The sequence below is a fragment of the Typha angustifolia genome, chromosome 2 (genome assembly GCF_048772165.1).
Source record: "Typha angustifolia cultivar Huaian chromosome 2, ASM4877216v1, whole genome shotgun sequence".
Lineage (NCBI taxonomy): Eukaryota > Viridiplantae > Streptophyta > Magnoliopsida > Poales > Typhaceae > Typha > Typha angustifolia.
Genome location: NC_133240.1, coordinates 5223288 through 5295376, shown reverse-complemented (window position 1 = coordinate 5295376; position 72089 = coordinate 5223288). Strand labels below are relative to the sequence as shown.

The window sequence follows — 72089 nt, the reverse complement described above, 5'->3', positions numbered from 1 at the left end:
AATTGAGAAAATAGACCAAAAACAAAATGAATGTGAAAGCACGCATAATCTCAATGTCATGAAGAAAAAATGGTAGATATGAGAAGATATATTAACAGTATATTTCTATGGCAACAAACATGCTGTACCATAAATGTTGTCCAATCTTTTACATTAAACACAAAAGTCATTCTTTATGGAGCTATCATTTAAGGTGCACAATTGTTCCTTCATTAATTTAAGCTAATATTAGGTCCAATCATTAGTGATAAATGATCTCAAAATACACCTCACATATGAAAAATCTAAAAATGGAGTACATAGCAGTAAAAGAGTATGTAAAAGGGAAACAGCTTGCTTGCCTTCATCAAATATTTATCATCTACAAGAACAGAACCATCTTTATTTAATCTCCATCTACACAATTGCTCCAGCCGAAGGAGAGAGAGAAGAGGAGACAAGAGAAGAACTGACCAGCGCTACAAAATTACTGTAGGTTTATCTGTTTACTCACTTTAAAACATTTGAGAAGAACTTAATTTTTCATATTAGATAGGATCACAACCACTGTTAAGTATCCAATTCAAAGGAAGGAATGGCACGCATATAGCAATAGAGTTTGACCATTAGAATCGTTAGTGCCACTGTTTTGTAACCATTTCACTGGGAAGGAATGACAGACATATAACAATGGAGTTTGGCTGTTAGAAACGCTAGTACCACAACCACTCTTAAACATCCATTTCGCTGTAAAGAATGGCGCAAATATAGCTATCGAGTATGGCCCTTAGAAATTTTACTTCCACTACCAACAAAAAGCTATCAGCATGATCATCCTCTTATAGGAACAATCAGAGTTTAGAGCTTCACTGCTTTGACCAGTAAATAAACCTAGTAAAAAACTTGAAACCTGGACAAGACCAACATATAACCCATGCGTGTTTATTAAACTGATAGTTGTAATAATTCAATACCCCCATACAACGAAGAGAAACAATAACAAAACATAATGAATTACATATGCATCATGACCAAGTAAGGAAATACGTGGCTGACATAACTCATAAGAGAAGTCTTCTAAGTTGGTCACATGCCGTCTCTACAATAAATACCTCAATTCAAAAGTCAAAGATGATTTCTTTTTCCTTATCATGGCGAGCAACTATGGTCAAAAGAATCATATATTTCTATTAATTCGTATTTTTCAATTTACCTTTTTCCCAAATATGAATATGGAAAGTTATACAATAATTAAAGAGGTAAAAAAAATAAAAATAAATCTTTCATAAAGTAATATTACTCAAAGATGTACATATATATTATTTGGTGAAATGTATAGCACAAAATCAGAAATATATATAGTAACATAAAAAAAAAAGAAAAAAAAAGAAAAGAAACGGTCATCTTGATCTAGATTCAACTAAAATGCTTTAACCAACATTGGCATCCTAATAAAAATATGGATCCAAATTTAAGACATAAGAAATTTCAAATCCAAGAAACAAGATGAGCTAAACTGCTAAAGGGAGGGAGTACGAATCTATACCAGTCGATGCACCACTTGGTACAGCAGCCCTAGCTAAGCTGCCATCATCGAGACAAACATCCACCTGCATATAAAACAGACACTCTTAGATCTGAGAAAAGAAGCGGATTTGAATGAGATCAAACCAAAGATAACAAAAAAAAGAGAAAAAAGAGATCGCTTTAAGCTATCATCTCTAGTCAGTCACCTCGACGGTGGGATTCCCACGGCTGTCAAAGATCTGGCGAGCTTTGACGGATTTGATCGTTGCCATCTCCCTTTCTTCTCTCTGCGAATCGAGATGTGGTATCGGATTCGTTAGATTCGAGGCAGGCTTAGAAGAATGAGAGCGGAGGGTTTTATAGAGGAAAGGTGGAGTCTTGGGGCTTGGAAAACCGATGCCGGCCGTTGGATTTCTAGAAGGTGGGATCGAGATGGTTTTGACCGAAAGGACGGAGAAAATAAATATATAGAAGGCGGGCGGAGAAAGTGGAAAAGTGACGGTTCGCCTCGTCCTTTTTACGAATTTATAAAAAGAAAGGGGTTTTTTACATAATTTCATAGAAACTTTTTAAAGTATTGCCTTATTTATTTATTTTTTACATTTTAATCCTCTCAATTACCTAATATCTTTTATCCATGATAGCATTAACGAAAAACATTAAATAATCATCTTCAATTTTATACTCTTATTTTTTTTTAATAAAATAAATATGAACTAGTCCCTAAAGTCTCTAAAATTAATTAAATAAGATATTTCACATATTTAAATTAAAATAAATCTCAAAATAACTATCTTTGCTTAATAACTACAATATTTAATTGGGAGCATATAAAGGAAAGTGATCCTTCTGTAAGCATCCAAGGAGGCTAGAAATGCAAATAAATCAATGAAAGAAATTGAAAAATAATATGAAACAAACTTAGCTTAATGTGACCACTCTCACATGAACAATGATATGTGATCAATAATATGTGACAATGAATAAAGTCAATTACAATTAATTCATCATGAAAATTATATATATGGTATGATGTTAATAATAATAATAACAATAAAAGGAACGGTGGAAATAAGAAAAGGTTGGAATGGTATTGAGTGTTCTAGAAAGTTGCATAAGAAAATAAAATAAAGAACAAAGGGATGTCATGTAAAGATGACCAAATACATAAGCTGTCATCCTAATTATTCAAACGGTGGCACGTCAACTTCATTAAAGCTTTTCATTAAAATAACTTTATATTAAAATAATATATAATTCATTCATTTCACTAAGATGCAACAGGGAGACTATGTTATATTTATGAGACATAGATATAAAGTGAGTCTCATCGAGCTGTTCTTGATCGAGTCAGCTTGGAATTAAATTCGAGCTTGAGCTAATTGACGGCCCTTATTTAATACATATGAAGTGTACCAATATTAGGCTAGTGTTAAGCTTAACAATAAACTATTATGGTTAAAAAGAGAGCACTAAGATGGAATCCATCACCACCCACGCTTGAGTAAAGTTTGAGGTTTTTTTTTGGATATTTAAAATTTGGAACTCATGGATGGGATGGTTGCTCACCTCAATGTTGCTTGTTCTATTCTTTGTCCTTATCATGGAGTCTTCTAATTGATAATTAATAGTATATGTGAGGAGAGAAGAGGTGGGAGGAGAAGAGGAATGAATATACTTTGTTTGAAGGTAAAATGTTTATTATAATTAATATATCTTCTTGTGATTTTTTATTTTTTTTTATTTTTGATGATTTGTATTTCTTTCAATTGACTTTATTAATTAAAAATGAAATTTATGAAATAACTAAGTAGTGAAGAAAATTGGTCCTAAAGGAAAAGTAACGAAGAATGTCATTTCTATTTTCTACTTTAACATAGATTTTAGTAATCTCTATTTTCTTTTTCCTTTTTTAGAGAGAAGTGATAACTTGAACGGTGTCCCACTAAATACCGATGCCGCTATGATTTGAATCTGAATGTGCTCATACAACATAAGCTTATTTAACCAACTAAACTCTATCATATTGGCTTAGTTTACAAAGCATATTTAACTATGTATGAAGAAGAAATATATAAGTTTTATTTTTAATTGTTTTGCCATTTTAAAGAGGCTATATGTCCATCTCATCTCTCTCTATTAGCCACTCAACTTCTATAGCTTGCAACTAACATTATCTCTCTTGATTGCTTCCTCTTAATTAGAAGAAAAAAAAAAGAAAAAAAAATAATGTTCATTTCGAGTGATGTCTTGTGCATATGTTTTAATTTTTTTAATCATTCAAGAGCCCTTAGGCTAGACAAAGGCTCAATAAAGGGTCAGCCCCCTTAAATACAAAATATCTAGATCTTAAAACATATAAGACAGTAAATTGGATAATAAGGCCAACTCTCCTATTAAATGTGCCACACATGAGCCATCTCATCGAGCTATTACACTAAGCGGTGTTACGTTGTCAAATCAGACTTTCAAGCTAAATGCCACTAAGCCAATACTCCAATTTGCCACGCCATCGAACTAATTTTCTAAGCTATTACACCGGTGAGCCCGAGCCAAACTGGTGGGCTGAACTAAACCATTAAATCCACTTGTACTTGCAAATAAATAACCAATTTTCACTTCCCATGCCAAGGGTTCAACCCCATGACCTCCTATCCTGGGGTGGTACCAATATATCTATAGCTACAATCTATGCTATAGATAGTTGGTGCTTGTGTTTCCTTTTCATAAGGCCATCTATTCAATGTGTTATTAATTTCTTTAACATATTTGAGAAGTTCTTATGTCTTCTACAAAATATTGAAACATTTCTACTAAGTCTCATAAGTCTTAGTATTAAAATTCCTGCAACCTATGATATTAAGGCTACTTTTGTTGCTCATTTGCCACCAAATGACCAACTCCTCACACAAGACTATATTGTACTATCATTCTACTAGCTCATCTTAGTGTTTGCTTTTTTTAACCATTAGACTTTGATACGTGCTTGTTCATTTCATAGCATCCGAGAGATACAACATATCCTCTATGTTATAATGTTTCTTATTGTAAGTTTTCACCCATTCATAATACTGTCTTATGCTAGATCTTTGTCTAAATTCTCTGATCTTTTTGGTTATACACAAGAAATTCAACTTGAGGTGATTTATGAAATTTGCCCTTTAGAAGCTAATAATACTTGGGAATCTTCAACTTCTTCCCAAGTAAGAGACCTATTGGATGCAAATGAATGCATTTTCAAAACCGAATTTCATATAATTGGATTCACTGAAATATATAGAGCTCATCTAGTAGTAAAGGCTACACTCAAGTTGAAAGTCTCGATTGCAGTGACACCTCACCCCAATCATCTGGTTATATTATAGTTTAGCTATTGTTATTGTTTGCGATTAATATTTTCAACAACTGAATGTGAATAATGCCTTCTACTTGAGGAACTTAGATGATGAGGTATACACGACTCATCCACTAGGATATTGTCGCAAGGGGGAGAGTCATATTTGTCACTTATAATAAATCCATCGATGGATTAAAACAAGCATCTCATGATAGGAACTTTAAGCTAGCATCAAGCAAAATGAGCCTTTTGGACATCCTTAACTGCAATGAAGAACGTTCCTAGTGAGACTGAAATCTGGTCAAGTAATCTTGGACTTAATTCCCTTCATTTTAACCCAGGTGCTATCTCTCACATTTAAAGTCAACAAAATTGCATGGCAAATTGTGCTACTAATATGATAGACATAGACAATCTGTTATGATCCGAGTTGAGCTGGGTCGGTCTAGAGGATTGGCCATAGGCCAAATTAGTCCACTCAAAGGGTATTAGGCTGGGCTCAATACAGTTATTCATTCTATTTGCTTATTTACTTATTGCATTTGATTTAGTTTAGTCCCACATTGGGTAATGGGCTAAGCCCACTTGTATCTCTTTCCCATAAATAAGAGGGCTAGTCTTCACTTGTAGGTATCATGGATGAATTATTATGAAACTTCTGGCTTGAGCCCACTTTTTTCCCTTCTATCAGTCTAGGACTTGACTCATCATGTTTATATCCCTCTCCCTCCTATTTGAGTAGTCATTCCCTCTCAACCTTGAGAGCCAACCCCCTCCCTCCCTCATCTTCTCTGCCTTGTGTAGCACCCTGATCTAGCCCATATCATCTTTCACCTCCTCCACGTCCTAAGGTCTTCCCCACGCCCATGGGCCTTCCACCATCTGTCGACAAGCTCCATCCCGTCGAATCCTTAGATTCCACCTTTCACGTCCATCTCGCAATTATTTGATCTTTGGTCAATATTTGCATAATAAGTCTTAATCTACTCATCTGATTAGGGGTGTAAACGAGCCGAGCCTAAGAGAGCCGGCTTTGGCTCAGGCTCAGCTCGGCTCAAAATTACTTTCGAGCCAAGCTCAAGCTGAGCCTAACTAAGCCCAATGGAGGAGGAGGTGGTGGCGGCGTGGGCGGTGGCTTGCCGAAGGAGAGGGAGGAGGCGGCGGTGCGTGGGGTGAGGTTATGAGTGGTGATTGGGTGGATGAGGGTGAGGGTGAAGGTGAGGGTGGGGTGGGTGAGGGAATTGAGGATGGGGAAGGTGACGTGATTGGCAGGGTGAAGTGATGGGTGAGAGTGGGGTAGGTGAGAGTGATGAATATTGAATGGGTTACGGGTGCAGATGGGTTAGTGAGGGACACATGACAATGTTTCTTTATGCCACGTGTCCTTAGTTATAGCTAATCAGACTATCGAGCCGAGCCTGAGCGAGTTGGCTCCAGCTCAGGCTCAGTTCGATATTAATTTCGAGCTTGTTATGACGGCTCGGGCTCGGCTCAGCTCTGACCGAGCCGAGCCGAACTCGAGCTTCACCTGAGCCAAGCCCAAGCCAAGCTTGAGCCGCTCATCAAGCCTGACAGCCCTACATCTAATCAAGCTGATTCAGATTGCGTTGGATCTCTGACTCCCAGCGGAACAACCTTTCAGAATATCAGATTTTTGGATGGTTAGATAGATCAAAATTTATCTTGAAATATCCGCCTCCAAATCTGTTCTGATCCGGTGTAGTATTCAGTAAAACTTTGAATCTAGAAATCCACATATCGCCCCAAAACCCACGACTCCATTTCGGAAGTTGACTTAGAGATCTATCTTCCATCCAAATTTGATGTATCCAAAAGTCAGATCATCCGTAAATCAGAGCTCGGAAGGTACGGTTGTATTGAGATCCAAATTAGATCTCAATCTTTATCTATTTCGAATTCTTGCCTAGATTTTTTTAACTATTTTTCCATATCTTCCTATCCCTTTCCATTAGATTCTATCTACTATCTATAGCTGGTTGACAAGAGGACCCACTTTAATGTTTTTCGTTAATACTATCATGGATAAAAGATATTAAGTAATTGAGAGGATTAAAATGTCAAAAATTAATAAATAAGAAGATTTATGTAAGAAATGAGTGATAATGAACCCCAATTTTAAATTGTCAAATATTTTAAGAATACAGCAAATGCAATATTTTAAAAAGTTTCTATGAAATTATGTAAAAAACCCTTTCTTTTTATAAATTCGTAAGAAGGACAAGGTTAACCGTCACTTTTCCTCTTTCTCCGCGCATCCTCTATTTTATTTATATTTCTTTCCTGATATATTTATTTTCTCCGTCCTTCCAGTCAAAACCATCTCGATCCCACCTTCTAGAATCCAACGGCCAAATGAGAACACAAAATAAATAGAGATGGGAAAGTGGATCCTCTTGTCACAAGGCACACTTTCTAGAAAAACTAATAAAACAAAACAGTTAACAGGAAAGGCAAACAAATGGAATTTAAAAAATTGAACTTACGTGAATCCTTAGATATGCTATGATACCGATTGAAAAACGTAATAAATACCTGGAAGATGGGATCTGTCACACTTGTCACACGCTATCGATAATAATATGAAGAAAATAAAGCGTAAAAAAGACAATCACAAACATAAAAGTTTTACATGAAAAAACTTTAAATTAGATAAAAAAAAACTACGAAACCAATCACTAAAACTTATAGCAGTTAACAAAAAACTTATTGATCACCTACTAATTCTCACAACTTAATCTGTACTAACCTCGCTCGCTAGACCCCATGACACACTGCATTCCGTGATAGGTTTTCAAACCTTAGTAACCTCGAGGTTGATCCTTCCATCTTAATGACATTTGAAATGTAGTTCTTCCAAATCTGTTGTAAATGTATTAACAAGTGATCTCTAATGGCCTTCGAAATATGAACTCTTAATTAATTATCGATAGCTTTCTAAAAAATGATTTCCAAACTAATGCTTGATTACCTCACCTAGAGTTAGATTAAACCCCTTGATATACCTCTTAGAGATAAGATAACTATCTCCTAGAGATCGGTAAATATCTCTTAAAGATAAAATAAATATCTCTTAGAGATAAGATAAATATCTCTTAGAGATAAGATAAATATTTATTAGAGATAAAACAAATACTTCTTAGAGATAAACTAAAAAGATCTCCAAATAAATTTTTACGAAGTAGCAAATTTTATGAAGATTCTGCAACTGCGTTCGAACAGCCTCCAAGTGTGTTCAGATGACCAAAAGATGTTATCTATATATGTGAACGCGCTACGATCGGTTGTAGGTTGTATTTAAATGCTATGCTCGAATGGTAAACTAGATTGAATGTAGAGTGATCGTTCCTATATCTTTGGGTATTTTTTTATACTACTCCAATCTTAATGACACTATTTGAGCACTTCAATAACACACTTGGACTTCAAAATCAATCTTGCACTTTAATATTCTTCGTCAAATATTTCATAACTTGTACATATGCTCATACATAAAATCTAGACACATTACATGAATATAAATTATGTTTTGAAATATAATTTATTAACTATATAAGTATAAATAAAACATAATGATCTCTCCCTTTGGCAATTTGTGACAAAACATAATTTCCTAAAATACAAAGTATCTACTTATAACAATATATACATCTTAATAGAGCATAGCACAAGTTTTGTTTGCTACTAAATATCCTACACAACTTCAACATTCATATAAGGTGAAATGCATGTGAGCTATAAAAATAAATTAAGCAATCCTAGCAAACCAAACTCAAATGATTAACACATTATATATCACTCTCCTACTTTTTGTCATAAATTAACAATGAATGTAATCAAACACTCTTGCCTCTAATCTCTTTTTTCACAAAAATATTCTAGAGATCCACAAAATATTCTAATCCTCAAATCTAATTTTTCAGATATTTAAAGTAAAAAAATATTATTCAAATATCAAAAGATTTAACATTTGAGTTCACAAATTATATTTTTAAGTATTTTTGGTTGATACACATAAGAATTTAAAATTAACTTATGGAAGAAGATTGACTCATTATAAAGTGAGGAGGAAATGATGTACAAATATTTACATTAACATATTATAGACTAAGCGATTAATTACCCAAAATTATCAAAAGAAAATATCTAATTATAGTGTCTTGATAATTTGCTCTAGTAAAGCATAAAAAAGCCTAGAACAATTCTAAGATATCAAACACAAAAAGGAGATACTAAACTGAAGTCAAATCGAACTTAATTCAAAATCTCCCTTTCAATTCAAATATTTTTTATTTTCATTTTTTATCTACTTATTTATTTATTATATATATATATCAAATAACTATGTTGGTGCAATAATGGCTTTCACACACAAGTTATGTAGCTCTTTTTTTGTAATGCATTATATTGAAAGATTAGATAACTCATAAATGATATAAAGGTGTATGGCGTAAAAGTGGACATTCAAGACAAGTTTCACACTAATTATATGGTAGCCCTTTCATTGATCTTTTAATAAGAAAAAATATTAGGAAAGTTAAAATAAGTCAAAAGGTCAAATAGTCAATATCAAACTAAGTCAAAAGGCCAAAGATATCTTAAGAACAAGCTAGGAAATAATGCTCACACAAAGATTAAATCATAATAACTACAATGAATGAGCATAGAATATGATAAAGAATATTCAAGAGTAAACAAGACACTTAGAGATAATATGCCACATGTTAACACAAGTGACTATGACTCTAATAATGACTATATAATAGGACAACTTCATATCATAAAAGTTATTCTAATTCAATAAATGCATTAACATTTTTAATTTTTTAATTTTTTTAAACAAAGCAAATAATCCAAAGTAAAAACAAAAAATGAGAAACCAAAAATAATTAAACCAAAAAAAAATCTTAAAATGCACAAATGATCAACCAATCTAAAAAACATTTAAAACTCAAAAGTTAGATATATACAAAGCACATAGCTAGGGAATATAAATAAGTAACCAAACTCTCCCTAGCTAGTATATCCCACTAAGATATCACTCGATAGCACCACCTTAAGGGGCGCCAAAAGGTATTTTTTTCTAATCCAAACTTGCTTAGTTCTCAACCCATAAGAAAAGATATATTTAAATTTCTACAAAGACTTACAATGTGGCCAAATGTGTCCTTTAACTTCACAATGATGACAAGTAGGAACATAAATTCTACTCTACATCTATTCATATATGTTTTAGCATTCACATTACATTTCTTATTCTTAACATTTGTCTTATAATTAATATGAAAAGTACTAATATGATAACAAGATAATTTAACAAAAGAAGGAGAAGAATATACATTATATTACACTTTTGGTGAGAGATATTTTATGAAGTGCAATCTTAGCATTATGTAACTCATATTAAGACACTTGACCCTTTTAAGTAAAGTCTCTTTAAAACAATTCACTCATGCACATTAACCTCCAAAATTTTAATTTTATCTCGTAAAGAAGAATTTTTAGAAATTAAAGAGTTTGAGTCTAAGATAGTATTATCTAATTTTTCTTGGAGCTTTAGGTTTAATTCTTTGAGACTCTCCATATCTTTCAACATGTCCATGTGATGCTCTATCATCTTAATATTTTCTTCTTGCGCCACTTTGAGTTGTCCTTCAAGTTTTAGATTATGATTTTTGCTCTTGTAAAATTCATTTTACCGTTCATTATAAGCTCTTTGAAATTTTGAGTCATCTTCTTTGTCCGACCTACCTGAATCATATTCATCTACACTCAAAAATTTATTAAAATATTTAGTAGATAATAAAGAAGTAGTGAAAGCAACGTAATTTTCTTTTTCGAATTCAGAATTGTTAGTATAATTCTAAGTGGCCTTCAAAACCTTGCCCTTTTTTTTCAGACAATTTGGACATTCATGTGCAAAGTGGCTATGCCCTTGGCATTCATAACATCGAACCACTCCTTGATTTTTGCTTTCAGATTTTGAGGCTTTAGAACTAGGGTTAATTGAGGTTCACAAGACTTTTTGTTCTTTTCCATGACTTTGCTCTTAAGCTTGTTGTCCGTGGCACTTTTCAATTTCCTAAAAAATTTCTCAAATATTTTCACAAGAAGATCCATAATATTAGGGTCTAACTCACAATTCTCAATAGACTTCTCATCTTCATTTCTAATAGTTGTCAATGTAAAACTTTTAGATTTGTTAGGTTTATGATGAGAAGACTTGAAGGTCTTTTAAGTTGCCTACAAATTGTTCCACTTTTATTGAGTTTATATCTTTGCTTTCCTCAATAGAAGTGATTTTGGCTTAAAATATTTCAAGCAGGAATCTAAGAATTTTTCTAACAATTTTGTTCACAGGAATTCTTTCACCTTAGATTAAAACTTGAGTTCACAATATCACTAAGTTTTGCATAAAACTCATAAAAAAGACTTGTTCTCCTCTATGCGGAGGGTTTTAAAGCTTATCGTCAACTTTTGTAGCTTAAACAACTTAATAGCATATGTCCCCTCATGAATAGTCTAAAAGAATATCCAATATATTCTTAGCTACTTTGCAAGTAAAAATCTAACGAAATTCATCATGGGAGAGATAACAGAAGATTGCATTTATTGCCTTGTTATTCTAACCAATTTTTTCATAATCAACTTTATTTCATATATTAGCTGATTTTTCAACAGTTTTATTTTTCACTTCATAAGTAGGAGGACTTAAACTATTCACTACAAACAACCAAACTCTTTCATCTATAGATTTAAAACATGCACACATCCTAGCCTTTCAATAAATATATTTTGCTCCATCTAACAAGAGAGGTGCTCTAATGAAAAAAGAGGCTTGTCATACAATAAAATCCATCTCCTAGAAGATCTCTCTTTTAGATAAGATAGCATGCTTTGACATGCCAATTCAATAAAATAAACGTTCTAGGAGATCAGATCTATCCTAGGCTATCGGTAATAATGTGCCAAATTTAAAACGTGAAAAGACAATCACAAATACAAAAGTTTTTACGTGGAAAAACTTCAAGTCGAGTAAAACACTACGGATCCAAGTTTGAATTAAAACTTAATCACTAAAAATTGTAGCACTTAACAAGAAGCTTATATATCACTTGCCGATTCTCACGACTCAATCTGTACCAACCTTGACTGTTAGACCCTGCATAACACTACATTCCGTGATATGTTTCTAAACCTTAGTGATTTCGAGGTTGATTTTTTCGTTTCAGTGACCCTCGAAACGTAGTTTTTTCAGATTTGATATAGATGCGTTGAAATAAGAATAATTTAGCACGTTCCGTCTAAAGTAGAAAAGTGATTTTTAATGGCCTCTAAAAAATTATCTCCTAATTAATTGTAGACGACTTTCTAGAAGATGATTTCCAAATTAATACTTGACGACCTCACCTAGGGTTAGATTAAACTCCCTTATATACCTCTTAGAAATAAGACAAGTATCTTTTAAATATAAGATAATTACCTCCTAGAGATAGATAAATATCTCTTAGAGATAAAACAAATATATCTCTTAAAGGACATATAAATATCTCTTAGAGATAAGATAAGTATATCTCTTAGAGATAAGATAAATATCTCCTAGATATAAGATAAATACCTCTTAAAGATAAAATAAATATTTTTTAGATATAAAATAATATCTCGTAAATGCCTCTTAGAAATAAGGTAAATATCTTTTAGAGATAAAGCAAAAAAAATCTCCAAACATATCTTATGAAGTAGCAAATTTTATAAAGATTCTGCGACTGCGTTTGAACGGCCTCCAAGTGTGTTCATATTACCAGAAGATGTTCTCTATATGTGTGAATATGCTGCAAATGACTGCAAGGTGCATTCAGACGCTTCGTTCGAACGATAGACTAGAGAATTGAATGCAGAGTAGTCATTTTTTTGCCTTTAGGTACTTTTTCACTACTCCAATCTTTATGACACCATTTGAGAATTTTAATGACACTTTGACTTTAAAATCAATCTTGCACTTTAATATTCTTTATCAAATATTTCATAACTTATGCATATACTCATACATAAAATCTAGACATATTACAAAATATAAATTATGTCTTGAAATGTAATTTGCCAATTTAAGTACAAATAAAATCTAACAAAATTCAATAATAGCTTTAATCCAAATAACCATTTATTAAGAAAACCTATAATTTTCATAATATCCAACATAGCTTTTTAACTAAGCCTATCATAGGCATGTTTGATCATATCAACTTTGACAACCATGTAGGAGTCATCCCTCTTGCTATTTTGCATAGAGTGTATAATTTTTTGATTTAGGATAATGTTATCCACTATAGATTTTACAGCCACGAAGATAAACTACTTAGGGCTCACCATATCTGATGACAATGGTTTCATAATATTAACCATCAACATGCCAAAAGCTAATATAAAACATTGCAAAAAGAAATGGGTCTAAACTCATTAACCATAGACAAATTAGGACTTTTAGAATTGTAACAACATACATTCTACCTTACTCAAGGGACAAGATAACAGAAATTTGAAATTGATTAAAAGCCTCAAAATAGAATTACTAAGAATATCCTAATAAATCAAAAAAAATAAAAATCAATGTGATAGCCATTAGAGCTAGGCACCTTGCCCAATGGCATAGTCCACAAAGTATCTCAAATCTCCTCAAATGAGAAGGGTTCGGTAAGGTCATCATGGCATCATTGCTCAAGAAAAGAAAGAGTAGGTCTATTAACATCATGCACATTATCCAAAGTCTATATTTGAGCATAGAAGTTAGAAAAGTAGGCAACAATCTCGTTCCAATAGTTCCAACCACACTACCATCATTAGATAAACAAATAATACAATTTTGTCTTCTTCTAAGCAAAATAGCAATTTGAAAATATTTGCTACAATGATCCCCACTAACAATCTAATTGCACTTAGCTTTAGGCCTCAATTTATGGTATCTGCCATAGGATGACATAGTGCTTCCTGTACATAGTCTACAATTAGAGAGCCTCAGTGGCTAGAAAACTATTATTACAGTCCTTGGCTTCCAGAGCCTCTACCTGAGCTCTGGTCTCATTAGCTTTATTTGCTAATCTACCAAGATTGTGCTTATTCCAATACAACAATTTAAATTTGGTTCTACATAATTTGGAGCGCATAGTGGGCAAATCATTAACATTATATCCATTACAAGACTAATCAATAATATTATGAACTTCATCATACTCATACCTAAAGGTTTCAAACTTCTAGGTCTATTAGTAATTAGGGTGAGTAAGAGAGGAGTATGGTCAGATCCAGTGCTCAAGATGGGTTACAAAACAATGAAGGTAAGCTTGGAGCCATTGGTCACAGGCAAAGCCTCTATCCAACCTAGCCCAAACCCTAACCCTTTCCTCCCTATTATTAGTCCAAGTGAAAGGAGGACCTGAACATCCCACATTTAGTAACATATTTTGATTACAGAAGTTGACAAAATTCCTAACTTTTCTAGACAAATGGAAAGGTTTTCCCTTCTTTTTTTTTCTCATTACCTTCATGAATAACACATTAAAGTTCCCAATGAACAAACAAGGCTCATTAATAAAAGTAATAACTAACTGTTCTTTTCATAGATGACATCTAGTAATAGAATTGGTGCTTTCATAGACATCATATATAGTCTACGAGGATATAAAATCTTAGGGAGATCATGAAATGTAGCGTTTAGAATTGATATAAAAAAGTCAAAACTTTCACATCCATCAAGATGCCTCCAGAATGGTCTCTACTCGCCATTGCTTCTCCCTTCCACTAATTGCCTAGCCTACTAACAAGATTTAGAGCCCTAGCAGCATCTATCCTTGTTTCAAGTAAAATAAACATAAAAGGGTTATATATAAATGACTTAACTCTCTACACCTATTCAGGAAGTCCTACTTAGCAAGACCTCTACAATTCTAGATGATCCAGACATAGATCAGTTAGTAGGGTTTTTAAAGTAACTTGCGACAATCTCAATAATCACCTATTTTGACTTTTTTTGGATGACTCTTTGGATGGTTGCACTAGTGGATGCAATTTTTGCACTATAGTTAGTTCCCATTTTCACATCATGACCTTTTGACCCTACCCCCTCCTATTTATCATTTAGAGAGGTTGATAAGCCCATCCATGGGAAAAGTTGTCTCTTGCAACTCTCTCATCGCTACAACATGAATGAGTTTACCTGTAAGTAATTTATGGGGGCCTCCTTTATCATGCTCTAGATTGGTTTGCACTAGCATAACCAAAGATGGGCCAAAAGGACCAAAGCAAAAAAAAAGGGTCAGGAAAATCATTCTCCATCTGAACTATGTTATCGATCGAGGGAATAAATGAGATAGAGGCATCAATTCGCTCAACCCTGGGAGTCGACGTTTGAGATGACTTGGATCTATGCACAAAAGAGGTGAGAGGGGAATTTATATCTTTGTTCTCCAACACAAACACTAGCGGACGAGAGATAGGGGGAAGGTTTTTCTCCATAGGACTCACCTTGGGTAGGGAGTAGACAGCGACCCCATCTCGAGGTGCACTATCATAGGCTCCCTAGGTGAGATCCAAATCGACTACTTGCTCATTGCTCGAGGTTGGGTTGGCAAGCTTCGAGTCCAATGCCCTATCGATTACCTTGACCATTGATTGAGGCTGAAATCATCCACACCCTCTACATGTTTAAGGGCTTGAACTAGCTCTTTCGTAGGAGCGATCATAGAATTCGAAAGAATGTTATAAAAAATATTAGTCACTTCAACCCCCTCACAAGGATAAATAGCATGATTCTAAGTGGTCACAAATCTAACATGATCTCATCATTCAAATTACGAGTAATCAGCTGTCTATCAAGCGTATTAACCATACCAATTGCCTCTAACTTAGAATTAGAATTGATGTGGACTTGACCTTGACTAACAAGGCTCGAGTCACCTTGCCATCGATTAATCTAACCCCTTAGGGGAAGCACCCAAGTTAAGGCTAACCTAATTGATTTGCACCTGATGCACCGATTCAGCATGTAACCCCTTAGTGGGGTTGCATTTGTCGAGTGAGCATGCTAGGTAGGTACTGCAGCTATCATGGTAGGGCGAGACCCATAGCACCACCTCCATGGCCTTATCCACTCTCATGTCCACGGTCTCCATGTTGGCTATCATAGCCAACCTTAAGCTAAGGACCAAATAATAGTTCAACCTCATTTTCTTTTCTCATTAATTTGCACACCACCAGAACCAGAGGGGTTATCAAAAATGGGATTCAATTTCGTCTGCCCCTTTCCAAAGAAAACCCAATTAGGGCCTTCCTTTTAGGGGGGATCAAGGCAGTCCAAAATCGTATTGCTAATGCTACCACAAGCAAAGACAAACTTGAGAAGATCCTCATATAGAAATCATAAATTTATATCCACCACCTAATTCTTTAGCTCTTTCCTGATCATAGATCGATAACTCCTTGTTCACCTGTTTCCAAAATAAGTCTTTTACTACTATTTTTGAATATGTTGAACCCATGATGCATTATTTTTCGTGATTAGTTTTCAACCTCAGTGACCCTTAAAATTGATCATTCCGTCTCAATAATTCTAAAAATGTAATTCTTTCTAATCCAATGTAGATGTACTAATTAGAAAGATGGTCCAACACGATCTGTCTAAAGTCAGGAGGTGATCTCCAATATCCTTCAAAATATAATTAAAGAGAGAAGAAAATGACTCTCTAGAGTTAGGTTAGAACTCCCTTAAATACCTCTCCCAAATAAAGTTTAATTAACATAAATATTTATTTACAAAGTCACCAAAATTAAGCCAGAAAATTTGAAACCATACTAATGCTAAAAATCAAACTTGTGTTTTCCTCAAATTCTATTTTCAGATTGGTTAGAATGAAACATCAAATTCATGTGCATAAAAAATCTCTATCTTTACCAATGTTTGAATCACTTTTAGGAAACTTGTCTTTCACTTTAATTTTCTTCATCAACCTTCATAATAGTTGTATATTGATACGATTCGGACTTCACCGACGTCGTCTCGAGCATAGATTCACTCTAGGAGTGTTTTTGTTTCATATTTTAGTGTTTAATTTCCATTAAAATAAGTTTCTGTAAGTCACCGCGTTCGAACGCACTGTGAACGCATGCATCGCATTCGCAAATACCGACAGGCGCGTTCGAACGCACTGTGAATGCCTGCATCGCGTTCGTAAATCCAGAGGAACGAACTCGGTGAGTTCGAACGCAGTGCGTTCGAACGCGGTCGGGTGAGTTCGAATGCGATCGGCGAAAATTGTATTGTTAGGGTTAATTTGAGTTGTTGGTTAGCTTCTAAAAGGATGTGGATGGCAACCGAAGTCATTATTGATTATTGAGATTGAGTTTTGCCTTGCCTTCTTCGTCTTCTTCGCTCCCGTTCTCTCAATCCCCGACGACGCCGCTTCTAACCTCCCTCGACCGGCCAATCACCCTAGTCCCTTAGGGGTGGCCCTCTCCTGCTCCTTCTAATCTATCCGACACTTACCCTAACCCTTCCATCAATCGTAACCCTTCCACCACCACTTTTTACCGGTGCCACCCCATTAACGCCGGTCCACCTTCAACCACCATTACCTAGGATCACGTGTCTCCATCCACGGATCCAAAACATACCATCCTAACATTCGTCCATTAATCGGACGATATCTTGAGATCCCCACATCCGATTCGTCTAAAACTAGATTTTTTGGAAAGCTCTTTTTTGGGGCTACAACATATCAAAATTTCACATCGATCCGACAGCGACATATTTCGGGATCTTATTTCAAAATTCCGTGCCAAATCTAGTTCAGATCAAGGAATTGGAAGAGATCGAACCTTAGCCTAAGGGGAGATCGTATCAAGTTTGGTATCAGAGCTCCATAGCCAGAGGCGAAATTGTATCATATATATGCTCGTACAAAATTCTAGACACAGTTACACATTTATAATATTTCGAAACACATTGCTACTTATATAAAAACCTTGCATGCCCAATTCGAGTTAAGGCTGAGCTTTGGCCATAAGGCTTTACGTCATTAGATGAGCACCCCTATGTAGGCCATCAAAATAATCGAGCTCGGCTCAAGTTCAACTCACTAAGGCTTAATCAAGCTCGACTAAAAAATGAGATAATTTAAGTTAGATCAACAGAATTGGCTCAAAATTAATTTCAAGACAAGCTTGATCATAAGCGGACTCAACAAGGCTAAAAAATAATAATATAATATATAATATTATATAATATATAATACGTATGACTAATATGAATCTTTAGATCAAGATCTACAAGCTCATAATATTACTATATTAATTCTTATACCTTCAACTTTGAATCAGACCTTGTTTCAACCTTGATTTAGGCTTGAATTGATTCAAGCTTGAAATTGCTTATTAGTTAGTTTATTTTGAAGCTCAAGCTCAAAATTGCCTTGAATTAAAATTATTTCACTTCAAGGTTAATTATATAATAATGCTCAAAATTGATTTCAGTTTTAGTTTGATCAAAGCTCAACTAGATGACACTCCTACTGCTATGTGGCAAGGAAGTAGTAAGCCACAATGAATAACATGCGAACTACTCTTTAAAATGATAATGAGATTTACAACATTGCATGTGCTTCCTGGTGCTGCTTCACATATTCTAAGCATGTCGTGTGAATAATAGTCTCCTGTTCTTTTGTATATAAGAAACAAAGAGGATCTTCATGTAGACACTTCCATAATAACTCTTGAAATGAATTCTCTTTGATAAATTATTTTTCTTGTCCTCCAGGTAGCTTGTACACGTTTGTATACCAATCAATTTTTAACTTTAGATGATTTACTCTCTTTTCTTGAGATAAGCCCACTTCATAAGCAAGAGAAAATCTAATAGATAAAGACTGTTTTTAAGATTCTTTATGGATTTGTTTTATAATGTCTTTCTATGTTATTTTTTCTGAGAGAAGGTATAAAGCGAGGATGTACAGAGAAAGAAGATGTACATCCATCTCGTATCCAAATCTCAAAGAGTGAGAGGGTTTTGAGACTAGTGAATGTTATGATCTCCTGCCTAAAAACCCCCACTATTAGGTTCTTTTTGTTAGAATTTCATAAATTTGGATTTTCATTAATGGATTCAAATATAGATTTGAAAAATCATGCTAAACATAAATTGAATTTTGAGACATACGATTAAGCTATATCGTTAAGTGATCTATAATCGTGCTTATGAGCATTTATTATATAGGCCTTATTGAATCCAATGCAAGCCTATAATGGGTGGGCCCATTAGTTTATTATATATATAAAGAATAGGTCCCCTCTCTATTCTATAACTCTAATTTGCCTGCCCCATTGAAAGCTGCAAGTTGAACCGGAGAAGGAGAGGAAGACCTACTTTATCATCTATTTTATTTTAATTTGTATTCTAAATTTTGTACACATATCGATCCAGATTTTATATTTTTAGGTTATCTCCCATGCCAAAACGATTATTGTCAAATAGAGAACAGAGATGAACCATACATGTATGTTTTCCCATTTCAACAAATTTCTTCTCCTACACCATCGCAAGTTATCGTTCTTGCATACATGATAGATTGTCAAAAATAACATCACCTATCATCACTTCTTACCGATCACAACAAGTCCACTCTTATCTTAACTATATTCACTCCAATGTTATCTTTACCAACCACATCACCATTTGATACTTCACTCAACTCTTCCAACATTAGGGCTATCCGATAGCTCTCTGGCTCGTGAGGCTCTTAAGCTCGAATTGTTTAGAAATCGGCTCGAACTTGAAATGAGTCAAACCAAGTCGAGTTGAGACGAGCTAGACTTAGTTCTCTCAAGCTCCACTTGAGTTAGTTTGGTATGCATTTTTTAAAGATAATATAATATATAGTTTCTAATTTATAATATATGTTAATGTGTTGTAGTATAGCTGGTTATGTCCTACTTAAAAAAAAAAAGAAGAGTTTAAATCTTAATCTCATAGATCCACCACAGGTTTTATTTTATTAAACATTGTGACAACCCACCTTCATAGCAGACAAAAAATAATGTACAATTTCTTGTTTTCCTGCTAAGGCCAAAGCTATGATATATATATATATATATATATATTACTTGTTATCTAGTTTGGCTTAAAGCTCTCCTCAAAGATCTATCTATGCCCCATCCCCAAAGAATTCTACTTTATTGTGATAATAAATCGAGACTACGTAGTGCTAACAATTTATTGCCATGTTGTTTAGGTGAAAATATTTTCTAAGCTCATTACTGCTGCTCATACCTCTTCAGCAACTCAACTCACTGGCATCTTCACTAAGGCTCTCAGACGCGATTTATTATATAAGTTTTGCATGCAAGTTGGACATTATAGATCTTCATGCATCAACTTAGAGGGAGTATTACAATTGTTTCAAGATTATGGCATGAATAAGATTGTGATTTGCTTACATCATAATTAATTGCAAATATCTCGAGAATTGGTAACAACATCTCAAGATTATGATTTACTCAATATTACAATTTGCTTGACATATTCAGCATTTTTTTTTTTTTGACAAACAAACCGCAACCCTTATTTTGATAAAACTTAAAAAGTCATTAACCTTTGAAGAGATTAACACACCATCAGTCAAACCAGATACAACAAAAGAACTCCCACAAAATTATCAAGAAAAGATACCAACAAAGTATTAGAAATTCTACCAACATCAGTAGAACAACACCAAACAAGCCCATCTAACAAATAGTCCTAAACTCTACCATAGAAACATAAGCTCCCCATATTGGAGTGAAATAACAGTCAACCACCAACTATAAACTCAATTCCAAAAATATCCATCCAACATCCTACGAAAATTACAACCAAGGAGTTTAAAGCAATAATAACAAAACATAGAACCAGCTACTCCTCACTTCAATCCAAAGCGACAGGATCCTCAGCTGCATCCCCTTGCATTAGTCAGAGAGCTTTCTTTTTAGCTTCAGTACCTTGGATCCATGCCCAGCATAAGAAGAGGGTTGTTGCTTTGTGAAATAGAACCTCCTAGGATTTAGAACAATTGTTGAATATTCTATTATTCCTTTTCCAGCCAAATAGGTCAAAATAAAGTAACCAAATCAATCACCACTTTAGCTTTCCATTCTTCATTTTAGTACTCTTCCCATAAACATTCTCTAAGATGTTTTATTTTACTGATTATTATTTTCCTCACAGCCACACCTAAGATACAGATGAAACATTGATTCATTTTGAGCACAAAAGACACACTACGCAGCACTCGACCTACCTTTCCTCCTCAAATTATCTCTAATCAAAAGCTAATTATTACAGGCTAACCATAAAAAAGTCTTGATCCTTAAAGAAATTTTTATTTGCTAAATCTTAGGAAGTCCTTTTGAAATAATCCTACCATTATTCAAAAAATCTATAAAGATTTCACAGTGAAGATGCCTCTTAAAGCCGCTAGACAACTTTATCCCTTTCATTTATCTGCACATTGATATTACTAATCAAGTTAATCATGTTTTGCTTCTCCATTATTAATTGCACCATTAAACTTCTTCAGTAAGCACCATCTTTGTCCATCTCAGACCTCTTGGATGGCTACCTTCTCATCCCAAATAATATCAAAAGGTCTAGAAATTTTGCCATAAGAACAATCCCCAAACCAAATGTCAATCTAAAACTTGACTATCCTGCCATTATTTGCTTTCCACTGTAAACTAGCTCTGAACATTGACTCCTATTATAGAACTCTCCGAAAAGAAGAAACTCTAGGAGAATTCATCAATTTAAAGGATTCCACTTTAACATTTTTATAATATTTCTGCATCATAATTGATGACCACATTTGATTGTCTAGAATATATCTCCCTTCGAAACAGCACTCTAATAATCTTCCATCATACTCCTAATTACTGTACACAAGACATCCAGCATTATTCTTATCAAGATTACAATTTACTTGTATAGTGCAGTTGACAGTATAGATATTTTGTTTCCTTTCTTTAGTCATGTAGCCATATATACATGTAATCATGGGTATGAGAATACATCAAAAGTATGTATTGTTGTTGTTAAGCATACCACAACATCGAAATCCAACATCAAAAGGGAAGACTTGGATATCCTTGATTGGCTGTGAATTGTAGGAGAATCTCTCTCTCTTAATATTTCCTTCCCGTATAAACACATATTGTTAGGGATGAAAACGGATCGGATACAAACCAAATAGTACTCAACCTATATCCGAATCTATATTTTTAGTCCGAATATAAATATTAGATAGATAATAAAATTTAAAATTATATCTTAACTAAACAGATATGGATAATTTTTGGATAGAAAATCGAATCTTAAATGAATACTGATCAAATTTTAAACAAATTATGATATTTTATTTAGACATAATTAACACAAAAATATTAAGAGTTTCAAAAAAATATTTTTTTATATCAAATACATATAAAATTAGAAAAATTAATTTCTACAAATAATATATAACACATCGTTAATAACAATATTAATATTTACTATTTAAATAAGCAAATTAAAAATTGTAAATCATTCAAATATCCGATATCGTATTTGAATCCATATCCAAATCGGATGAAATTTTTTTTTTATTTGAATCTGATTCAAATTGGGTCAGATGGCAGATAGCAGGTCAAGTTGGAATTAATTCTACCTATTTTTACCCCTATGTATCGTCTATATATATTATACTGTCTTCCTCGCTATGCGATCAGTTGGCTGCCATTAGGTTTGAAGGGCGGTATTCGTTTGGTAATCCAAGCTAAGTATTTAGTAAAATTAGATATATATATTTTAGGTAAGTGGATGTTAAAACACATTCGATTACCTCTAATATAAAGAAAATAGGAAAGGCGCAGAATTTTTGTTTACATTAATTTCTTAATTAACATTAAAAACGATACATCTCGCAACACATGAAATCCAAACGAGCCCAAAGACATGGTCACTCCCAAAGTACTTGGAAGAAGAGGAGAATTGACGCAAAAGTCCTTCCCAAGGACAAGTGTCAATAAAGATATTACCCTTCAAAATAAATAAATAAACATATTCCTTTTAGGCCTCCATATTTTAAAAAATATATCTAACCCGTATACGAATCCGAAAATTATATCCTACCTGTATTCAAATCTGTATTCAGAATTTTTTCAAAAATTCTATCCATATCCGAATCGAATAGAAATTTTTTATCCGAATCAAACCCGAATCGAATTAGATAGCGAGTCGAGTCAAAATTAATCCGACCCATTTTCCCTACTACCTCATTTGCATAGGAAATAAGGTTATTTATAAAAAAAGTTCTAAATTTTAAAAATGCCAGAGGAAGAGAGGTAATATCGATATAAGTTATTCTATTATTTAGTTGAGTACTAGATAAAAAATAATAAAATATTTAATATGACATAAAATTAGTATTAAAGTAGTAAAATAATAAAATAATAATTATTATTTTTAATATAATATAAAATAATAATTTTGAATTATTATTAAATTAATTTCTAAAAATCGTATGGAATAAAAATAGAAAGAATAATGAGTTCGTATACCAAAAACAAGTTAAATTTTTATTTAGTTACTGCACGGAAATAAGAAAACTTATTCCAAAAGAAAGTGAATACGGGGCTTAAACTTTAACGAGAAGAACAAAGAAAAGGGAAGGTATGGAATTTTTGTTTACATTGGTTTCTTGTTTAACATTGTAGATGATACATCCTGTGTAGAAAGGAATGACTGCAACTCACAAAAATGGTGCAGCTACAAACAGTTTAGACTTCCATTACTGCATGGCCGCTCCCAAACGATCTAACTGTTCTACTTTAATCAATATACAAATGGCATTGTTCTTAAGAGAAATCACACATGGTATGCAATAAAACAAGAACACAGCTTCTGCGAGCCTCAGACAGGGATATTGCTAATCAGTGACATTTAGCTAGAAAACCTCAGTTCACAATAAATATTACAAGAAAAAGAGAGAATTTAACCAAATCACAAGCTGACCTTTCTCCGTCCGGGCAACGGACTGTACTCCTATAATGATAGTAAATCTCACAGTAATACCGAATTAATAGAATGTGGAATGGATTCTCACAAGAGACATAGAAACTGCATTCAATGGTTGTGTACAGGAGCACATATCTATAGTTTCTATAGGAGCTCATATCAAGGAGATTTACAAATATTTAGATGAAGAAACTTGCCACAGTGGCAGGAACCAATGGTTAAAAAAGAAGTACGAATGTTGTATGGTGTATGATAATAAGGCTTTTCTGAAGATGCTCTAATAATGTTAGCAAGCTTACTAACCTGAGATCCTGTTAGGCAGCTTTGTACTGCTTTGGCTCTCTGTGGTTATAGTCGTTAACCTTTTGGAAACCTCTCAAACAATGTGATATTATGTTAGGATGCTATCTGATATCTGCAAATTGTGATGAGGCAATAATAATTTGGAACCAGAAGTGGTCATGACTGTAAATTGTGAGTATAGCCACGGAGGTCCACTTCTTTTCCCGTAAACAATCTCCTGCCATAAGTTTGATCAGCCAAATCAGAGATCTTAAAAAAGCAAATACTAGGGAAGAGGTTCAAGTGACAAAAACCTACCAGTGTGAAAGTTACTATGCTTGGCAACTGTTGCATGAGTATAAACCCCAACAATAGCATCTCCCAGGCCTTTTTAAAGATAGGTTCTTTCAGTCATCGGCATTGCAGTTATAAAATATGAATGACTTTGATCTTGGATGAAGGATCTGTTGCAAATTTTCCATGCAAATATTGATTCAAAACCCGAGTCACACTGTCCTTCTTACATATGCCAAGCCACTGCAATCTCAATGGAAGAGTGAAAAATATGATACTAGCTCTTCCGAGAGGGATCTAGTACTTCACAAGAGCTGGTAATGCAGCATAGAGTTCTGTTAAGCATTGAAAAATCCAGTTGAGGAGCTGCTCTCTTGGAAGCTCCAGAAGTAGTTCAGCCTATAAAAGTGTGTATAATATAACAATTCAGATCACGCAACAGTTTTAGTGTAAAAAGAATATTTAAAATATAGACCTGGGACAAGAAGTTTAACCAAAGGCCCAATAATTGAGCTACAAAAACTAGAGACAAAGTAATGCAGGATATCTGTCGCAAAGTTACCTTCTCCATTACCAGAGAGGTTATAAATTACCAAGAATGGTAAAAGAGAGGATAACAAAGGCACACACTATAGTTTACTTCCAATTACATACTAACCTTTTTATGACATTATTAGCGTTCTGAACTCGAGTTTGTTTGAAATATGACATTTCAGCAGAATATTTCAGATTGAATAGATTCTTCTTATTACCAAAAACAGCCAACACTAGTCTAAATTACAGAAATGTAATAGGAGCTAGCACACATGTTCATAGATAAGTACAGAGACTTCGAATAAGTTATCTGAGCATGCCAATGCAAATGGCCAGAGTAGCAATAGATTTATCTGAAAAAGGAAACTCATTATGTATACAGTATAATTTTGTACCATAGTAACAGAACAACCTTAATCCTTAGCATCCTACAAACATCAAGCAGTTCCCAAATCAATAATCCAGGAGCAATTCAAATATAGTCTGTGTCACTTCTGATTGTTACAGCATTAGTTAAAAGGTATTGGTTACTTCTGTGTGTAAATATGCTCATGGAAATCTTTGAAGGAATCAAAATCAGCACGTCACTGTGCAAGCGAAATACAACTTAGAGAAAATAAACTGAAATGAGAGCTGAAACTACAATCTGATCATTACATTATAAACATATTAAATAACAAAGAAATGATGGAGAGAGGTTTTCAGCAAGAGATGATTTTACGACTGAAAACCTGAAGTAGGTGACCCTAGGAGTTTGTGGTGATACACCATTTGAAACTTGAACCAAATATGGGAAAATTGGAAGAAGCTTTTCACCAGAATAGAAGCATCATGCTTTAGCCTAGGTACAATGTGACTTTACAAAGGAGAATTTCAAGGCCAAGGTTAGGAGAAACTAAGATCTTAGTAGATAAGATGGCACATCCAAGCTTCACATAACTTGCAAAGATGGTTAAAATCAGCATGAAATCAAAGAAGGAACTTTTGCATTTCCCACATAGAACCAGCAAAGAAGAGCAAATAACTCAGATTTTATATGGGCAAAAGTTGCCATGGTGGGTCACACAAGATCATATTGGAGAGAATTTAGCTTTACTTTGATCCATGGGAAGACTCATAAGTCATAAAGCAAAACAGAAGAGACAGTACTATTATTGCTTAGCACTCAAGTTTTCTTCTTTTCCCTTTCTACCATTGGAACCACATGATGATCAGATAACTTGTTTCTAGAATTTGAACTTTCATTAGTCAAGTTACCTTTTTGGCTGACGTACTAAGAACTCTTCTACTGTCAACTTACCTTTTACACTTCACAGTAAATTTGTACACACAAATGCTGCATTTATGCCTCACTACTTTTGACCATAGCAGGAATAGATACTAGAGAGAGAAGACATGTATTGTATACATGCATAGACCTTAAATGCAAGTTCATCCATTAGCAAACATCTAAATTTTTTTTCCCTTTCTTCTGTGAACAATTTTTCACCATACATGTGAACAAGTTTGTAACTGGAGAAGGCATCGCACAGCAATAAGATTGCATACATACCTTAATCTCATTTCCTGTAAAACTTAGACAATTCCGATGTATGTCAGATGCCATTGAATCTGTCATAAGTTTAAACACCTTCTTACTCATATTGGTGGTCATACCAACTGTCTTGCCAACTGTATATATACTACTGATGCCAAGATCTGCTGCCATTCGCCTTATGTAAAGTTTCTTTAATAGTAACTGTAAGAGAAAAATGAAAGCTTCAAATTTCGAAATGGCATACATATTCACAAACTTCAGCAACTATTAGCAATTGCTCTCATAATACCTCCATGGAACGAGGTTCCTTTCCATATTGCCTACGTAAATGTTCTGTGAATTGCATCAAGCTCCACATATCTCTCTCTGCAGCTTTCTCAGCTTCATTAATTAACTCTATCGGATTCTCAAGATAGTTTATGTACTCTGAGGAGAGGTGAGGAGTTACATTTACATCAATCTGCAAAACAGAAAATTGAACATATTAATTACTAGCATAGTTATAAAGATAATTGGATAACAACAAAAAAAATATGAATCAGATCAGATTATCACATGAATGTAGTTATCTATAACCTTAAAAAGATGCATAAAGTTCTAAACCGTAATAAGCACCTGAACTTTTTTGTAAGGTTCTGGGACAAGGCGATGTTCCTCAACCTGAAGATATAAAGAAACAACTTCAGAATTTCCACAGCTGCACAAGAGACTAGAGTGCTACCAAAACTTTTGTAGCATATATAGACGCATAAAAAAGCACAACTATCCAAGATCTGTAATTTCAATTACAGAATGTAGAAAATAAGTGTGCTTGTCACTTGAGAGCAAACTTATGTCCTAAGCAGTCTATAAAGTATGACGAGTTGTACATAGAGAAAAGTAGAAATGGTCTTAAAGCTAACTGTCTCAACAGTTGAAAGACATAATTCATATTTCATGCCTCTGAGCAACACATTCATATAAGTAGAAATAGATAACCTAAAGAAGAAAGAAGAAATGAAGATAAAGTTCTTCCAGTGACAGAAGTCAACAAAACAAAGTATGCATATGCAGCTTGCAATGAGAATATGAAGGATAAAAGGAATAAAAGAACAAGTATAAACAAACAATAGCTGTATGTTTTAGAGAAACTAATAGAATTATAGGAACATTCATGTATCAGTTGAGAAACTGATGACCATTTGATGCTCTGGAAATAGGGAATTTGCTATTTACGTCAGCTTGACTAAAAATTACGGAGTGCTTGCTCTGAGGTTATAACAAAGATAATGCATTTGATTGTCTATGCAAGCATTGCTTAGACTTCTTTTTCCTAAATATGACTTTCAGACGATAATATATCCATGTCTTTTATCTCTTTAATCTTGGATCAAGCTTCAAAGTTTTTAATGCCAATAGCTAAATTTGGTCCGTACAAATATCTAAATACAACTTTACAGAAGCACGTGTTGGTTCTTCCCTTCAGCAAGATTTGGTTTACTAATAGTCCCTTAAGCGGCTTCTGTATTTATGGCTCTACTTTTTTTATACCCAGATTTCTGGTGTCAGAGAAGGCCTTTATATCCCCAAAAGCTGCAACACCAAATCATTGTAGCCAATGGCATATAGGCCAAGCCTCCTAGTTTAGTCTTTTAAAGGTAAAGTATTGTATCTTCACATTAAGTAATTAATATATTAGAAATCCGAAAATGACCTATCAAACTGCACCTACAGCCAACTATTACCTCACCCAAATGCAAAGAGGTCAATACTCACAAGCTTTGAATGTAAACAAGATGAAGTTTAAAACAGAACATAAATATTTAGCATATGAAAAGAATCTTGACAAACAAGGCAAGAAAATACCTTTGACAAGCTCTCAAAAAGCATTTCAAAGAAGAGGTCAATGCCAACATTTCCAATATCACCAGTCTGTTGCTCACCAAAGATATTCCCGAATCCTCTTATACCCATGTCTCTTTCAGCTAGATGGAATCCTTGACCTAGATGCCCATACTCTTCAATAGCAGCCAGTCTCTCCTGGAGCCAGAAAATACGTCATGGATAACCACTGTATAGGTCTAAGCACAAACAACCAAGACTAAGTATAAACCAGCAAAACAATTTCTTGAACAATAACATATAAGAATCAATGTCGCTGTAATAAGAATGTGTTTCAAGTCAAACTTTAACATTGGCATATAAGAATAAAACAGAGAATAGACTGCTGTAGAGAACTAACCAATGCTTGATCAGATAGCAACGACTTGTCAGGGTAGAATAAATATGCAAAAGCTTCTTTGTCTGCTCGCCCCACCCTCCCTCGCAGCTATTAGAAAACACAGTCAGTAATTTAAAACAAAGTAACAAAAAGACTGTTGGTGGCATTACTCCAAAAAGGACAATCATTTTTGGTGAAATCAGACATTAATGGAGTCAAAGAAGAATAAGTATACAGAACAGCTTGGTCAAACAGTCCACAACAGGATTCTTCATTATGGACTATGACAGAATTACTGATTTTTCTTTAAAAGGTTATCCATAGTGGAATGCCGTAACAACCAAAGAATGTAAGATCTTCCTAGATAATGAAATATTCTGCATCTTAATTAACTTAAATATTTTGTCTATAAAAGAAAATATTTTGGAAACCCAAAGCTCTTAGGACTGGCTTCTCATCTATAGACATTTAGGAGCTGCAAAAAATAATCAAAAACAAATAAATGCCTTCATAGATAAATATTACACCATTGAAGATATAACTTTGTTTAGTTATTTAAAGTTTTCCACATTTTTCTGGATACAATTTGAACATTCAATCAATGAAGCTATTAGAAACAATTAGCAATTCAAATAGCAATAGTAGTCATCTATGATGTTACCAAGGATGGTTGTGCCTGTGGCACGGCCCATTGTTGTCGACCATAACAAGGATGGTGTGCCTATCGCACAGACTGTTGTCGTCGACTAGCCGTGCCGTTAAGAGAGGGAAAGAAAAAGTGAAGGGAGACTACTCCTCTTCACCCCTCACCCTTCTCTAGTAAGTTTTATTCAACCCGACTCGATCCACTCAACCTCTTCTTCCTCTTAGAGCTAGGGCACTCGACATGGATGCAAGCGGCGCCTTCATCATCGAGCTCAGGCATGAGAAGGACGGGCAATGACGAGGTTGGTGGCAAGCAACGCAGCAAGCTCGACGACGAGCAACAAAGAGCAAAGATGAGCAGTAGCAATGGTAGTAAGCAAATCGCTGCCAAGAGGGGTGCGCCATACGGCACCCCTCGTGCCACGTGCCAATACACAGTCGACATGATAACTGCTAACTGGCATGCCCATTGTTGGATGTTACGATGTTAAAACTTAGGGTTCTTATTCAACAAAACATATCAATTGATAGGACTCGTGAAGAACAACAAATTTCCTAGTAACAAGAACATTAACAAAGCTGAACTTTCTGAGACATTCAATGTAAATTGTCCACAGGAATTTCTACTGAAGGGATAAATTGTCCAAAGCACCACCTAAAGCTAATAGGTGAAATACTCACCAATGTCATTCTTGAATTTGCTCACATAATTTCATCCAAATATATGGTTTATTCCCCAGCCATCCTTTCTTTACTTGATAATATTAATAGAATTTTACTAAACTTAAAGTTGATAGACTAATGTGGGGCTTCCAAATAAAATCGTTTGTACAGCATCATTAATCACTACAACTTGCTGTGGTCTATGAATCTTTAGGATTCAACATAGTAAGTAATAGTATCAATTCAAAGTGATAAGAAAAGAAACAGATAAGGCTGCTACCTGATACAACTGAGCCAGGCCAAATTGGTGAACGTCCTGAATTATAATGGTGTTAGCATTCTGGATATCCAGTCCACTTTCAACTATATTTGTGCTAATTAGTATTTTAATTTCTCCCAGGGCAAAACTCTCCATAGTTTCTTCAAGCTGCTTCGAGTATTGCTGTAAACATTTGCCAAGAAAAGGAAATGGGTTAAGTATACATATATAGGCAGCACAAAAGACAAAGACACATAAAAAAAGTGCAGTGGTGAGACTATAAAGAAAAATACTATAAACTAGTGTATGGATGTGGCCTTGAAATCTTTATTCCCTTTACTAGTATTGTAGTTAGAAAACACCAGGAAACCCCACTAATCAGTAAATCTGGATTAACTCCATTAGCGGACCTTTCCATGAGCAACCGCAGAGGCTATATTTGGAAACGAGTGGTCAAGAAATTCCTGCACTTCTTCCAACCCTGTAAAATAAGTATATAACTTTTAAAACACTATGAGGAAAGAAAAACTGAGCAGTAGACAAATTAGTTTTATCTCATCCTATTCTGTTTTCTAGCAAAAAATTTAGTTAGCCACTTATTCGCTGATACATTTTACTTTTTAATTTTGAGTTGTTTTGTTCTATATACTTTTGGCTTCTTTGATGGCAGGTGGAAATGATAGTGGTATGGTTGCTTCCAATGAAAATATGCCATTGCGCATAAATATTAAGTAGTATTCCAGCTAGCAGATAGTTTGTGCTCTACAAGAGCTATTCTCACCATTGCTAGAAAACTCAGTGGCTTTTCCCTTTCAAAAGAATAAAGAATTAGAAGCTTGTGTGGTTAGATTTCAAAGAACTCTCCATATTATTCAGAAAAGGAAGGCATCGATGAGAAAATCAACTAATCATCTTTTCTCTTTTGTATGCATTAACCAAACTAAAAATTGTCAAAGGATATCACTCAGAAAATGTAAGCGCCCAACCTTTAATTCGAGGTAACACGTAGAAGACTTGGCCACCACGATCCAGCTCAAATTTGATTGCTGATAAGACCTTTTCTTTACTATAAGCTGACAAGTGAGTCTTTATAGGAACTCTCTCTGGAGGTGGTGTTGAAATTAAACTGCGAGTAATATTATAATTCAGTAAAGAGTAAATCAAGTATGGAAAGTTCCAAAATTTAGGTTTACAATAGGAACACACATATCAGGGAGAGATGTCTTAAGTACATCTAAATCTAGAGCAATTTCACTTTTCAGGCCAAACAGTTAATTGACCTGCTTCTTTATACAACCATCAGCTGCAAGTAGTTACTCTTGGAGAAGTCCATGAACCTCAATCCCCCAAGATAAGGTAAATATGCAGATATATAACAGGTTGCTGAAAAATCTAAATCATTTGTCTAGCTTGACAGTAAGTACCACATGGTAGAAGCCTAGTTACATAATGGTCAATTCATATTGTCATAATATCATTAACATAAGAAAATAGAAAGGTTATTGATATTCTATAGCTACAGTTTCCTCCTTACACATGCAAGTAAGCCTTGAGTAAAAGAAAAACAATTTATGTCCTCTAATCCATATTGAGATATCTTTAGAAAGAGACTCCTTTTTGAAAGTTGAAAGAGTGTAACATGACGAAACACTAATATCATGCACTAACAAAGCATATGAAATATAAGCAACTGATATTCTATAATGTTCAATAAACTAGGCATTGTATAAAGAAATTCTTTGATTAGTTCAACTACATGAACAAAAAGAAAAGAAAAAAGATAATCCCTGAAAGATAAAGTTGCTACATAGTCTTCTTCATGAGAAGTATTTGTCCTAGAGTTCGGTATGTCATGTGGCAAAATGGATAACAATAATAAGATAAAAGATATTACCTAGCATCACGAAATCCAGTCAATGCCAAGTAAAGGGTTCGTGGAATAGGTGTTGCAGAGAGGGTGAGAACATCAACGGAAGTCTTGAATGATGCTATCTTTTCTTTTTGTTTGACACCAAACCTCTGTCAAATGAAAAATGATAATGTGTAAATTAATCAACTTCTTGAGGATGTTAGATCCCTGAAGACTCACCACACGAAAAGTTTAACAGCATGACAGAATAGATAAGATTACATCTTTAATAATTTATATAAATGCACATTTTTGTCAAGGAAATTCAATCGCTTTTTAAATCAGAATTCTAGACTTTGTTGAATCAATACCCTTAAAAAACCCTTAAAAACAACTTATGATAACCTTAAGCTGCGACATTTATCTGAATTTTGAAAGAGTTTAAGAACACTTGAATAAATAAGATACCTGCTCCTCATCAACAACAAGAAGACCTAGATTGCTATAAACCACTCGGTTTCCAAGAAGAGCATGAGTTCCAACAATGATGTCCAAATGCCCATTTTTAATCATTGAAAGATACTCTTCTTTCTCGGACTTTGTCTGCAGAGAAAAGCAGAACTCATGACAAAAGAACAAAAAATGGATAGCCAATAGCTTATAATGAGAAATTCAATCATGTATATTTGCAATTTTTGCATACCAAACTTGTCATCAAGGATTTCAGTTTCCTGGACTACAGTAATTCATGTTGACTGCCAAGAAACCACTAGTCGGAAATGTTCAATAATCTAAGTTTGGTAGCCAATGAGATTGCCTCACTAGGTTAGTTCAAAGAGACACTGTCCCTAATATAAACAGATTGGTTGGGGACTTTTAAAAGTTAAAAGGAACAAGTTTCCACAAATGATCAGGATATTGTTTCTCAAGAAAGCATGCTTCCAAATAATATGTTGATAACAGAGAAAAATCATTTTCAAACACATACCTTGGAAAAAGCAAGTAAGAGAACTACGATGCATAACTTGACCAGGATATTGCTTTGCAAAAGTACTCTCAAAGAAAAGCAGTAACTAGAATGGAATGAAAATGCAGTAACTAAAAGGGGCAGCATGCTAGTTAGAAGGACAAGTTAGTCAAAGAATTTAACATTTTACATACAGATCACTTCTTCTCTCAATGAAAGCAAGTCATGGACAATTTCCTTTAAGCAAAGCATCATAGGAAGCAAGGACTAAGTTTCTAGGCTTTGTGTCCTCCGGTCAGCAGATGTCTCAGCAACAGCTTGCAAGCAGAAGAATCACAGTTGTGTCACAATATGAAAGAGCAGAGGGAAAGGATGTCGGAGGGAGGAAGGAGTGGGAGGAGGGGGAGAGAGGGAGGAGAGCAGTGGGGCAGTGACTGTTTTGCTCAGGAAGAAGAAGAGGGTCCCCGTCAGGTCAGATTCAGCTTGACCAAACCCAGTCGCAATTGTTTCAATCAGAAAGAAGACAGGAAGATGAAGGTCAGGTCCAACTGGACCAAGACCTTTTTCTTCTTCTCAACAGAAATGGTCAATGCTACCCTCCTCTCTCTCCCTCCCTCCACAACATCTCCCTTCGCTCCTTTTGCCACTTCCCCTCTGCCTGTCCTTGCCTCATTGTTGGCATAACAACTGTGCGGGGCAACATGGGTGGTGCCTCCCCCATTTTACAGTGGGCAAAGAGACCAATCCACATGAGTGACTTTTTAAAAGTATGTACAATGTCTCATTTTGCTATTTACTATGATTAGGGTCCTGTGCGACAGATCTGATAATAACTTAGCTGATCAAATATTTTTCAGATTTTACCACTTATAACAGTCTTCCTAGTTTTATTTTTCCTAATCTCAATAATCTGATATTATAAATAAAGCAAGCATCAATTGGGCATTCTCCAAATAAACACAACCTAAAAAGCACAGACATAGGATACGGATACGACACAATACAGACACAAGGATACGGCAAATCTTAAAGAAAAATAGGACACGATACGTTCAGAACACAGTAATATAAATAAATAAAAACAGTATATATTATTGATATGTTTAAAGAAATATTTTTCTAAACTTATAATATAAATACACAGGCATGCATAAATTATTTATGACAGAAAAACAAAATGTACACGATACTACAAAAGTCAAAAATAATAATGCTAATACGGGACAATCCAAATCAATATTATGAAAATAAATAACTAACTACCATTACTTAACTACAATGGATGGCGCATGCAAATTTATGATTTTATAATAATTTGCATTAATATTAATTTTCTTGGATGCACTAATTTGTTATTGTTGCATCATATTACTATAGCATATGCAGGAAATTCATATAACAGATATTTTCTTTTATAAACTTTTATAGCATACGATAAATCTTATGCATAAAAAGTGTCTCAAGAGTGTCCAAAAATTTTCAAAGAGTGTCCAAATTTATTCTATAATTTTTTAAATATCGGATACGCTGTAGAAGTGCCTGACACATGTCCAACAAATGTCTAACGAGTATCGGACACGGAGACGACATACTATTTGAAGTGTTCGTGCTTCATAGAACACAACATTCTAATATCTCTAACAGTCGGTATTTGAACTGATAACGGAGAAATAGAAAAAAAGAATTAATTGATTGTTTCAGATCAATCTGAAAAATATTAAAAAAAAGTTGGCTTTAGGCATATTGTGTGAAGTTAAGCCAGTTCAACACCATGGCATACCTGAAACCTGCTCAAAAGTCCAATCTTTATGTGAGGATACTTAGAGAAGCGCTCAGAAATTACATCAAAATGCTGTTTGGCTAAGACAATTGTTGGTGCAAGAACCATTGCTTGTTTACCCGCAGATATGACACAAAAGATTGCACGTAATGCAACTTCAGTTTTACCAAATCCAACATCTCCACAGATCAACCTATCCATTGGTGTTTCCCTTTCCGTCAAATCCTTCTCAACATCAATAAAAGCCTGCAAATCATAATGAAAATCATACAGGCTCCCAGTAAGTGCAACAAAAACCAAATAAGAATGTAATTGTACTTGTATAGATATTACGTAATATATTGATATCTCATCAATGAGGTAGCAGAGCTTCACAGATGCACGCACAAGTACATTAAGCTCCAGAAAATTAAAAGTGGGCAGAAAGAAAGAAGGAAGAAACCAAAAAGAGAAAAGAAATGCTCATTCGCGTCACTTTTAGAATAAACAGAAAAGGCAAGTAACTATATCAGAAGCACACAATTAGTTTATATATCCCAAGATAAGAACAATAACAATGGGAACTATTATTCACTCTGTCACATTTGCAATCAATACTAGAACATTGTGGAAAAACAGTATCAAGGCATAAAAGGCAACATGATGTTCAAGGGGGCAGAATCACTGACAAAGATTATTCATGTTCGCAAACAAAAAAGTTCCTATCTTTTGCAAATCAAGAAAGTATTCATAAAGTATAATCAAAAGCAGAAACTATATAAACACTTGAATAAACATACGAGAAGACATCAATTTTACCATGATATCAGCCATTTAAAGCACAAACTTGGTCTTATGATTGTCAGTTGAATTATATAAATAGTTCATAAATTGACTTCATCATAGCATGACCACAAAAATCTTTGGCAAATGTAACTACGATGGTTTAGATCATACAAGACCATTACCTTTGTAAACTCTAAAAGTTGAATTTGCTATCCTGCTTATCCATTTAGGATCAACAGATAAGTGCATTTGTAACAAAGCATTACTGCCATAATGATTGAGTAGCAAATAGATACACTTGGATTATTTTTCAAAAGACTGAAAAAGTGTGCACCATGTATGAATGTAGAATTCTCCCATATACGTTACCAAAATATTAGCAATCCTGCTTATTCATTTAGGTTCAAAGAGATAAGTGCATTATGCAACAAGGCATTACTGTCATAAGACTTGAGCAGCGAAAAGATATAGATTATTTTAACATACTGAAATAATCAAATAATGTACATCATGCATGAATTTAGAAATCCACCATGTTAACCAACATAAATATAGATTAATCCAAGAGACGGATGTAGGAAAGGTACGGCGGTATGCACACAAAAAGTACAGATTAGGAAATGAACCTGCTTTTGGTCTGGGGTAGGCTCATAAGGGAATTGAGCAGCGAAGTCAGCCATCTCCGGATTTTTCAGATACGGGGGCCTTTTTTGTTTCAATCTATGCAAGTACAACTCCATTAAGTCAACTATCATTTTCTGTACAGCAATTTTCCCCTTTATCCTTCTCCTCTCCCATGTACTAGGGTCATTCAGCTTGCTCAAGGCTCGTGGTTTTTTTGTTTCATTAGGTCTGCAAAACTAACAAACTGAATAAATCGTCAATATATAAGGATGAGTGGTATCTACATGGAAATAGCTTGGAAAGAGCTTGTAACTAACTAACTATTCTACAAAACTAATTTTGTAATACACTAAACTGCAGACAGCATACTCTTGTAAGGATGTTCAATAAAATGTGAATGTAGTGATTGATATTTGAGAGAACTTTTAATACAAATGACTATATACTTGATGGAGATTTAACAGATGGAAAATTTCCAATTAGCAATATACATGTTAAAAAGTTCACACTAAAGATTAACTGCCTTCACCTTCCAATCAACCTAAATGATTTGTAATGGCACAATATACCTCTAATAGAAAATAGGAGTGAACAAGAGAGAAGGCGAGTAAGAAAGGGGATTTGTGATTTAAATATTCCAATTATGTTTCATTCAAGATACACTAATGTCAAGAAAAACAAATCATCTAAAAGAAGATATTAACTATGTAAACTTCAAATTATCCACCTATGATTATACCTAAAATCAAACTGGCTTTGAACTTTTATTTGTATCACTTTGCCCCCATGTGATTAATGTGATTCGAACCTGATTTGATTACCTCGGAAGACATTGGGTTCAATTTACCTTATTTATCTTATTAGCTTATGTGACTAAGACAAAGTTCTAAAAGGCTAGAATTTGTTGTATTAGCTAAGTCCAGTAATTTTAAGTTCTACGCAGTTTCAAAATAATATTCAGAAGATATTTATCAGACATCTAAATAATATGAAACTAGTTGAATAAGATCGGTGACATCATGATCTAAAACTTTCATATTCAAATCCTCTTCAGATTCTACCTCTATCTATAATAAAATGGAGAACTAATCCAAGGAAGATAAGAAGACTGATTTAGCTAAGTTTATTAATTTGTTTATTATTTGGTTTGACTCTTCTATTTTATTATCTATAAATAGGGTTTTATAGCTTGTCTTAGTAATGCTTTGGAAGGGAATGAATTTATCTTTCTTAATCTCTCTATCTCTCTCCCTAGCTTCTCTTTATCATCTAGTAAATTCTTTTCTCCTTTATTGCCCTCTCCTCTTAGCAGCTTTCACCTTGGTCACAACGATATTCTTTCTCACTGTACGTAAATTTTGTCTTAAACTTCTCCCTCTTTACTTTAATTGTTTTTATCTTCCATACGATTTTTGTCTTTGCACGATACTATAATTGTGGGCCAATCATAACTTTTCGTCATCTATCACATCCGCATCTGTAAGCCACCACCACCCTCTCTACCGAAGTCACCCTATCACTACCAGCCCATCACCTCCATCTGATACCTAGGAATCTATGCCTTCACCCACGGAATCCTTACAACCAGCTTAAGACATTTATCTCAAAAGTCTATGCTCTCCAACTTTCATCCATTGTTTAGACGATATCTCAACATCTAGCTAGCAAAACCTCACGATCTTGGATTCGTTGAAAAGCTATTTTCTAGAAAAACAAAATATCCAAATTTCAAGAGGTTCTAATAGATAGATCTCCCACAATCGCCCTCGAAAGATATGTCCTAGAATTTATCCAAAGATTGTTGCTGACCGAATCAAACCGCTTCAAAGTAGTTCATATCAATTTAGTATCAGAGCAGACCCTTGTTGCGAATGAACTCTAATCGGTTCACATTAATTTGGTACCAGAGCTCAAGTACAACTTAGGCCAGTTCATATCAATTTGGTATTAGAGCTCAAGTACCATCTAGGCCGATTCACTAATTTAGAGTACTATGAAATCATTAACTTTTCCATCCAAACTTAAAAAAGAAAAAATAGATTATCATAAACCCCTATAATATTAATAATCCGTTACTTGAGTAAATATGAATCTTCTACTTATATTTTAAGATAATTAAAACTTTTCATTCCATGATTATATTTTAAAGGAGGTACATTGTGATAGATAATAACTAAGATTTGAGGTTTGTAATATCAGATATGAGGAAGATAGAAATGTTGAAAGTGTACTTTATTTTCAATTTGAAAAATAGGATACAGTGAGTATATTTATGGAAGGAAAAGGGCAATTTTGACATTTTAATATTCACTAGGGTCAGAAAATTCCCTCTAATATTTTTTTGTAATTTCTCTGTTAATTTTGGATGGAAAAGTTAACAATTTCATATTAGTCTAAACAGTGATACAAATGGTAGTTAGGGGATAGTTTAATTTTAGGCAAAACTTGGGGACAATTTGTAATTCACCCTATTAACTATTAAGAACATGCTTCTCATACCATGGAGATTATGTAACAAAAGAATCATATTTTTCTACAGATCTGCAAAAAGATACATATATTAAAACAGAAACAAGGCGATTGTATTGCAAATGCCCAGAATCAAGTTCATTGTGTAAGATCTTGATGCTTTCACCTTTTCTATTCTCAGAAATCAGAAGTAGAAAGGCCAAACCTTGAAAAATTACCATTCTTGACAATTGACAAATGCCACAAAAAGATGGAGTGTGCATCTAGAATCCAGGGATCTCTTGTAGCAAGTGCCTAAATCTAGTATCCTCAGGGACAGCAAAAAAAAAGCAAAAAAATTACACACTCGTAACTTTATAAGGTTCTACTTACTGTTTCCAATCACATTACATCCATGTTCAAAGTTGATCAGTAAGCTCTGCTTTAATGTGACAAACTTATAAAGATGGCAGTTTGTCGACTAGCCCACTATCTCTCTCAGAATTCTCTACATCTTCGCCAGAATGTCGCAAACACAATAACAAGTGGTCCGTCACCCCTGATATCTAGGTCAACCTAGACTTTGGATCAATCAGATCTGCTTGCCATCCCCAGAAATAAGGAAAAAAGGCTTCCCAGGTGGTTGGTCCATTTATAATCTAAGATATAAAGCTTAATGCAGTGGGTTCAACCCATAAGCATAAGCATTATAAACTAGATAGATATTTGGGGTCAGCTGGCTAGGTGAAGATGTTTATGAGATTCCATAGGATTATGACACTAGGAAAAACCTACTTAAACCATTTAGCCAGGATCAGGAAATCCACTGATAGAAAAGATGCTGATTTGTGACTCAAGCAGACTCGAAGAGTCTTTTCTACAAGATCTTGCCCCAGGTCCTTGAATAAGCCAAGTACAGCCTGAAAGAAACTCAAACAATATCTAAAGGTCATTTTTTAATTTCCCAGTACATATGAGATATCCTTCTTCCCTAAGGACATTCCAATAATAACAACATGCTTCAAGAATTATCCTAGCAAAACTGCAGGCATTACCTTGCATTAAATCTTCTAGATTCTTACTAAGGAGTCTTATGGCATACTATTACTTAACTGGTGTTCAGGAAAATCATATTCCCAAGAAACCAGTGTTCATTTTCTTTTCTATTTTCCTCGTCTACTATTACAAATCAAAGCATCACATATCAACCAAGACATCGATGGAAAGAAAAGGTTAGACTACTCACAAATTATAGCGATAGAGCATGCGGCTTGCCTTATTGACAGGAAGCTTTGCCATCCCATCGGCATATTCTATAAACACATACTCAACCGGCCCTGAGGATGAATCCTTGGGCACATCATACTTTATCGCCGCGAATTTCCCAATCCCGACCTTCTTATGCACAACGTAGTCCCCAGGACGAAGCGCATAGGGATCAACCCTGTACCCAAAACCCCCACCACCCTTGCCATCGGCATCGACCCCGCGAAGCTTCTGCAACCCCCTCTGCTGCTGCTCCTTCACCATTCGTATATACTTATCGGCCTCGGCGGAGTCCATTGCAGGGATCCCCTTGGAAGACTCCTGCCGCCTCCCATGCTCCCGTCGGATCCTCTCGTTGAGGAGCGCGATGTCGTCCGTCTCCGGTGACTTCTTCTCCCTCCGTGGCGCCAACGAAGCCGGGATCCCCTCCGTGTAGAATGCGCAGGTGCGGATGGATAGGGGTCGGAATCTTTGAATTGGGAAGCCTGAGACGCGGGAATGGAAGGGGAAGCATAAAGGTGGCAGCTTTGGGGTAGGGGTTGGGAGAGGAGGCGCTTGGACGGCAGCCATTGGGGGGGAATTGTGTGAGATTTTGAGCTAAGGAGAAGAGAAATTGAGGATGAGAGTGGATGGAAGAGAAGACGAATACGCCATTAGAGGGCAGAGAGAGTGCGGGGGGGTTTGGGAGGGGTTTATCGATATAGGAAGTGGGATTCTGTGGATATCAGGGTGGTAGGGAGAGATATTTTTATCCGGCAAGGGGGATATCGTACGTCGATAGCGTATCTACCGTCGGATAAGTTTATCAAGTTCGGATAGGAAGAGCACGAAATTGGCGGTCCAGATTGATAGGTCGTGGAAATCGTGCGGATGAGATACCGTTTCCGTAATACCTGTCAAATTTCACAAGGGGGCAATTTCGACATTAGGGCATTACAGTTGCAACGTAGTACCGTTCTTGTAAAAATATTGTTAGGTGGCTACGATAGCTGGGCGAGTTTAATTACATTTAGTTTTTCTATTTGCAATAATTGACTCTAGCGTATGCTGCATATATAAATTAATTGTCTACTTCATTGTAACAAAATATATATCGTCTATAAAAAAAATATGTGCACTTAGTTTTATATGTCAAATCAAAAAAATCGAATGCAGCTTTGTTTTATTAAAAGAGAAATTCATTAAACCAAAAGCAACAAGCTTAAAATGTTGCAGCTCGCTATCTTTTTTGTACAAGGTGTTAATGACATCTTTATATAAAACCGAAGTGAACTAAGAAAAATCTGAGCCCCTCTACAAAAAAAATTAGTAGACATTAATCTCGTACGATTGGCTAGCTAGTCGGCTATAAAGTTAGCTTCTCTATAATTATATTTGATTATCGTATTGTCAAAAGATGAAAGAAAGATCTTAATATCAATTATCAGGTTCTACAAAACATAAGAACCCACACTATCCTTTATGTAGCTAATTAGGATCTGCGAATCCATTTTGATATGGAGATTTTATTTTCCTAAACTCCTTGCTTGTAGCAAGACCTCTCTTAGAGCCCAAGCTTATGCAGTGATGACTTTATTGTATCTCAGTGGTGCCCCACCTGCCAATAAAATATCGCAGTCAGAATCTTTGAATATCCAACCCCGTCTACCTCTATTGGTCAATTAATCTACTAAACCATCACAATTAAGTTAAACCCAACCATGATTAGGCAGATTCCAACTAATCTTAGGTAGGAAAGGATGGTTTATATTAGTAACACTATTAATATTTGGTTATAGGTAATCCATTGCCATAATGATCATCTTTCTCTGATAACTATAAATAGGGAGAGGAGAGAAGTTAAATTTATAATCATTCCTGAGATTCCAAAGCTGCTAGAAAGAATTAGCAATAATAGCCAACAAAAGGTTGTGTTTATCTTTAAAAAGGTTACACCCTCCTTAAGCCAGTCACAATTGATCAAATTGCCTTCAAAAAAGATATAAAAATCAAAAGTCGACGTAGTAAGATCCCGTAATTGTTTGGTCATTTCACATTCCATACAGAAATACTAGTTACTTTCAACATCCTCTTTACAAATGTCACGCAATGGACTAACTAACATATCATGTTTAATCAACCTCTCTTTGGTCGTCAACCGATTCCAAGTCAAATTTCATATTTTAATCTAAATTCTAGAAACAATAGATAAACACCATAGTTTCTCCCATTTATCCTAATTATTATGATAATCTCCTATCGTTATTTAGGAAATCATAAGCTGACATCATTAAAACATAAGTACACATATTTTGCTCAAAATCGAGTCAAACCAAATGCAATTAATTTACTTAAATCGTCTATGATGGCACTTTTTGAAATTTAATTATATTTGAATTTTTTTTAATTTAGCATCTAAACCTGAGTAACATATTTTTTTAGTCAATGCACATTTTGTTATAGTTTATATGGTGCACAATAGAGCTTATTATTACAAATTAAAAAATTTAAATATAATTAAATCACAAAAGCCACCCAATGGTGCACAATATAGTTTATTTATTTTTTTGAGTGAGTGATTTTTTTTCATAAAGGAGAGATCAATTAACCGACTAAGATTTATTTATACTTATGAGGCAAAGACTCTAGATGTGTCAAAATAAAAGATACAACCTAACTCAAATGGGGGAGAGGCACTCTCGCCTTATCCGGGTAATACCCAATTAGCATCTCCATTGCATTTTCTATATATGTATGTATAAAATTATAGAAGTCAATATCATTTCTCTACTAAGAGATAGACAAACCTAATACACTAATGAAAATCTCCATAATGGTTGCTTGGATGAATAATGTTAGTCACTTTCACAAATTTGTTAGAAAATTCTTATAAGATAATAATTATTCTACCAAGGTACAAACGAACACTTAGAAATTCTCTCTAGGATATAATGCCTTCACAACACAATCAAGTTTTCAAGAACTGTACATCCAAGAAACTTACGGACCAATCACCAACCCAAAGATCAAGGAGAAAATTAAAAATCAATACTTTTATATAAATAAGGGAGGATCAAAGTATGATTATTTTTTCTTCTCTATTTAGATTTCTTTCCCTCTTTATTTAGAGAGTTTTTGAGATCAAATAGGCATCTTTGTAGTATGAGAGATCACATTCGAAATGACACATTTTGGACCAAATAGAGCCCTTTTTTTAACAAAAAAAACTATTTTCTAAAAGTCATTTAGACAAGTTCCAAACATTGGATAGAATTTGCTCTCTAGAAAATTCTATTCGAACAGATCAATCTCGTTCGACTGGTTCAATCTTGTTTGAACGGATTTCCAACAGTTTTTTCTACAATACTATGTTTTCAATAAAACAGCCCTATTTATGCATATTTTGTTTCATATTACTTACAAAAATACCTTACAATTTCCCACTTATTTTCAAAATAATAGTAAAATAAAAACATCAAAAATAAATAAAATATTTAAATAATGTACAATGTATCACCGTAAGCGGATGACCTTTAAAACTTTGAACCTATAATTTGAACACAATTCAAATACTTTGGATGGATGAGAAGATTAGACCTTGATCTCATATCATTGAAGTCAAATGAATTAATATCGACATTGCACGCAATTATTGGTCTTCCTAAGACAATGTATAGGCCTTGTGCTAATCCAAACTTAACAGATACATTTAGATTTTATCGATAACCCATAGAAGGCAGCCCTGACCTTCATACTGACAAAAATAGTCTATCAAAAGTGTCCATAACTGCTTTGTATCACTCTACCAATCCTATGAATACTATTAAGGACTAAATGTTCATCCTTATCTTGTGGATTAAGGTGCATTAATTTAGATATATGACTTTGGATTAAATAGTGGCATCCCCACTTCAAAAGTAATATTCACTGACCTACACATCAATATTTGTTTTAATAATTAATGATTAAGTCGTTTAAACCCTAAAGAGTAGGCATTTAATCATACTATTCTTGAATAAGTAATAATCTCATATCTTTTCAAATTTTATTCAATCTCTCACTACTAAGTGGTATGTTGATTGGATCCATAAGTATTTGATCCGTAGGTAAATACTCTAAAGTAATTTTACCTTTTTTCACAAGTTTTTTTATATAATTATATCTCCTTGCTATATGCTTACACTTACCAGTAAGTTTATTAGTTTTAAAAACATATTTTGCAGCTTAATTATCACAATATAAAATAATTGAAAAGTTAGGCATTTCATAAAAAGAAATATCACGTAAAAAACGTCTCAACCAAATTAATTCTTTACTAGCTTGTGACATAGCAATATATTCAAGTTCCATAGAAAATAAAACAATGCATAATTGTTTCTTAGAAAACCATGTAATTAAGTCTTCACCGAAAGTAAATATAAAACTACTGACCAATTTAGAACTAGTTTTATCGGAAGCCCAATTAGCATCACTATAGCATTCAAGAATAGAATTATTACATTTATAATGTAAACCATAAAGCATTGTATGTTTAAGATATCTCATAAATCGAGTAAGTTCTAGCCAATGTTGATTACTAGGATTACTAGTGAATCTACATAACTTACCAATAACATAAGCAATATTTGATCTACTATAATTCATAACATGCATTAAACTACCAATAATTTTTGTATACTTTTCTTGTCTACTTGTCTTACCTTTATTAGGTTTTAGCTTATAAGTCAACATATAAGCATTATTTTGTTTAATCAATTTCATGACCAAAATAACATTTACTTGACTAAAATCTTTCATCTCAAATGATCTAGTAAGAAATTTATTAGTTTTCTTTATACTAACCATGTAAGTACCATAAATAAGTAAACCATCAACATAGAGAGTAATAATAACCTTATGTATTGATTATTTTCATAAAAACACAACTCTCTATTTTATTACTTTTGAAACCAAATTTTTTAATTTCTTTTTTAAATTTTTTATATCATTGTAGTGCTTGCGTTAAACCATAAAGAGATTTAATTAGTTTACAAATTTTATCTTCAAGTTATTTATCATATAACCTTCTAGTTGCTCCATATAAATTTCTTCTTCTAATTTATTACTTGGCAATTTAAAAAAAAAAATTAAATTCATAACACACAAGTAGGGTTGCCAAAATAGTTGAGCTGGCACAAGCTTAGCTCGAGTTCAGCTCAGTAAGGCTTGATTAAGTTTAGCTCACTAACATGAGCTGATTCTAATATGCCAAACATGATCAAAAATAATTTCAAGCTAAGCATTATTAAGAGCCAACTCGACGAGATTCAAACATAATAATATAATATATATATGACTAATATGAACTTTTAGATAAAGATCTAAAGACTTATACTCTTATTATATATATTAGTATCTATACATTCACCGTTGAATGAGGCCACCTTCTCTCAAGCTTGATGGCTTAATTTAGGCTTGAATTGATTGAGTCTTGAATTATTTATTGATTAGTTTATTTTGACTTAGGTTGACTCAAGCTCGAAATTGGCTAGAATTAAAATTATTTCAATTCAAACTTACCTATATAATTACGCTCGAAATTAATTTCAATTCAAGAGCTTGACTAAATTATACTTCTAAGCGCAAGCAATACAAAAACACACACACACACACAAATAAAAAATACATCAACCATGATATCAACTACCACAAAATGCTCATAAAAAGCAAAAACTACTCGCGAAATGCATCTACTAGATCGTTTTCTCCCTTTAAATTCATGGTGGTTTTATTACCACCAATTTTTAGTATCTCCACATTTAACGATTTTCACCAATTAGGGAAAACAAATCATACAATAATCAAAAATATCTAGCAATATTTTCATAAGAGAGTAATTTTCTGAGACATACTTACTAAATTCCTTTTAAAATGCTTCGGCTATACTAAATGTTATAGCATAACAAGTTTGTAACCAAATTAATAATTTTTAAGAAAATGCTGATTGATATTAAGATTTTGAGTAAAATAATTGTAATACCAAAGCATAAGATTCAACCATTAGTTTTTTTAATCAATCTAAAAAGTTAATTAACAAAGACTCTGTACTTAAGTTCTTGATCCATCACTTTAAGCCCAATTTTCTCATGTATGAATCCTACGCTTGGACATAATCAAACATTAACAATGCATTAAGTTATGTGAAATTAGGAGTCATACAAACACATAATCCAAGGGCAAGCATCATCTAAATTTTCAATTCACAATCGCAATTAAATATGCAATTCGGTCAATCTACATATTTCACAATAATATTCTAGATACAAACTCTAAAGTTGATCAAGAACTAGGATCAAACAACTAGAAACAATTCAAATATTATTAGAGGAGTTCACACAAGCTTTAAATTCATAGATTAAGTGAGACTCAGAAGTCCTTTCTTAGGTTTGATCAAATTAATTTCATCTGATTAGATTTCGTATTTAACATAGATTTCGATGTTACCAAATTAATCTCTTGTAAGTTTCTTTATTTTCTAATGTCATATAAATATTTTCAATTATTTTTTTGGAACTACACAAACAATAAATTTGTGCTTTATGCAGTTCTAGATAAATTCCTGTAATTCTCCAAAACTCACAATCAACTTGTACAGCAGCATCAACATATCTTGCCACCGTATCACAACACTTATCATAAATTACATCAAAAATCTTAAAAATTCTTCGTTTATCTCTTTTTACTCTAATTAATTGCAAAATATAAAGTAATTAACTCAAAATCGTCTTGTCTCTTAAAACCACCCCACTCAATCCTAGTAATTAATTGCCAACTCCCATGTGACTTCTCTTCTAAGCCCTAGCTTTCATGGACCTAGGTGAGGTTGCCTCTGGCATGCCTCCCCTAAGCCCTCCGCCCTCTACTGTTACTTCCCCTTCCCCCTCCCTGAAAGACGAATTCAAAGCTAGCCTCCCTGGCGAAAAAGATAAGTAGGACACTCCTACCAAAGTAGCAACTTCTACTAAGGGCTAGAGAGTGGATGCTAGTAGAGGACAAGCTCTGAGAACTTGAACCTCGGTGGTCAAAAGAAGACCCTCTCATAGATGTAGTGGAAATTGACTCTGACCTTTTGGCTGAGAGCAGAGCCGAATGGAGAAATGCCTCAGGCCTGGTGATGATTACCGATAAGGCTGAGGGTTTTTTCACATTTCGATTCTGCTCTGAAGAGAACATGATGCAAGTCCTTACTGAAGGTCCATCGATGGTGAGGGGTATGACCCTGAACCTAATATGATAAAAACAAATTTCAGCCCTAAAGAGGAAGCCATAACAATAGCACCAATCTAGGTGAGATTTTATGACTTGCCGGACGAATATTAGAAGCCACAGATCCTTGTTGCTTTAGCGGCAAAGGTCGGAAGGCCTCTAAGGATTGATAACACTATCATGATAATTGCTAGAGGCTCCTATGCCGGATCTGTGTGGAGATAGACCTCACCCAATCTTTAAAACAAGAATTATATATTAGTTTTGATGCTAACAAGTACATGTAGTATGTGGCATACGAAAATATTTCTTCTATATACTTTATTTGTAGTTGGACACATGATGGTGGAATGCCCCTTAAGATCACAAGCGTATAAGGTGGTGAAGGCCACGGCTGAGGGCTCTCGGCATGGAGATAAATTGGTAAGGTATCTCAGCCTATAGCAATATTGCTTATGGACAGCAAGGATGAGCCTACAAGGAACTTGGATATGAAATCCATCACCACGATAGTGTCGAAGGAGTGGGAGGATAATCTAACATATGGCCCTTGACCCCATCAACTATAAGGAAATTAGTAACAAAGAGGAGGTGCAGCAACTCTCAATGACCGAGACTCACAAAGACATGGTTGCTAAGGCAATCGAGGCTTTGACATCCATACCATCCTCGTCATATAGTACTAAGGAGACAAAAGGCCTAAAATGTGAACCAAAGGCTAGGAGGATCCTAGATGAAGCCTAGAAGTACCGCAAGCACATAGACTTCCAGAAAGCATTACAAGCATCTAAAGAAGCTTTTAGAGCTAGGAAAGGAGCTAATGCCAAGGCCAAATTGGCTGGAAGAAAAGCTAGAAATGTGGATATTGCTGCGAAGAGCATACAAGAGGGAAGTACCCTTTAAACTCCTTTTCTCCCATAAATTTAATCTTCTAGAATTGTAGAGGGGGCTAGTAAGAGGTCCATTTGGAATAGGTGTAGGGATTTTCTCATATCTCACAACATTCATGTTTTGTTTTTGTTAGAAACCAGGATCAAAATATATAAAGAGATGAGGGTGGCCAAAAGACTTGGCAGAGGTTGGGATATGTATGCGGTCTCTAGCTATGGCCTCTCTGGTGGCACTATCATGCTCTAGAAGAACGATGAACTAGTAACCACTTTTCTTAAGGGTTCACGCCAAGCCATTCATGCTGTTGTAACATAAAAAAATTTCAACTTTTCTTGCATTATCCCAGGTATTTACGCTAGTACCTCTTATTTTGTTAGATCTCTATGAAATGACATTATTTTCATAGCAAATGCTGGTCTACCTTAGATTTGTGGGGGTGATTTTAATGTCATTCTTAACCCTAATGATAAGAAAAGTGGTAGGCCTTTCGTAAAGGACATGGCTATTAGGGAATTTGCTGAATGTTTGGCAATCTCTTAGTTGGTTGAACTTAGTTTCTATGGTCCCCCTTTTACCTGGTCTAACAATCGGGATGAGGGTGTCAAGGTCTGGTGTTGTATTGATAAATGTTTTCCCAACCCTAATTGGCTTCAAAGATTCCCTAGGGCTAAAGTCTCTCATCTTCATCGTTTGGCTTGTGATCATACTCCTCTTCTTCTTGAGATTTTTCTAAAAATAAATTTTGTAAACGACATTTTAGACTTGAACATTTTTGGCTTGATTATCCTGTGGTGGATGAGATTGTTGCTAATATTTTTTGGTCTAATAGTACTAACAATCCAAAAGATTTAAATCATAAATTACTTGCATTAAGAAGACATGTTTGTAATTGGAACCATAATGACTTGGGGAAAATAGAAAATAAGATTGACAAGGTGGCTAAACAAATTCAAGAGCTTGAGTTGAGTGACCTCCATGGCCCCTTGATTACCCCTAGCAACCCTTATCTCCAAAGCCTCTACAACCAACATGCTGCTTTGATGAGGCAATTGGAGGTTAATTGGATGGCCAAGGCCCGAGATAATTGGGTCAAGGCAGGGGGATAAGAATTCCAAATACTTTCACACTGCTGTCATTATTTAACGTAGACGTAACAACATTAATACTTTTTTGCTCGATTTTGGGTTTCTTGTTTTGGATTTTGATGATATTCAAAATGCATTTATTGACTTTTATAAAAATATATGGGCCAACTGTGATGATGGTGATATCTCTGATTGGAATTGGAATATGTTGCCCCCAATGCCTCAAAATTGCAATGATGAATTGATTCTATCCTTCTCGGATGTTAAAATCAAGAGCACTATGTAGAGTATGCCCTTGGGAAAGCCCCCTAGCCCTTATGGGTTTCATACGGAATTTTTTTGTTCGGATGTGTGCAATGCTTTAAGACAGTTTCAATCTAGTGGAAGCCTCCTGACCTTTTGGAACCAAACCTATGTGGCCTTGATTCCTAAGAAAAAGAACCCCAGTAGAGTTACTGATTTCAGACCAATTTCTCTATGTAATGTTAGTTATAGACCGTTAACCAAAGTCATGGTGAACATAATGAAGCTTATTACCTAAAATTGTCAGTCCTAAGCAATCGGCTTTTGTAACTGGGAGGTACATCGAGGTCAACTTATAACCCCACATTACACCGCAGTGTGGACTTATAACCCTGTATTAATCCCTAAATGCCTATTTATTTATTTATTTATTTCTTTTAGTATATAATTATTTTAGACTGTAGACTTATAACCTTGCATTACACCGCAGTGCGGACTTATAACACTGTATTAACTCATAGTGCCTATTTATTTTTAATGTATAGTTATTTTATATAGAGTGTAGACTTATAACTTCGCATTATACTACATTGTAGGCTTAAAACACTGTATTAACCCGCAGGCATATTTATTTTTTCTAATGCAAGATTATTTTACATTATATAGAGTGCGAGCTTATAAACCTGCATTACCTCATAGTGTTTTTTTATTTTCTCTAGTGCATGGTTATTTTACATAGAATGCGGACTTATAAACCTGTATTACCTTATAGTTCCCCTTTATATCTCTAGTGCATCGTTATTTTAGTGTGAGTTTATTACCCCATAGTGCCTCTTTATCTAGTGCATGATTATTTTATATAAAGAGTACGAGGTTATTTTCCTACGGTGTGGATTTATAACCCAACATTACCTCGTAGTACATAATTATTTCTTAACAATGTGAGTATATATAGTATTTAAGTCCGCAATTTTAATAAAAAGTAATATTATTTTGAAAAAAAAAATACTACTTACTACTATTTAACATATAATCAAGGGTATTTTTATCATTTGATTTAAAACATCACTAATTCCCAATAAAATTTTATTATTCTTTAATACTTTAATGTAATTTTGTATCATATCAAATATAATTATTACTTCTTATACTAGTATTGAACTAAACAATAAAATAAATTATACTAATATTAGCTACCTTCTTCTATTAAAAATTAGAATAGTTATACTTATTCCACCCTTATTTTAAAAGTAAACACAGCTTTAAAGCAAATATTGGTTTAGGGAAAAGGTAAAAATAAAAAATAATTAAATACTCGCACTACGATAAATTTAGCCTATAGCGACATTCATCATTTATCACTATAGGCTAGATATTAACCAGTATAGACCTATAGCGACAAAAGATTCGCAAATATTTATTGGCCGATATAAGACCCGTTTTATATGCCCCATTCTATAAACTTAAAAAGATGATGAGCAAAATCCACCCGAGAGAAAAATTATAACATAAAAATTTAATTGTTTTTAATTTTTTATTTTACATATAAAACTGAGTATATATATTTTAGTCAATACATATTTCATTATAATAGAGTGCACATAATTTATATGCACACCAGAATTCACTATTATAAATCAACAAATCAAATACACCTTTTTAAATTGCAAGAGTCCGAGGTTGCATGCTAATTATCAACCTTAAATTTCACTTGAAATGTGGAATAAGATGTGTGGGGATGGACAGCATGATACACATACACAGCTACAGATCGAGAGCGCATCTACCCAGTGTTGCTTACTAGCAGTACAACAGGAAGGTTCTTATAAAGGTAGAAAATTATATATGGTAATTAAGGAACTGCAACAATATTATACACTAAAAGTGTCGAGTAACTAATTGGCAAGACAACTGAACAAATAGTGATAGAATCTTGAACACCATCCACTGGAGATGGCAAAGCTGGGCAAGTAGCTAAAGTTACAAATCAACAGCAACAACTACGTGATGAACAGTCCATTGCTTGAAACACGAAAGAACCAAATGCAAGCAAACAAGGTTAACAGGTTAGCAGAGATGATGTGATTTCCTACTTTCTTGCAACAAGTGTGGAGGTAGCAGTGAGAAATGGACATCTAATTCTGGTCAGCAAGATAGAGATACCTCACAGGACTGGAATAGTCTATTTAAGATGAATTCAACCTCCAGGGACAGAAATGTTGGCATCTGCTGTCAAGTTCCTTGAATCAGGTGCAGACTGCAGAGAAACCCAGTTTTCTCCCCTGAAAGATGTTGTGATGTTTAGTTTTGGAGTTGTTGAACCATGCAAACCATAGGTCTCCACTGTCTCTGTACTGGAAATTGGGATGGCCGCTGTGGGTGCAGCGACTGATGCAGTTTCTAATCTTGGCTTCTTCGTCTTCTGCTCCAACTGGTAACTTGGTAAGAAACTTCCAACAACAACCTGACATAAGGACAGTAATTAGTTTCAAGTACAGAAAGATGAAGATGTGTAAGTTCTCATCAATATATCGTGATGTTGTAAAAGAAAATGATAAATTGTGGATGGCACAAGGAAAAATTTTACTGCTGGACACAACTAAGATAGGATAAAATACATCTTCCATCAAAGTGGCTGACTCATACATAATAGGATATTAAAGCATCAGTCTTTTCAGAATGAGATGTTTTACCTGAATCGGACTTGCAGCCACTAGAAGTCCAGCAACTCCACCCCCTACAACACGACCGTCTGGGCTGGCCAAAGAAACACTCATCCCACCTGATCGACTTTTTGTTCCTCCATTTTCACTCGGCATGAAGGACCCAGATAAGGATAGAAGCTCGAAGCGACCCTACATTTAACAGATTCTAAGTTGCAATATAAATAGAGTTCTTTCCAGGAAGCATCAACAACAATGACGCAAATGTGGAAAAACAAATTCTGCATAACCGGTTACAGCAATTCTACTTTCAGATACTAAAGCTCAGATCTGAAGTGTACGAGACAGAAATTTACTTGCATCCAAAGCCTCATTAACCTATATAAGAAAATGTTTTACCTCAAACTTTTATGTTTTTCCTGCAAATATTTGTCCTATGAATTATCAGATTGCAGGAATCAAGACCACATCTTTTGACAGCTCAAGACACTGCAGAAGAAAAAAAATCTGGGACCTAGTGGTGGTTTCATTGCAACAAAACTCTCAGCTTTTGCTTACACATTTAATTTTAGAGCCTAGGGGGGTGAAAACAGGTTGGATTAAGTTTACCATTTGTTCTTCATCCGGATCCAAAAACAATATGGATACAGTTATGACTTAACCACTATCCAATCCATATCCAATTTATTCTCACCCCAGCTTTAGAAGGGCTTGGACAAGGATCAGGTAAATTATGCATATTCAAGTAGCTGAAAACCTACAGTTTTGAAGAATATGCACATACATCTACTTGCTCCACTAAGAAGCACAGACACGGATACGAGACACGGACACGACACGATACGGACACGGGGATACGATAAATCTTAAAAAAACAGGACACAATACGTTTAGGACACGACAAAATAAATAAATAAAAGCATTATATATATTATCGATACATTTAAAGAAATATTTTTCTAAACTTATAGAATAAATACACAAGCATGCATAAATTATTCATGAGAGAAAAACAAAATGTATACAATACTACAAAGCCAAAAATGATAATGCTAATACGTGATAATACAATTCTATATTATAAGAATAAATATCTAACTACCTGAGAATTAATAACTAACTACTATTACTTAACTACAGTGAACGGCATAGGCGAATCTGTGGTTTTACAATATTAATATTAATTTTCTTGTATGAACTAACTTGTGATTGTTGCATTATATTTCTATAGCATATGCAGAAATTTCCTAAAATCGATAATTTATGTTATCAACTTTTATTGTATATGATAAATCTTATGTCCAAAAAGTTTCTCAAGAGTGTCTAAAAGTGTCTAAGAAGTGTCCGAATTTTTTAAATATGGGATATATCGTAGAAGTATCTGACACGTGTCCAATGAGTGTTCGACGAGTGTCGAACACGGACATGGCATACTATTTGTCCGTGTTTCATAGTTGCTCCATGATATCAATTATCATGCCAAGTTATTGAAATCAGCAAGGTATGTGCCAATCTGCACGGTCACCATAAGGTTGCACATCCTCATGCAAAATAATTTTTGCCTGTTTGGCACAGAACTGCACGACATGTCTAATACTAACTCATTTCTAAAGAATTTTGCAGCAAAAGTTGGCAAGTCGGTAGGGCTTGTGTGATCTCAAGAAGACACTAAATTAACCATTAGAATATATGCCAAACTAGCGCATGCTATTTGTTAGAAAAATGTGTTGCCCCATGTGGGCCATCCTAATTAGCACATACTACCCCAGGCCAAATGACAATCATTGTGCCACTGGTATAACAATCCTTAGTCTAGATTTATTTAAACTTCTTATGGTTAATTTTGTTTAAAGTTTAAACATAGTATTAATCTCATTATCAAACCTTTTTTTACATTTTCCATTTTTAAATTAGTTAATTATAATTACTATACAAAGAATTAGTTGATTTTAGGTAATATTACTATACATATGAAGATAAAATGCAACTTCCTTATTCTGGCAATGAATGATATGAAAATGAATCTTGAATGGGACCGATTTGGTGGCTGATATCCCAGCTGAAATCACCCAACCGGCTAGTTTGGCTAGGATTAGGATCGGCCGAAACTAGGAATCTTGGTACTCAAAATTCATATGTGTTAAAAATGGTCAAGCTAATCATATCAGCCAATGCATAAATCATGGAATCCATCGGCACCTCACAAAATGGGTATATTACCATATTCCAGTTTCACGGAAAAAGGAGATACATCTATATTTAGAATTTCATATTCTCAATACATTTTTATATTGACCATCAATTTGTGTTGATGTTAGAACCATACTAAGAAACTGCATCTAACAATTTATTGTGAGGATGGATCCTGAAACTGAACTTTTGTAGGGCAGATACTTGCACTAAAAGGTTGTGAGCATAGTGTCAACAGCCTCTTCAACAACAAGGGAAAGGTTGCATTCATATTTCCTCTCTATACCATACTTAAGAAAAAACCTCATGCACTGGGATGCTATTTTGTTTAAATTTGCACTAACTTTATCAGACCAGACCTTAAATTTTCATGTCCAAGTATGTAACAGTTCAGTTAGCCATATGTAAAGGGAAAAGGACAGTGGAGAAGGAGAAAATTATATGCCAACTCCTTTGACAAACCTTGCATGTAATGGTCAAGAAATTGCATGAAAAATATATAGCTGGAAGTAAACAGTTACGCAAATAAATTTCCTAAGGTTTTTAAGATGCAAATAAATAGGTAGTTGTAGATAGTACTCTTAGAAGACTTAGTTTGGACTTTGAACATCATTCTGATCATCAAAGCCTCTCACATGTACTTGTCCTTATTATATCAATGGTTCAGATATTTGTGGCAACTCTAATTGCTAAAAGAGAATTTTATGTACTTCCACTGCACAATCTAACAAAAAATTTGTACCTCAGGTTTCATTTCAACTAGTATCTTCAAAATTGATTAACAATGAGTTCCGCAAAGTGGTTAATTCATACACCTCTAACAGGTTACGCTTCCTTTTGGACAATAGCATACCTTACTGCAAGACTAGTACAATCTGACAATTTGTTCCTTCAGATTTTCTTCAGTATTCTTTAAGAGGATAAACAATGGTGAACTCCATTACCGAGTCAAAAGAAATATTTGATTTACTTCGGAGATGATGGTGAGCTTCTAAATGATAATGAATGATTATCAACAGCAAGCTTAGAAGTCAAAATATCAGTGCAATGTACCTCATAAGTTAATGTACCGCCCAATGAATCAGGCTGACGAAGTGTAACATTTGATATCACACCATTAGCAGATAATATACATATAGCTCCAGGACCTTGTTGAGAGAATGATATGATCTTCATAGTGACATCCTGAAGATAATATAAATGAACAAGCAACAATAAAATCTCATTTAGGAAAATATGTAAAATCTAGAAAAGAAAAATTAGGATGAGAGATTTTTTTTATTCTTTGATTTTTCTCCTTTAGCAATCAATTAGTTATATGACAAACTACAAGAATATCCTTCAACTTTAAATCAACAAGAGAAATATAAAGCTTTCATGAACTTAACACCAAGCATTCAAGAGAATCTTTGGAAAGTATAAAATTCCTTTGAACAACGATTTGTTCATGGCTAAAAGAGAGTTCAGTTTTTTTCTTCCATAGATGTATTAAATGTTAATAACTTAGAACTATTTCCTCTTTGAATATAAAAATGATGTAAAACGTGGTGAAGAAAGATGACAGAGGAAAATAAGAAGGAAAGGAATGGGGTTTCCCACCTCCACCCTGAGGAACGGTTTCATACCAAAATTCTCTAGAGAACAAAATCACATAAAGTTTCATTAACCTCCAAAGAAAATATAACGGGTTTATATATAGACCTACAATGGAATTAAGCAAAAAAACACCCTACATAGGAAATAAACAAAAAACACCCTAAATAAATCAACATTAGAACCAGATCCCTAAAGGAGGGATCATCAACTATCGACGCCTCTTGCATTGGTACACATGCCATTGAATCCTATCAGCAATGTCCGCATCAAAAAAATAATAACCTTAAACTATTTCCTCTTTGAACTTAAGAAAAATAATAACTGAAAACTATTTCCTCTCTGAAAATAAGAAATTTCACAATAATAAATTATCACAACTAAAAAAAACCAACATGTAATGGCAGATTAATTCTGGATAATTTGGTCATGGTAGCCATCTAGAGGTCTTAAATGGAAAACCATCATCATCTTTTGATAGTTCATATTAACTTAGAAGCTCTAGATAGCAGATACTGATTATTGGAAGGCTTTATTAGTCAAACTCACAAATGGAAGTCATTAAAATGACTTGTAAAAAATTTAGGGTGTCTTTTATTTAATTTCTTTCTCTATATATAAATATATTATATATATGTATATATGTTGTCTAGTGATATTTGCCCAGAGAGGAATGAACAAAATAAAAACATAATCAAGAGGAAAAGAGAGGATACAAATTGCCCAAGACCAGCTTAGTCAACAAAAAAAGAGCACAAAAAAGAACACCACGGAACTCTCTTATAGAAAACCTCTCACTAATCCCACACTTTTGTTCCACAGCAAGTGATTGGAACCTAGTGATGCCCACAATCAAGACATCCATGTACGTGAAAAAAAAGATAACATCACGAGGGAAAGGCCACAAGCACAAGAAAAAAAGAAGACTACAAGGTTCACCAAATAAACGGCTATGTCCACAAGAATGGAGAAGAACAAATCCCCTATCAAGATAATGAGATAGGAGTACAAGAAACTCAGTTCTCAACATGCTACTTCAGCACAGGGAACATTCTTGCTAAACCCTCCATGTTCCAACCACCAAGAGAGCTTTTCAAATCATCTCCGTACCATGTTGGAGATCATAGAATATAAAGAAGACTTGCAACATCTCAATACCATGTTGGAGATCATAGAATATAAATAAGGTTTACAATGAAATCACCAAATCCTTCTTCTCAACAACGAGAAGAAAGCCAAATTGACAAATATCTCATGCTTTTACCAACTTACACATGGGTCTTTTCTAAACAGTGTTTGAAAAGAAGGCTACGGCGGCCGCCATGGCGGATTTGCCCTCAACACGAGACTTGCAAATGTTTAGGACTGTGGCGGTCATCTTAATGTATTCCAGGACTGTGGCGGCCGCCTCAGTAGATAGGGGACATTTTCTCAATTTGTACTCTCTTAAATCTTAGAAAAGAAAAATTAAAGTGTGTTTACTAACAATCTGTAACTAAAATTCATTATGTACTTGAAAGATTTTATCTGAAATTCTTATCTTGTGATAATAAAAATTCTTTAAAACTTGTAGTTGCAGTGTAAGCTTATATCAATAGTTTTAACTAGTCGGAAGTTACAGCATTCGGTGGTGAAGAAGACTGCAAAACTTTCCTACAGCCGTCAATTTTTTTTCTTCTTTTTCCTTTTCCTTTTGACTAAGATACAAAAGATAGAAAAAACAAATACATTCACAATTTTATTTCCAAATTGTAGAAACATCATCCAAATGCTATTTGCAAATGCTTCCAGATTTTACATAATTCATTAATTTGTTGATATCATGTTTTGAATGTTGATAATTTGTCAAATACCATCTTTTTGTTTTGATTATATATTGGCTAGAGAGCTTAGAAAAAATATATTTGTAATAATTTTATTTGACAGCCGCTGTGGGTTCATGTCACCTGCCATCTGCCTCATGCCATGAAACCACTTGGTTGCTACAAACCCGTTGCGCGATTTTTAGAACATTGATTCTAAATAGCCCTCTTATACAATTCTCCCACATAGTCCAACATCATTGAGTCCTACCAACAGGTCAAGTAAGCACAAACAAAATATAACCATTACATGGGTCCAGTGGATAAAAAAAAAAAAGCTAAATATAATTATTACATGGGTCCAGTGGATAAAAAAATAAAAAAATAGCCCTCTTATACAATTCTCCCACATAGCCCAACATCATGAGTCCTACCAACAGTTCAAGTAAGCACAAACAAGATATAACCATTACATGGGTCCAGTGGAAAAAAGAAAAAAAGCTAAATGGTTTATTGGTTAATTTGGATGCCACAAACACAGCAATCTCCAATATATCAATGTCATTTTAGTCGATGATAGTCATTTTGAAAATATGTTGAAAATGGATTTTAATCCAAGTTTTAAAAATGTAATAAAATTTTATCAAGAAGAGAAAGACAAATTAATTTCTTATTTTTCCTCTTTAAAATATAGAATTTATTTGACTTGTGATATTTGAACTTCTTACCAAACAATTAGTTTTTTATATTTTACAACACAGTTTATTAATGAAAAATGGGTGATGCAAAAACGCACATTGGCTTTAGAAAACTTGAAAATACACATACACAGTGAATATATCCCTCAAATAATTCACCAACAATTACAAATTTATAATATTCATAATAAAATTTTATCTCTTACAGTGGACAATGCAACAAATAATGATGTGGCTGTCCAAGAATTGAAATTTTGTCTCTACCGTGCAATGGTAATTTTTTTTTCATAATTGATGCATATGTCATGTTTTGAATATTATAATGCAAGGTGGCCTCAAAGATATAAAAGTAGGAATTGAGAAATTTTAGTTATATTATTGCTTCTAAAAAAAGAATTAGAGCTTTCCAACAAGTATGCACAACATGTACTCTAAAATGCAAAAAATTGTCTTTGGATGTCCAAGATAGATTGAACTCTACCTATTATATGCTATATGTAGCTATTGATTATAAAGTTGCACTAGATTCGTATGTCTCTTTTGATTTTGTTAGACAATTACAATGTCCTTCTCCTATAGAATGGGAAAATGCTTAAAAAAATAAAAGATTTATTAAAAAAACTTTTGCTGATGCAACAATAGGTCTTTTGGCTACTTACTCTTCTACTGTTACAGTAACTCCAATTCATATTTTAAATATTATTCAACTTTTTATTATTTTTCGAGATGACCCATGTTTTTATAATATTTTGAGAAAAATGCAAGCAAATTTTTTAAATTATTTTCAACCAATTCCACTAATTATTTGTTTTGGAATTATATAGGATCCTCGTTTTAAAGAAAATGGTGTCAAGAAATTTTTTAATGCTATATATGAAGAAGATGAAGATCTTGTTTTACAAAATTATACAAATGCTAAACATAGTTTTCAAAAGCTTTTCAAGGAATATTCATCTGCATTAAGCTCTTTTTCTACTCAAAATTCCTCAACTTGTAACTATATTACAATCGTTTCAGTGGATACGATGAGAACTTACATATTTTAGAATGGTGGAAAGATAATGCTACAAAATTCCTTATTCTTTCTACTATGGCTTATGATATTTTAATTGTTCCTATGTCTACTGTAGCTTTTGAGTCAACATTTAGCACAGTTGGACGCGTTCTTGACAAGTACAGAAATTGTCGAGATCCTTCTACTATTGAATCCCTCATGTGCTTACATGATTGGTACCTCGCTAAAGTTAGGGATCAAACTCCATAGCTAGTTCCGCCTATGCCTAAATTTGAAGTAGACAAATAATTTCACTAATGTAAATATTTAGAGGATATTTGAAATTTTTTATGGAATTTGTAAAAATGATAGATATATGGGTAAGTGCCAAATCCTCCTATTGGGTAGGTGCCAATCTAGTTGAGATGTACTCAATTATAATGTAATTCAAAATTCTCTAACATTTTTATTATTATATTCTCAGAAATTTAATATTAGTTCTAGAAATTAGAAAATTTTCAGAGTTAAGTTAGATATTTAAATTAACACTTATTGGTTGCCGGATTTCAACCCGCCTGTAGCGATTTGAAAAACTGGACATCACAATTTCTTCCTTGGCAGCTAGTTTTTTTTTGTTTTGCTTGAACTTCACCCAAAGCTGGAGAACAATTTGATGTAATATTTTTTTGATAAAAGTTAGCCTCTTTCAAATCTTTTAGGAAAAGAAAAGTTGTCTTTGACAACCTTTTCTTTTTTGCATAATTGATAAAAAAGGAAATAATAAAAATAAATTAAGAGAAGAATTTAAACTAATCAAACCAACAGTTAAGAGTCTTGTGATTATCAACCATATAAAAACATTCTTTTCAAATAATTGATTCCAAACTCTAATTATTACTTTTTTTTAATTCGATAGATTGAATGGACTGAGTTTGTACACTTAGCCCGTCTATTGGATTGGGCCAAGTATTGTCTAAGCCTAAGCCCGATATTATTTTGTCTAAGCCTAAGCCCGATATTCACTTAGCCAGTCTATGAGCATCCCTACACTTATACTTGACTACTTATGAGTAGTTTGTAGGAAGTGAACAAGGTTGTCATAAGGGATGTATGAGGAAAACCATACCTAGCAGGGAGATAAGAAACACAACCGGATCGTTGAACAGGAGGCAAAAGATGATCACGTGGCAAATCGAACTCAACAAGGGGCACAATCAATTGACATCGTTCATACACAAACCTAGGCTTAAACCGTTCAAGAGGAAAGATAAAATCATCAAAATTAGGAAGAATAGGAGTTGCATGAGATGATGTAAATGACTGGGAAAGATATACCGGTTCTGAAAGAAAACAATATTACAAGAAACATGAAAGTTATGGCATTTGTGAGGGGACAAATGGATGAAACAAACACAGCCAAAAGTATGCAAATCATGATAGCTAGGATGTTGTTTGTGCAAATAAAAAATATGGAGTCATGGTGAGAGCAAGGTTCAAAAATCGAGATCAGAATTTGCCTTAAAAAAATGATACGTATCAGCCGGATAGGTCGTATCGGCCGAACCGGTCGCTTGGATTGGATCGAACATTTTAATTACGTAAAATTCTAAATATTATTTAAAAATACAAAAAAAACTTCTAAAAATTTAGAAAAAATTTACCAAAAATAAGAAAATAAAAAAAAGAAAAACTATGGTGCAATAAAGATTGAAAAAAAGAGATTAGAAAGAGAGTGAGTGGAAGAAAATCAAATAAAAGAAAGAAAAACCATGAAGAAGAAGAAGAAAAGAGAAGAAAAATGGAGAGAGAAATACAAAAGTAAATTAAAAAATTATCCACCGGAGTTCGTCGAAGTTCGTCGAAGTTCGCTGGAGCTAAATCTCTCTGTAAGAGAAATAATGGTTATATGATAAGGAGAAAAAAAAAGTGAAAGAAAGAAAGAGAGTAAGAGAGAAAGTGAGAAGAAAGAGTGAAAGAGAGAAAAAGAGAGAGAGAGAGAGAGTTTGAATCGGGCCTAGATCGGGATCGGGTTCGACCGATCCCAATCCGAATCGGCTGATCTATATCAGGATCGGTCGATCCGACAAACCATGGGCGAGAAGACTATTTTGTTATATGCAGATGTGTCATGACTCATGAGTTTCTAACGATGTGCATAACTAGGTAATGATCTCATCAAGTGAGTTCCATGGGTCTAGTGAATAAAACCCAAACAAGCTAATATGTCCATTGGTAAGTCTGTATCACAAACCAAACACCTCTCTCTTAACCCTAAACTCTTTAGTTAAGTCTTGCCTATACAGTGATAACCTCTTTTCATAAAGATTGCTTGGATGAGTATATAGGCAAACTCAATTGATGTTGTAACTTGTACCAAAGAGTAGTAACACTAAGCTCTCACATGGAATTATAAAGAACCATCCAATTTCAATACAAGTTGTTAGTCATGGCAGTCATACCTTTACACAGCTGAATGTTAGCACTAAACTTTGTTGTTTATCTTGAGAATCATATAGGACTCCACTATAATTCTATTAGGAACCCAACATCCTTTGTCTAAAACAGACGTCAAAACAACATAAGTAATTAATGCCTTGGCTCTCACCCCTCTGACTACTTGACAGCATATTGTAGGTTCCTCAAAATATATCCTAGGAAGAAGCAGCTAAAACTGTCGAAATAGAAACTCTAGGAGGTGAGCCAAAACTGAAACTGATACTTCCAACCTTAAATCTATTCTAGACCTAATTTGAATCTCGACATGTGAAACCAGTTTCGTTTAACTAGCCAAATACAAGTCGAGTTCAATTCACTTAATCAATTTTTACTTTACACAAATATTAACTCTTAGCTAGAGCAAACTTTACTAAGCCAGCCAAAAGTGGACAACAAAAGCTATGATAAGTAATCCTCTTTCAATCCCAGAACTATAAATTCTGCCAATCGACAAGCTCTGAATAGTTCTTTTTGTCAAAACTATAAAAAAAAAATTGCCCAAATCATTTAGGGGAAATAAAGTTTGGCACTATCTTGTTTAGTGGAAGCTCAGATTTACTTACCCATTATCAAAATAAGCAAGTACATAAAGATAAGCACCAAGGATATGAATTTAATTGGTTATCTCTTTCATTATATACATCAACTGGACTAACCAAAAATGCAAGCTCTACAGGATAAGGACCTGGTCTAGGGTAGCTGGCTATAAGTCAAAAATACCTTGGATAGGGAATTTCTACGATAATAAAACATGGAAACACATCACAACCCATTCAAGCCAGAAGAATCAATAACATCTATGGCAGAGCTAGATAAAAGTAACCTACTTTAAAATTTAGAAATTTCAGATTTGGCATCACTCAACCTATTAAGAGATCCTACTAAATAGGAAGTCCTAATATCATTCAAACATCAAGCAATACCAACAGATATCCAGGTCAAAGTAAAAAATCAATTAATCATCTGATTCACAGAAAACGATAATCATTTACGAGAGAGAGAGAGAGCACATGCATTGGATATAAAATATAGTCACAATTTATAGTCATAATAACCAATTGACTTTTGGCATTTAGTAATTTACAAATTGACAGCTAAGAGAAGGTTCAAATATGCCATACCTCACCGGCAGCAACAGTGATGACATGAGGAGTAAAATTAGCACCAGCAGAACATGCTACCATTTCACCTGCATAGCAATAGCATGCCTCAGAGTTACAGATAACAAAAAAAAACTAAAAGGGTTCACAAAACTCTAGTGAATGGGGAGAATTGAAGGCCATGCATAAATTCCATTTAGTTGAGTATTTTGTAACTAAACATTGCAGGAAAAATAAGTAGCAAGCAAATATCCAAGTCGAAGATGATTTGGAAAGAAATGAAAAGCATAAAATCATATACAAGTCTCACAATTTTCGAAGATTAACTACCCAAAATTCATCAGTGACACTAAGTTTACAGTAAGCCATTGACAGATTTAATCTGATGTGGGATCCAATAGTTCACAAAGGAACATTAATATGATATTCACATTCCTTCGCTAATTAACTGTGATCAGCAAAAGCCAAAAGCCAAAAGCATCTTTTAGTCAGAATCGTATCCTAACAGTTCAATGTGTAGAGCAACTAGTTCTGACATCCTACCTCACCACACTTGTCATTAATCATTCACAGAATATTCCAAAGCCACAAAGTTCAAATCATTGCCAAATCACAAACTCTTGACCAAAGCTGGGATTACTCAAATTCAGGTCCCCAGTTCTCAAGCTAACCCCACCAAACTTGCCTCTCTTTACAAGAACCTCGATGCAATACCACGGCAAATCTGGGGAGATAGCCTCTAGGTCCCACTCAAACTTATTTATCAACTCCAAACTAAAAGCCAATGACCAATTTGAACAGAGATGGAAAAGAAAGCAAAGACGCAGACAGAGCAAAGACAGATATAGACCAAAGTTCCCAATTTTTCAAGAAAATCCAACCAATGACACAGTAAAATTAAGTAAAGAGTAAGTATGAGAGCTAGGAATATCTCAGAATAGGGGAAAAGGAGAAAAAGATGGGATCTTTTTTTGCCAAAGTACCTAAAGACTCGAATCCATACTGCAGCTTACTCACATAACCCCCTGGCCGCCCTCTACCCCGTTTCATCGCTGCCCCCACCGCCGTCGCCGGCGTGTACTCCGACGACGGCACCGATGACGAGATCGGCACAGGATTCAGCGGCCGCAACAAGCTCCCGTCCGGTCCGTACTTCCTCGGCCTCCCCCTCTTCTTCTTCATCCCCGACGACCCCGACGTGGCCACGGCCACGGCCGTGGGCCCCACCGCCTCCGTGGCCGTCGTAGTTGGCGGAATCACCTCCAGCGCTTCCATCGCGGTGCCACCATGGCCAGGGATTTCAAGCGTTGTCGCCTCCGCAGCCGGAGAAGGCGGTTGGTAGTATCTCGCGGCCTCCGCCGCCCCCGTCACAGACGCCTCTGCAGTCATCCCTCCTTCCCTAGCTTCCATTCACAGAACTAACCCTAACAACTTCAGCGACTCCAAACCGAACACCTAGGGTTTCCTCGACCTCTTCCTCATTGGAAACCACAGACGAGCTCGAGCTCAGCAATCTTTTTCAAAAAAGACCCTCCTTTTCAAAATAAATATCTGTCGGAATACCGGCTGTCGTGTCGGAAAACAGCTACCGATTTCGTCGCCAACCACTTACGCGGCCACCGGACACCAAGCACTATTCGGGAGCAAAGCGAAGAGAAGCGAAGGAGAAAATAAAAATAAAAATAAAAATAAGTTTAAACCAAAATGAGAAATAAAAAGAAGAGAAAAAAAATTTATTTGACAATAATTTAAACAAATACGCAAAATATTTTAATAGCCCGAGTTACAAAAATCGATAGATGCGGTTTGGCATCAATAATTTCTTTTGGCCCGCGGATTACGGAAGGGATAATTATTAATTTCGAGAGAGGGGTATAATTGGAAAGGGAAAGTATGACTTTTCCCCTTCTTTTCTTTTCTGGTAATTAAATGCTCGGCTTTTTGCTATTTAAATTTTGCGCGAGTAAAGCTGCGGCGTGACCGACGACGACCCTCCTTTCGCCACCACTTACCTGCCCCCCTTGTCCTCTTTCCCCCAACCCAAGTGTTCAAAAAGTGGGCCAATCTAAATGTCGACATTTCATCTCGTAATTACGAGAATGCCACTCACATCTCTCGCGCGTGCCTCGCCTCTGCCTAGCTTCTTGTCACCGGCGAGTGAGCGAGTGAATGTCTCACCGCGGGTGAAGCCGACAAGTACGTTGGCTGGTTTTACTGGATCACAAATAATCTCCTGGTGAGCTTACGCAAGAGTCGGACCGAGATGGACATTATTAATTATGCTCTCATTTTTATTATGCCATCGTGCAAAACCCGTTCACTAGTTGTTCCTCTTATTTTTGTTTTAAATAATATTAAATAATTAATTTGTGATGCTCTGGAGAATATTATACGTTTAATTTGTTAAGAGAGAGAAGATAAAACTTAAGATTAAGATGTATGTCTTGCATGGATGGTTTCATTGGATTCCATCCAGATGGAATCATCGATGATTGATGTATTGGTTTATTAACCAATGATTCAAAAATAATTATTTATATATATATATTATACATATAAAATATATTTTATCATAAAATAAATAATATATAGAAATAAAATTAAAATATTCAGAATTTCATATACTTAATGATATTTTTAGAGTAAATTGGTATATATTTTTGTTATTATAAAGAAGAGTGTAATAAATGCATTCTAATATATTATTTCAATTAACAAAAATATATTATTATAATTTTAATATATTTTAATTTTATAGAATATTGTTTTACTAATAATGCGCTATTTGCAGAAAAAAAACTCTAAATTTTTATAATAGCAAAATTGAACTTTTAAAACTAAATGAATTTATTTTTATACTAAACACACCTTTTTATAATAAAATACGTATAAGAGATGCACACAATGGCCCATTTTTGCTATTTTAAAAACTAAAATGCTTTTAAAGTCTTCTAATTTATACTTTACTACATTTAATCCTATGTATTTCGTGCTTACAACAAAACAAAATTTTAAATGTATTATATTTTATAGTCAACAATAATAAAATATTATTATATGTGGAAAACATATTTTTTTATTAAAAATGAATATACTTACATTTTAATGTATTTTAAGTTTATTCTCAAATTTCTTATTATGTTATTCAAAGAGAGAAAGATTTGATTGAATGAAAATACATAGTCTAAATAGTAAATAGAATTTTATCTTTGAATAAATATTTGATTGGATAACATGTTGGTTTATTAATATTATACTTTTGATGTTATTAGTACATAAAAATAATTTTAAATACTACATCTTTTGTAAATCTATTTTTATTATGTCTAATTAAATATTAGATTATTAATCATTTTTAATATATATTTATTTATGTTTAAGTATTTAGGATTAAAATAATATTTAATGGTAATATTAATACTTCTTAAAATCTACTTATTTTCATAGAATAAAAAATTATTGGCATTTATACTTTTTAAGTTTGAATTTTATTTATTTAGTATAGAACAAATATTATAAATATATTTTAATTATCTCCAATTAAATATTATGTTATTAAGTAATTTCTAATATATTATTATTATTATTTATTATTATTATTATTATGTGATGCGTGGTCAAGAAACTCACCTAATTAAGGGGTTAAAGTGTTATAAAAAATAAATAATTGGGTTTATGTGAACAATGCGAATGAGTTGAATCAAAGTGCAATTAACCCTCTAATACGAAGAAAAAATTATAATTTGACACTATGTTTGATGTGATGCGGGCCTAATCAAGTCATCTCATGGGAGAGATTGGATACGCTAAGTCGACTATATTTATCATAGTATTAGTTATTTATCGGTTTTTAAAAATTTTGGCATTATGCTCATAAGAGCGAACGTCTAGCTAACAACATTCAGATGATGGAATATAAAAGCAACCTTTAGTGAGGTCTTTGTCAAGACATTTGAACATCCATCCGACGACATTCAAACACCACAATCCAAAAGGCAATAAAATGTTGAAATATTTGAACTCAACCCAAGAGCAATCTTTGTCGAAGCATTTAAACATCCATCCAATGATGTTCAAACACGTGTCTAATGGCATTCGAATGCCTCAGCCCGAGATCAATCTTCGTTCAACAACATTCGAACACCGTCAAAATGACATTTGAACACCCGATGCCAAAGTTATTTTATGTTAGGGTAATTTGAATATTTTTGAATTTCTAATTAGCCCCTAAATATGTGGAAGGCGCTTACTTTGGGATTATTGAATAATATTGATATTTTATATCTTCTTTTACCTCTAGCCTCCTTCTTATCTCCTCCGTTTTTCTCCTTCAATTCAAAGCTGACTTCTTCAGTCAACACCATTCCATTCCTTCTCAACTATTGATCTCATAGTCTAGCAAGGCAATTATCTTTCGCCCCCCCAACCCTCAAACCTTAGCTGTCAACTAGCTTCTCCTTTTTCATCCATCGACCTGCCTTTTTCTTTAGGGTCAATTATCTTTATCCTTTCTTTCTTTCTAAATCACATATTTACCCCCACATCATTATTATCTTCATTATCCCTTCCACTTTCATTATATAAATCACACCATCTCCGTTGATTTCACCCACCAAACTATTCGTTACCATCTCCACCAACACTCACCTTAGCCTAATACACAATATTCATTACCATCTCCACTAGGATCTATCCATAACAAAGTTATTACATTTTGAGACACTATTTTTCACTCGTGTCATGTCCAAAAAGCACTTTGTCATTTGCCAAATAAATAAAAACCAACCCATCTACTGAGTTAGGTATTAATCTAGTGTGCCATATGTATATGAAAATCAAAACATAAAAATCATTTGAGATTCAAACAAAAATTAGGGTGTCAAGCATAATATCTAAAACAAGGGTATTAATACAAATTTCCCTATATAAAAAATGCAAGTCATATATTGGATAAAACAAATGAGATTAACTCCAAGTTTTATTTATTACTGATCCATCTCCATTTATTAGACCCAGCTTGATGTTTGGTTTTTAATTACATCTAAATCTTTTAAAACACAACCAATTTTATATAAATTATTTTATTATTTTTATAACACTTTGATTGTTTTTTTTTTTTTTTGATAGAACACTTTGATTGTTTCAACTATCTAAATCTCTCTAGACTGTGTTAACATAAAAAAGAAAATTGAAAAAAAATAATCTTCTTACTCTGAACTTTTTTTACTTTTATTTTTCTCTAAAATAAAGTTAAAATAGTTTTACTAAAAGATATAAAATTAATCATGTGACAGTCATGTGATATTTTCAAATAAATATTTTAGTGTGATGAAAAATAAATGAAAATTTTATATAAAATAAAAGTTAATTATACTTAGCTCTCCTGAATTTTTATTATTTTCCATATATATATATATATCCCTTAATTTAAGAATCTATGTAGTAAATAATTTCTTAGTTGAGAAATTTATATGGTAAACACTCAAAAGGTCAGAAAGCGTATATACAAAATAATAATAGTTTATAAGAATTAATTATAATTAACCCTAAAAATAAGCAATAGTTTAGGGACATAGGTGTAATTATGTGTTTTATTTAGTAGTGGGATCCGGTTGGTATCCTCGTGGTCGTCTTCACTGATGTGGACGGTGGTCAACGGTCAAAAGAAGAAGGCAGGCAATGATTATATAGAAGACGATGGAAGGTGGCCTAATGGTCAACGCCTATTTAGGTGGTCAACATAAGGTTTGGTGGGTGGAGGTTGGGGTTGGGGCAGAGAGCACGCTGGCCATGTGACGACGTGAGGAGGCGAAAACTTAATATTAAATTTTTAATCGCTATTGAAAGCTTTAAAGAGATATTATATTATTCGTTATATGTTCTTTAGAATATTATAATTACCAAATAAAATCGTTTCTTAATGTTATTTTGAGTATTTTAAATTAGGGTAAGAATATCGGGTATTTGACTGTGGATTAGATTTAAGAGTATAATTATTATTTTTTAATGTGATATAAATAAATGAATAATATTAATTTTGAAGAGAAAATTAGAATATGTGGTAAAATAGACCAAAATATCATTTGACCTCTTGATTTTGAAGTATAGTAGTACAAAATTATTATTATTAATTATTTTTAAAAAGATTTTTGTAATTTTTTTTGAAAGAAATTAAAATGGTTGTATCTTTACCGGCCTTAAATTGGTACCGTTGTGGGTTTGAGACTTGTAATTTCTACTGTTTTTTTTTTTTGCGGGCTCGGACTGAGTTATATTCTCTCACTGCTATCTTCACTGTAACACGAACATGACCCGATTATTTAACGGATCGTATTTGATAAACACAAACACGATCCGATTATTTAATGGATCGTATTTGATAAACATGAATACGATCCATTTATTAACTGGATAATATAAAACAACTCGTGTAACCCGTTTAATAAACAAATTGTGTTGACACAACATATTAATCAGACATGATAACACCTTTAATAAAAAAACATTCTAACTCAACAATATAACACATTTAACACGATACAATCCCACAACACAAATAACACAATAACATTTATAAAAAATAATAATCAATATTTATTAATTTATTCTATATAAATGGTCTATTACACAAAATAAAATAATCTATTTTCAACTCAAAACTAATACAATACAAAAATCAAAATTGTAAACATTGAACCATAAATTAAATTTTAACACAAATTCATACACCAATTCAACTACCAACAACCAATATTAAGTAAATAAATTTTAAGTATTAACTTTTAGTTTTAAGTTTCAATTTTCAAATCTAATACAATTCCAGGACAACTACAACATGGTTTCAACTTTAAGTTCACAATTCAATCACAGCCACCGAATCCAACATCAAAATTTTAGCAAATTTGCATGCTTGCTTCATAGCAAGGCATCCATTCCATCTGTCTAACGATTCCTGCTGATATTAAAGCAGCTTTTGCTTTGGTGATAAATTCTTGAATGCTAGCTGGATTCTCAGATGAACATCCAAGAGGCACAACTGTCAGAGGGTCCTGAGAACTTCTCACATTAGGAGAAAAAGGAACAGTAAACAAGTCTGAATAGACATTGATAAAATTGCAAACCTGTTCCATTATTCCCCTGTACATCATCATGAGGGCCCTCTCTCCATAATTGCTATCATAATTACAAGCGCTCAGTGAAGGTCCAGCCCTACATATGTTAACCAACAATATGACTTGTAGAACATATTCCGACTACTATACTGACGAACAAGCTTATCATAGCTCTCGGTTAGAACGAATGAACTATGATCAGCTTACCTGCAATCTCCTTGTGTTAAAGCTCCAAGTGTCTCTAATCTCTTTGCAGCTATTGATGCAAATCGCCTTTCACCACCAAGATTTGTGAAAAGAAGCCCTAGACAATATAGATGGCAAAGACTGCATAGTCTAAGATAATGTTACGGATTAGATCTGGACTGATCTGGACGTAAGAAAATTGTGAAATTTTATATGGAGGTAGTTTCGTAAGTTAGGGTTCCAATGGATCTCGTTTCACGAGAATCCGACCTTCAAATGAAAAAGATAATAATAATAAAATAGTGGAGCAAGGTCAAATAGGGCAGAACAGTAATTAATCGACGTTGCGGCGGTCGTCGGAGAGTGACGGACGGCCAACGGTGATGGTAGATGGTTGTAAGGTAGGGTGGCTACTGGTGGAGGCAAATGATGACTAGGGTTTGAAAGGTCGGAATGTTTCTACGACCATGATTTACTCCTAGAAAAATAAGGATGATCTAACGGCTACGGTAAGAGATAAAGACGAAATAATAAAATAACTTAACTTAATTTTCATTCCACAACTCCCCTAATCAACACATGACTACTCCTATTTATAGGAGTAGAGTTCTAGTGGATTGGATCCACATACGGATTATCCAATTTATTTGAAATTTAAAACAATAAGATAAAACTAACTAACTTAACTCGACTTAACCCATGTGGTTGAATTGTAACAATTCACCACACTTTCGATACCTTGTCCTCAAGGTGACTAGTCTCTCACGTTCTTGTACTCATACAACTTGTCGCAGGCTAACTGACCTCGCGATTGAGGCTGATAACATGGGACATGGGTAAACATGATCATTAGGCCCGACCCGCCCAAACCCGGCCCGAACTTGCCAGGTTTTAACCGGGCTATGCCCGGCCTAAGCCAGATTTAGGCTCGACCCGATCCGAGCCCGATATGGTAGTGGGCGGCATGGGCTAAACCTTTGCCCGCCCGGCTCGACCCGAAAGTCCGATCCACTACTCTCATCAATAGCCCAACCCATAATGTATACATATTTATATAATTATTTTAGTCCCACACCGGATATTTAGTAAACTATATATCAATATATATGTATGTTTCCATGAAAGATAACTAAAATATCTTCATATAAGCCCATTAAACTCGACCTAATAAAATATAATAATTTTTATATTTAACGCATTATGTTAGAGCCATTATACCCAACCCAAGCCCAATATATAATGGGCTAGTGGGCGGTAACGGGCTAGAATATTCTAGCCCGACCTGAATCCGGCTCGAGTGATTAGTGGGTTAGGCCGTGAACAAATATTTAAGACCGATTGGCCCGAAAAGACCAGCCCGGCCCGCCCAATGATCTAGTCTAGACATGGGCCTATGGGTCCGGCTCATGTCTCCCGCAGGCTACATGTGGGTTCGACTCAGTCTAATGGCGCGGGCCTATCGGGTCATTCCACCATTCATCTTCGGGCTGGTTCTCGTGCTCATGTTCATTGGTTCCAAACTGGTTCGCATGAGGTGGTTGAACTGATTCACGAAAATCTGGCTTGCTTCGAAAATCATATACTTCAGCATTTTCATATGCTTGCCCTAGCCCTAGCCTTAGGGTTGAAATTGAATTTCAGTTTAGGAGCGTCTCCATAGGCCATTGTAGCCTTGGTGGTGGCTAGGCAGGGTAGGTGATTGGCGGCAGTCACCATCCAGCAGGTCCACGCGGAGGCAGAACGGCGACGAGCAGCGGTGGAAGGCCAAA

At 34.2% G+C, this 72089-nt stretch overlaps 4 protein-coding genes across 8 annotated transcripts in view; all 4 read right to left on the bottom strand.

The window, feature by feature from the left end:
• The window catches only part of LOC140770115 (enolase-like), a 6023-nt gene extending 4153 nt beyond the window's left edge, over positions 1-1870 (bottom strand). The window contains exons 1-2 of the mRNA XM_073111122.1: positions 1713-1870; positions 1526-1589 (exon numbers count right to left, since the gene is read on the bottom strand). Of these exons, the coding sequence (XP_072967223.1) occupies positions 1526-1589; positions 1713-1778 (130 nt within the window). The 5' untranslated portion in view covers positions 1779-1870. The remainder of the gene's footprint in view (positions 1-1525; positions 1590-1712) is intronic.
• An 18730-nt stretch (positions 1871-20600) lies between these two features.
• On the bottom strand, positions 20601-40745 carry LOC140770095 (ATP-dependent DNA helicase At3g02060, chloroplastic). Of its 2 annotated transcripts, XM_073111097.1 has the most exons (16): positions 40024-40745; positions 36332-36557; positions 34941-35186; positions 32662-32796; positions 32239-32363; positions 31331-31470; positions 30755-30825; positions 30366-30527; positions 28799-28885; positions 28423-28596; positions 27193-27237; positions 26867-27037; positions 26593-26778; positions 24531-24905; positions 24234-24450; positions 20601-20936 (listed from the first exon to the last, which is right to left on the bottom strand). In XM_073111097.1, the coding sequence occupies exons 1-14, from the start codon at positions 40611-40613 to the stop codon at positions 24804-24806; spliced, it is 2460 nt and encodes an 819-aa protein (XP_072967198.1). In that variant the 5' UTR covers positions 40614-40745; the 3' UTR covers positions 20601-20936; positions 24234-24450; positions 24531-24803. The 2 variants fall into 2 exon arrangements, with proteins under 2 accessions (XP_072967198.1, XP_072967192.1); XM_073111091.1 differs by lacking the exon at positions 20601-20936 and having other exon boundaries at positions 23929-24450.
• A 10486-nt stretch (positions 40746-51231) lies between these two features.
• LOC140776560 (AT-hook motif nuclear-localized protein 1-like) lies at positions 51232-64825 on the bottom strand. The gene is made up of 5 exons (XM_073120302.1): positions 64006-64825; positions 63044-63111; positions 55393-55524; positions 52180-52341; positions 51232-51950 (listed from the first exon to the last, which is right to left on the bottom strand). The coding sequence occupies exons 1-5, from the start codon at positions 64430-64432 to the stop codon at positions 51684-51686; spliced, it is 1056 nt and encodes a 351-aa protein (XP_072976403.1). The 5' UTR covers positions 64433-64825; the 3' UTR covers positions 51232-51683.
• A 4974-nt stretch (positions 64826-69799) lies between these two features.
• The window catches only part of LOC140768087 (pentatricopeptide repeat-containing protein At3g53360, mitochondrial-like), a 9841-nt gene continuing 7551 nt past the window's right edge, over positions 69800-72089 (bottom strand). The window contains exons 5-7 of one of the 4 annotated variants that reach the window (XM_073108181.1): positions 70342-72089; positions 70144-70231; positions 69800-70071 (exon numbers count right to left, since the gene is read on the bottom strand). The exon at positions 70342-72089 is cut by the window's right edge and continues 2003 nt beyond it. The gene's annotated coding sequence lies outside the window, so the exon portion shown is untranslated. The remainder of the gene's footprint in view (positions 70072-70143; positions 70232-70341) is intronic. The other 3 variants (XM_073108209.1, XM_073108191.1, XM_073108200.1) reach the window with 3 other exon arrangements.

Bases quoted from the DNA above. Each gene is read 5' to 3' on its own strand.
- LOC140770095 (XM_073111097.1), bottom strand. From the start codon at position 40,613: ATGGCTGCCGTCCAAGCGCCTCCTCTCCCAACCCCTACCCCAAAGCTG. The intron at 28,886-30,365 runs GTAGCAGCCTTA...GTTTTCTAATAG, and splicing joins GCCTGGCTCAGTTGTATCAG to CTGCGAGGGAGGGTGGGGCG. The intron at 28,597-28,798 runs GTTAGTTCTCTA...TTCTGGCTCCAG, and splicing joins TGCTATCTGATCAAGCATTG to GAGAGACTGGCTGCTATTGA.
- LOC140776560 (XM_073120302.1), bottom strand. From the start codon at position 64,432: ATGGAAGCTAGGGAAGGAGGGATGACTGCAGAGGCGTCTGTGACGGGG. The intron at 55,525-63,043 runs GTATGGCATATT...TATTATCTTCAG, and splicing joins TCACTGTTGCTGCCGGTGAG to GATGTCACTATGAAGATCAT. The intron at 51,951-52,179 runs GTAAAACATCTC...TCCTTATGTCAG, and splicing joins TGGCTGCAAGTCCGATTCAG to GTTGTTGTTGGAAGTTTCTT.